The sequence below is a fragment of the Medicago sativa genome, chromosome 6 (assembly GCF_051527215.1).
Source record: "Medicago sativa cultivar Bolivia chromosome 6, Bolivia_mono, whole genome shotgun sequence".
NCBI lineage: Eukaryota > Viridiplantae > Streptophyta > Magnoliopsida > Fabales > Fabaceae > Medicago > Medicago sativa.
The window spans coordinates 88483417-88555505 of NC_140754.1; the positions used below are offsets into that span (position 1 = coordinate 88483417).

At 32.1% G+C, this 72089-nt stretch overlaps 4 protein-coding genes and 2 long non-coding RNA genes across 7 annotated transcripts in view; 3 read left to right on the forward strand and 3 right to left on the reverse strand.

The window, feature by feature from the left end:
- The first annotated feature begins 10556 nt into the window (after window positions 1-10556).
- Window positions 10557-11946, forward strand: LOC146917937 (uncharacterized). Its single transcript, XR_015015927.1, has 2 exons — window positions 10557-10636; window positions 11595-11946. It is a non-coding gene; the product is annotated as an uncharacterized LOC146917937 (long non-coding RNA).
- A 10367-nt stretch (window positions 11947-22313) lies between these two features.
- On the reverse strand, window positions 22314-23170 carry LOC146917938 (uncharacterized). Its single transcript, XM_085721958.1, has 2 exons — window positions 22661-23170; window positions 22314-22601 (listed from the first exon to the last, which is right to left on the reverse strand). The coding sequence occupies exons 1-2, from the start codon at window positions 23168-23170 to the stop codon at window positions 22314-22316; spliced, it is 798 nt and encodes a 265-aa protein (XP_085578084.1).
- A 7256-nt stretch (window positions 23171-30426) lies between these two features.
- Window positions 30427-38144, reverse strand: MYB4R1 (myb domain protein 4r1). Of its 2 annotated transcripts, none has more exons than XM_085719642.1 (9): window positions 37605-38144; window positions 36031-36509; window positions 35277-35476; window positions 35001-35168; window positions 33834-34148; window positions 32775-32924; window positions 32542-32691; window positions 32236-32442; window positions 30427-32066 (listed from the first exon to the last, which is right to left on the reverse strand). In XM_085719642.1, exons 1-9 carry the CDS (start codon window positions 38008-38010, stop codon window positions 30989-30991), a joined length of 3153 nt encoding a protein of 1050 aa, XP_085575768.1. In that variant the 5' UTR covers window positions 38011-38144; the 3' UTR covers window positions 30427-30988. The 2 variants fall into 2 exon arrangements, with proteins under 2 accessions (XP_085575768.1, XP_085575769.1); XM_085719643.1 differs by lacking the exon at window positions 37605-38144 and adding an exon at window positions 37531-37552.
- Window positions 38145-57666: 19522 nt separating this feature from the next.
- On the forward strand, window positions 57667-59249 carry LOC146917940 (F-box/kelch-repeat protein At3g06240-like). The gene is given in 3 exon segments (XM_085717330.1): window positions 57667-58809; window positions 58812-58831; window positions 58834-59249. Coding segments are annotated over 3 exon segments (1188 nt in total). The 5' UTR covers window positions 57667-57830; the 3' UTR covers window positions 59023-59249.
- Window positions 59250-64805: 5556 nt separating this feature from the next.
- The window catches only part of LOC146917941 (ribonuclease MC-like), an 8852-nt gene continuing 1568 nt past the window's right edge, over window positions 64806-72089 (reverse strand). Inside the window, exon 2 of the mRNA XM_085719646.1 lies at window positions 64806-65240. Coding sequence (XP_085575772.1) covers window positions 64806-65240 — 435 coding nt within the window. The remainder of the gene's footprint in view (window positions 65241-72089) is intronic.
- Window positions 66353-69008, forward strand: LOC146917942 (uncharacterized). The gene is made up of 3 exons (XR_015015928.1): window positions 66353-67366; window positions 67472-67827; window positions 68408-69008. It is a non-coding gene; the product is annotated as an uncharacterized LOC146917942 (long non-coding RNA).

A 72089-nucleotide genomic window follows, 5' to 3' on the forward strand; every position in this document is an offset into this window, starting at 1 on the left:
TTTTTTGACTAGATTTACTTGTTTTTTTTTTTTGAAGAAAATATTTACTTGTTTTAAATTTTACTTTATGCAAAATAAATCTAAATTATTTCGATGAAGGGGAAGCTTTGATGCTAGGGTTTTAAGGGGTGGAGCTCCTTTTAGTTCAAATATGGATCTTGCCATGTTGATAGAGCTGCTTAGCTATGGATCCCTCAACTCTACCCATCTTGTGTGTTTTGTGGTAGTTTTGTGGCTTCCATATCTAGGGAGCCTTATCACCTTTTAGTATAATCTTTCTTTGGATTGAAGGGAGCTCTACACCTTCCTCTCTTTACTTTGATTTTACATTTTGTTATATTTCAAGCCCTAGTTATTTATCTGATTTTAATTCTATTGATTTATTCAATTTGTTCAAAGCATATATTTCACATATTTCAAAATCCAGGGCTTCAATTCTTTGAAGTACTATCTCTAGTCTAGATCAACCTAGATCCGTGAAGTCTTTGAAGTTGAGGTGATATTTTTTAATTTTATTGTTTAGTTTTTTTTCATTTTTTATTTAATTTAAATAAGATCTGTGAAATATTTCTTTAGTTTTTGTTGATTTATTTACTTTATCCAGATCTAATTTTAAGTTACTGTTCCAGGCTAGATCTGTGAAATCTTTGATGGATTGTGATTTTTGTTTATCATCTTTTGTTGAAATAAATTTATTATTCGTTTTCTAGGTGACCATTGACCAAAAATTAATGTTGTTCAATAATAATATTTTACTATTATTTGTTCCACGTTCAGATGGATCTCAACTTGGGACTGTTCTTTACAACATAGAAGAGATCTTGCATGAGAAAGATGTGCTTTTAAGTGGACTTGGATTGACCAATGACTCTTCTTTAACATGTGAAGACGCTTGAAATTCAACCACTTTTGTGGTGTGGCATTGCTGATGACAAGTGAAGATTTTTCGACATGTTAAGATAGATGTCATTGATGTTGTAATGTTTATCTGCTTGCCTCATTTTTGGTTATTATTGAGAACGAAATGAAGTTATGAATGTAGCCACACTTTGAAGTTGTGTAAAATATTTTTCTTTTTTATTTTGGTTGGGTAGTATTTTTTTTTCGGTGAATGTATCTGAGCTTTGGAAGTTTTTTTTTCGGTGAATGTATCTGAGCTTTGGAAGTTTTTTTTTTTTTTTGAAGGACCGAACTTTGGAAGTTGTAAAGTATTTTACTTTCGTTGAATGTAATTAAAGTTAAAGTTGTACTATTTGGATATGGTAAAAGAGATAAGGGTTCTTTCAAAAAAAAAAAGATAAGGGTTTTTCTTCCCTATGCAGCCGGCTTGGGACAATAAATGCACTATTTTATTCTCGTAGATAATCTGTCAATTAATTGGTCTTTCTTTGAAAATGATTTATTTTTATCTCCCTATTGATTATTCTAGAGAGACGTTAATCCAACGCTTTAAGTCCAATCACACATCTCTATGAAAACCGCTGTCACATTGGATTCTTCAATAGATAAATTGCGGGGAATCAAGTAGGGTTATCGTAGAATTTATAGAATTAAAAATTATTCATATCGTTTGGTTTGACATTAATATAATGAGTCTTCTTAGTGTGTGTTTGGTATGGCGGCGGGGAGAATTGATTTTGATAGAATTGAGTTTGAGAGAATTGATTTTGGTTAAAAGTGAGTTAGATATGAAATGATTATGTTTGGATATGCTTAATTAAAAGTGATTCTTTTGAGTTGATATTGTTTGGATACATTGAATCAAAATTGATTGTGAATGTATAATGACCATATTATCCTTTTAGTATTTAATGGTAGAAAATTGGGCATTTTATAAAAAATAAAAATAAAAAATAAGAATAAAAAAGATTGGGCCTTATCCTTTAACCCATTGTCATCGTCTACTCTAACCAAGAAAATCTACTCCCCCACTCACACGAGTCGCAACAAAAACAAAAAGTATGTACTATACTCCATTGATGCACCAAGGCAAGAATTGAAATGTCCATTTCTAGTGTAATCAAACAAATTCATTTCATTTTCTCTTTTTAAGTTTAATTCGTCAAATTTTCCCCTCTTATCTCTATTTCACTTGCAAAACTTAAAAATTAGGACAGATCTGCAACTGATTTGCAGTGCTCGTTATTGGTAATTTGGAGAAGGAGAAAGATGTTTGATGTGCTAGAAAGAGGTTTATGGGTAATTTGGTAAATCTGAAAAGTTAAAGCATATTCTTGCGTTTCTTCTGCCGCAGAAGCTTGGATTTATAGCTTCTGTCGAACCGGCGTTTTGGTGCTAAAAGCACGGTTCGTAGACTTACGTTTGAGTTGTCCAAACATCACTTGGAAAGTTACAATCGCGTTTGCAGAAGAAAACGTGGGTTTGGAGTGGGTAAACGCCCAACCAAACACACACTTAACCATTTGCCCTATAGTAGTTTTACATTGGAAACTATAATTTTTAAACATTTAAAAAGTTGAATCCACCACTTTTTACCACTTTCCAACACATTGTTCTCTTAACCAATACCCTAAGGGCAGTGTTTAGCATTTCCCTTGATATAATGGGTCATGTGATTCAAGTTTTATACTCCCTTCATTTTAAAATAAAATGAGTGTCGTTTTAGGTGTTTATATACTCCATCCGGTCACTTTTTTAAGCAAAAAAAACTGTTTACGCAGTGTTTAAGGAATTCAGTTAAGTGCACTTAATTATCTTGATTTGATGAAAGACATGAGGGAAGTTTACTACATTACCCTTGCTAGAATAAATTGAGAGAGAGGAGTATATTGATGTGGTACACTCGACGAGATAACTAGAAACTCTAAAATTGTATTCAGCTGATCAAAGCAATAAAAATTTCTCCGCGTATTGCTGCAGGTTCACTTGTTCCAAAAAAAAAAAAAGAAAAAAAAACTCACATGGCCAATAAGAAGATCGAAGGTTTTTTTTGGTTATCTTTTACATAAAAAAGATGGAAGATTTTTTACGTATTTTTTTTAATCCTTATTGGTTTGATGAGAAAGAAAACCTAAGGATGCTGCTACTACTCCTTGAAACTCACACGTGGTAGTGTTTGTAAATAAAAGTGGAGTAAATGTCTAAAAAAAATAAAGTTGTAAAGTGGAATTAAATAAGGGTATATTAGGAATGGTAGCATTAAATAGATTAAAAGTGGTTAACTTTTGTTTATAGGGTCATGTTAACTTGTGCTCTAAGGGCACATGTTAAGGAACCCAAAAAGAGTAACTTTGTATTGGAAAACATAATATTTTAACTTTTAAGAAGTTGACTACACGACTTTTGATACGTATATTTCTATAATGAGTTCATTAACATGTGTCCTTTAGGGCACAAGTTAGCAATTGCATTGTTTATAATAATGACCAAAATTTGAAGTGTTTTTTTGCTTATAAATGTGATCGGAGGAAGTACATATTAAGAAATGCAATGATTAAAAGAAAGAAAATGATTATTTTACCAAATTATCCTTATTAACTATTGGTTAGTTTTAAAAGTAATACTTTGAAAGTAGTGTGCAGAGTATTAATTGGAAGGTACAATTGAAAAGAAAAAGTTATTATTGCATTGGAAATTGAAAGTGACATTCATTTTGAAACAATTTTTTTTGGCTAAAACGATACTCATTTTGAAACGGAGGGAGTATTAAAAGGGTCTTGTTAACCGATGCCCTTAAGACACTAATTAAAGATTCAAATATAAAAATAATTTACAAATATTATGTAGATAAAATTACTTTTTAAACTTTCAATGTGTTGAATACATCATTTTCAGGATTAAATTTTCTTTTTAAACTTCTAAACAAGTGCCCTTGTCCAAGGGCACTTGTTAACATTTCCCATATTAAAAAAACGTTTTTTCTTTTTTAAGGTTTTAATGTGTTAGAAGAATGTATAATTTCAAAGATAAAATGTTATGGTCTGGCTGGCTAGCATATAAATTTGAATTTTGTCGATCTCAATGACTTGCACAAACACGTACTAGTTTGAATCTATATAACGTGTACCAAATATGTAATAGTAATAGTTTGAATGCTAGTAGTTGCTCTTAGGGGTGGGCAACTACGAGTCAACCCGAATTAACCCGACTAACCCGATGAAATTTAACGCATTCGGTTCGGGTTAAAACGGGTATCAGGTTGGTCGGGTACATTTTGCGGGTTGTTATGGGTTTATTCGGTTCGATTCGGGTTGATATTTTGGACCCTTATGTAACCAAACTAACCCGACCAACCCTACTAAACTATTATTATATTATTATTATTCATGTTATTTTTTTTAAAGATTATTATTCATATTATTAACGTCAAAAAAATTATTCATATTATAAATTTTTGGACTAGTTTTTGAGTCTTAGTTTTGCAGACCAAAGTAACTTCTTATTAGGCCCAAAACAATATGTCATAAGCCCAACAACACTAATGAAAGACCAACAAAAGCAACCCTAATTCTAAATTATTCCCACAACTTTCTTTCCTACTCTTTGCTACTGCCGTCAGCCTACTTTCTTCTCCTTCTTCACCCAACCTAACAATCTTGGTATCTTCATTGTTCATCACTAAACCAACACACCATCTTACCATAATATGCTTTTGTGACTAATTTTGCTATCATTCAACAAGCTTGTTTTGTGGTAGTTGTGAGTTGGCTAGATCTATGTCTTTTTTGTTGTTAATGCTAGATCTGTGTCCTATATCAGCATCAAGATCCAAAATCTTCAACATCATGTGATAGATCAAGTTCTTTACTTACTCATGATTTTTTTGTTCTTGATTCCAGACTTTTGGATCTTTCTTGAATGTAATCTTAAGTACATTTTTATAACTTCAATTTTCTATTTTTTAAACTAATTTTTCTTTTCTTTGTTGATTGATCTGTTAGTTGAGTTTTAGACCCAAAAAATTGAGAGAAAAAAATTAAAAAAATTGATTTGGTAAAAATAAAATAAAAAAAGTATAATAACGGGTAACCAGGAAACCGAACCGATAAACCCGGACCCGAATAACCCGAACCCGAAAAAACCGAATTAAGAAAATACACTAAATAGGGTCTAGACTTGCAACCCGTGGGTTGGCTCGGTTTGGGGGTTTGGACCCGAACCCGAACCGACCCGAACCGATGCCCACCCCTTGCTCTAAACCAACACATTGCTTAGCTAGAGTACAACGCCAAATGAGCAAGCACCAATGTATTACCGCGTGGATAAGTGAAGAAAAAAAAAACAAGAGTTTTTACATCTTCGTGATTTACTGCGGGTAAAGAAGTTAGTTTATGAGAGTAGGTTCATTTTGAAACATGGAATCTAGAGGAAAAATTATATCGTTCAAGATTTACGTATTGGTACACTGAAAAAGTGAGATCGAGAAATGGAGCAGGCACTGTCGTGGATAAGGAGCGTAAGAAAGATATATTGAATGTAAAGAGGAAAGAAGGTTGAATCATATCCCAAAAATTTATAGTGGAACAAGACACGTTTAATGTTATTAGCGCCTATGCACCTCAAAACACCTTAAAGTAAAGCTTTAAGAGATTTTAGAAGGCTTAATTCATGATATAATATTAGGAGAAAAAAGTCTTTCTAGGAGGGGATCTAAATGAGCATGTATGAAGTGGTTTGAGTGGTTTTGAGAGCTTGCATAAGGGAGAGCTTAAATTTGCAGGAATGTTTTTAATTTTTTTTTTTTTACAAGGACGAAAATCAGAATGCGCCCAAATTACAGGGACGGAATGCATATTTAAGTCAACATTTATTGACAAATTATATACACACACTACCATTCAACTTTACACAATATCCTTGAAATCAGTGGCAGATCTTCTTGGGAGCCCATGGTAGCCATGGCTCCCCCCAGATCTGATATAAATACTATATTACACTGTTATTATCAAATGTTATGTCTGTGTCGCAGTGGAAAATGAAGTTGTTTTGCACTATTAGGTCGTGAGTTCGACCCCTTCTGTCTCTTTTTTCTTCATATTTTTATTTTAATTTGACAAAAAGTGGCTAGGCAAGGATTCGAACCATTGATCTTAATTAATAAGGTGGTATCCAAGCATTGATCTTAATTAATAAGGTGGTATCCAAGCAATATAAACAACAACACCACATATCAACTTGTGTTCATTGTGTGAAACAACTTATATATATATATATATATATATATATATATATATATATATTTGGCTCCCCCCACATATTTTGTCAAGATCCGCCACTGCTTGAAATACCACAATTGAAACTTTATATTTGAGTTGATATGTTGGTGTTGACTTAAATTTTTTGAGTATGTTCATTTCAATGTTTTTGAGTATGTTTATTTCAATGTTTTAGATATGTTTCTCTTCGGTGTTAGTTTGATGAATTAGTTTGACTTCTTAAAAATAATGATATAATTATTGTTAATGGAGGTGAACAAATTTATAATTTAATTTTAAATACAAAATATATTATAAAAATATTAGTAATAAAGAATATTATTAATATTTATTTAATTCAACCGGTTTTATATACTTAAAGATGTTATTTATTGCTCGTGGTCTAACCTTTTTAACTAAAATAGAGTCTAAAAAAAGTTACTAAAGAGATTTGTAAAAAGGTAATGATATTTGTAGAGTTATTTTGTGACAATTCTGAGATAAAAATTTTTTTCCTCTTTTTATCAGTAAAAAACAATAGAGGGAGAAAATGAAGAGAGAGTAAGACCATCCCCAACAACAAAGTTTTAACCATTTAAAATCGAGGACCTAATAGATACCCTCATTAGGAAGAAATTTTTTAGAGGTCTTATAAGAACCGGAGTCTCACTTAAGAATCTCATTATTAAGTGTATTCGACAATACTTTTCTTTTTTTTGAAACGGCAAATATTATTAAACGTCATCCCCGCAAGACGCAAGGAGTGAACGAAATCAAGATACAAATGGTGCCGCATATAGACGGAACACCATAACCCCATTAAAAACACCCCTGGAGATAAACTCACCAGAACACCTCACCACCTAAAACATCCTCCAAAAAACATCCACCATTGTAAACACAGGATCCACCACCGCTCATCGTCACTACTCACCCAAAAAGATCACCCTCAAACATAAAACAACCAGATCCCAACTCCCAAGTCGAGCCACAATTCGAAGAGCACCTAACCGAAGATCCTGCAGCTATCTCAAACCTCGCGACCTCTGATCCACCGAAAGAGCACAATACAAAGCCCAAAAACCAACATGGCAGGGCACCCTAAGCCCCTGGTACACCAGAGAAAAACCAAACCAAGTCAATCAAAGATTGCAGCTAGACCCCGACTCCCGATCTCGAAGCCAAATGAACCGGCCCATCGAAAACCAGCAAACAATATGAAAGACGAGAGACATGGCATGAGAAGTTTAAAACAACAAACAAATCAATGGAAAAAATACTCAACAAAATGGGACACGCACCCTCCAAACATCCTAGACACCTAAACCACCCAAAAACCCAAAAAGAGCTAGCGACGACGAAACATTGGACCCGTGTAAACAAAGGCTACCTCCAAGAAAAATCACCCCGACAAGTAACCGCCTCCACCACCTCAAATAACAGACACACAGTGAACCCGGAGGTTATCTGACACCAAATCTAGCAGATTCAAAATCTACACAAACCACCGACGCGAACAACCACAACCACCACGATCCTTACGACAACAAACGATCCGGAAGTTCGTTGAAGGAGGATTAATCGTGGATGGAAGAGCTAATTCCACACCTGTAGCCGCTAGAAACGGACCACGCAAATCAGCATCTCACAACACCCCTTTCGCACTACACGTCCGTTACAACCTACCCTCCAACCAAAAAACCACCCACCAACACCTCCTTAAACCTCCTCGCAACCACCCGAAACCACCACCTTCACCACCACCACAAACCCCGCTACAACACACCAAATACACCACCACTTAAAACCCCACACAACACCACACCCAACCACGGTGACAGATCCTCCTCCAAGGGATCAAGCAGGAACACATCAACGACAACCGCCGCACCTACCAAAGCCTGGTCCAACATATCGAAACTGCTCAAAACACAAACCTTCCGTTAGACACACCTAGAAACGAACCTGAGCGACAGATCCAACTGAGCCGCGACGGCGCCGGACGGTGGAGCAGCTGCTGGCGGACAAGGGTTGGTCACCCAGCTGCGCGCTAGAAGCCGGAAAAGCCCCACCTACTTCGCCGGAAAGACACTGGGAGCGGAGGCCGGAAGCTGCACTAGAACTGGTGTAGACAAGAAACAACCCGACAACAGTAGATCTGGCCGGAACAGCTAGGACCGGACAAAGCACAACCGCGGCGGCGCAAGCTCTATGCAGGAACACGTAAGGGAAGGACAGCAGCAGAAGACAACAATGAACCAGGACAAGCGGCAACGGAAAAACGGACATGAACAGAACCACACGTGGAGGAGGACGGTGGTGCGGAGACGAGGTCTCCTCGCACCACCACCGCCCGGATCTACATGGGTCTGCCGGTTTTTGGATACCAAGGAGAAGAAAGTTTAAAAATCTAGAGAGAGGTCAGAGGAATGTTTTTAGAGAGAGAAATTAAGTTTTGATTAATATCACAGGTTCCTCTAACTATTCGACAATACTTTTCATTAAATTAATTAATCATTTTGCAATGTTTGTTTGACATGCTTTGTTTATTGGTGGGACTCATTTAAAACTTTTGTTAGAGGCGCCGCATTGGATTGATGGAATGCTTATTATAGTGGCAGATGTAGTATATATGATTGATGTGTGCACATGTGATCTATTTAAATACTCAAAATTGAATGTCTCCATTATGGATATGCCTTAAGAACACAATATGAACATAAGTGAGAAAATTGTTTAAAAATGGGTTAAATATGTTTTTGGTCCCTATAAAATTAGGACCTTTTAAGTTTAGTCCTTACTTAATTTTAATAGTTCTTTTAGTCCTTAAAAAATTTTTTTGCACCCATAATTACTCCCTCCTCAATTCAAATTTGTTTAATTTACGCTTAAATTATTGAGTTTTTGAACAATTTTTTGCAGACGTGTTAAGAATATTACTAAAAGTTCCTCTGCTAAAAATTGTCGCAAAATTTGATTTCTACGTTCAGATTTTGTTTATTTTATCGTTAACATTTGTCGTTTTAAAAAATTCATATTTAATTCGTTTTATGTTAAAAAATTCTAAATTTTAGTAAATGAAGTTTTCATAGTGTTCTAAACATGTATCAAAAAAATCGTTTAAAAATTTAAGAGTTTAAGGATAATTAAACAAACTTTGTTGCAACAGGGACTAAAATTAGAAGTAATTTTTTTTTGTAGGGACTAAAAAACCTATTAAAATTAAGTAAGGACTAAACTTAGAAGTTCGTAATTTTATAAGGACTAAGAACATATTTAACCCTTTAAAAATTATCAGAAGTTTAAATACATTTCTCTTTTTAAAATGATTATTTATGTGATTTAAATGAATACATCCATCGACCACTATTATATGAAAAAGGGAAGTGTTAACTTGTGCCCTTAAGGCACATGTTAAGAAACCTGAAAGAAGAAACTTCTTATAAAATTTTGTGCATTTAAATGATTAAAAAGTTAAATATTAAATGCAATGCACACATTCCAATAAGTTTTTTCTATATTTGAATCATTAACTTGTGCCTTGAGGGCACAAGTTAACATTTCCCTTACTTTTTTTTTTATACTAACATTTGACTGATTTTTATATACACCATCTGACCACTATTATAAGTAAAAATCAATATTTTAGATTCATTCATTAATAAGGTAAATTCTCACTCACGGGTGTGGGGCGGGGGTGGGTGCGGGTGTGAGTATCCCCCGGCCCCGCCCCCGCCCCCGCATTAAACCTACGGGTTTTGCCCGGACCCGGACCCAGTTAATTCGGCTTTTCCCCGTTAAAATCGGGGCGGGGGCGGGGGAGACCCGGCGGGTCCGTGTTGTTTTGCCATCCCTAGATATATGCAGTACTCTCTCCGTTTCAAAATGAGTGTCACTTTAGCCAAAAAAATTTGTTTCAAAATGAATGTCTCTTTACATTTTCAATACAACTTTAATTCATTTCTTCCAACTTTACCCTCAATAAATACTCCAACTTTTCTCTCACACGATTTTCAATACAACTTTAATTTTGTTTTTTCTTATAAAGTAAGGGCAGTTTAGTAAAAGCATTATATCCAATGATTATTTCATTCTATTTCTTAATCTGTGTGTCAAAGCCTAAAGCGATACTCATTTTAAAACGGAGGAAGTATATGATAAATATTACATACATCATTAATTGAATGAATGTAAAATGTTAATTTTGGTTATACTAATACCTATATATATATATATATATATATATATATATATATATATATATATATATATATATATATATATATATATATATATTTTTTTTTTTTCCCAAGATGAAATGGTAAAATAAATTAATGGAACGACTAAAGTGGATGCTCCAAGTTCCCTTTATTTAAGAGAACGAGATTGCTTCTAAGAGATAGGGTTCTCATTTCAGTATTGAGTTAGTTTAACTTCTGGTCTTTCCTTTTTCTTTTTTCCTTTTTATCTATTTGGAGAAGGTACTACCTTATAGATACCTTCTAGATCTCAATGTCCGTATATATTTATATACACAGTTCTCTTCTATCGTCATCAAAATCTTGTGATGGATCTGATCTGAGACATGAGATCTAGTCTCTAGATTTTTTTTTGCAGCTAATCATTTTCTTTTTCTTATTTTTGTTAATTTCCCTTTGATTCTCATATTTTCATAACGATTCATAAGCTTCTAAGTTCCTCATATGGAACTTTTTTTTACTAGATTCACTTGTTTACATCTACTTCATTTCAAATTTTATTTTATGAAATTAAATGAAATTATTTCAATGATGGTGAAGCTTTGATGCTAGGGTTTTAAGGGGTGGAGCTTCCTTTAGTCCAAATATGGATGTTGCTATGTTGATAGAGCTGCTTAGCTATGGATCCCTCAACTCTACCCATCTTGTTCTTTGTGGTAGTTTTGTGGCTTCCATATCTAGGGAGCCTTATCACCTTTTAGTATAATCTTTCTTTGGATTGAAGGGAGCTCTACACCTTCCTCTCTCACTTTAATTTTACATTTCGTAATATTTCAAGCCCTAGTTATTTATCTGGTCTTAATTATACTGATTTATTATTTATTTTTCTAAATCTAGGGCTTAAATTCTTTAAAGTATTATCTTTAGTCTAGATCTACCCAGATCTGTTAATAATTTGAAGTTGAGGTGTTATTTTAATTTTATTCTTTAGTTTTTTTAATTTTTTTTTTTAACTTGTGAAATATTTCTCTTTTTTCGGTTTATTAATTTACTTTATCCAGATCTAGTTTTTCAAATTACTTTTCCACCTTAGATCTGTGAAATCTTTGATGGTTTGAGTTTTTCATTATCACTTGTTGAAATATATTTACTAGTAATATTTTATTAATATTTGTTCAATGTTCAGATGGATCTGGACTTTGAACTCTTAACAATATTTTGACTTAATTGTTGATTTTAGCTTGCAGTCCTTCCAGTTGATCGAACTCTTCTCAACATAGAACAGATCTTGCCTGAATTGGATTGACCAATGAACAAAATCAAAATAGATTGATGATGTTGTAATGTATCTGCTTGCCTCATTTTTTTGTTTATTGAGAACGATATTTAATTATGAATGTAGCCAAACTTGGAAGTTGTAAAGTATTTTTTTATTTTATATTTTTTTTGTCAAGTGTGAAGTATTTTCACACGGTCATCAATGTATCTGAACTTTGGAAGTTTATAAAGTAGTACTTACTTTCATTGAATGCGCGATTAAAGTTGTATAGTTTTGATGGTAATGGAGCGATAGTTGAATTTCTATGAATAAATCTGGTTCTTAAACTGTTCTAAGTCGTGGATCTGAGGTAGTGACAGCCAAATGTTACATGAAATGGGTAAAGATTTTTACAAAACAACATTTTTACAAATAGACGAAAAAATTTAGATTGAGAAATGGGGCAGCCGCCTAGATGAGAGAATCTCTATGATGTGGACTTGAGATATACACATGCAATGCCAAAGGAGCAAGGATCGATGTATGGTTGCCTAGATGAGAGAAAAATAAGCAAGGGTTTTCACTTCTTTGTGAACAAGTGTGTGGATAAGGAAGTTTGTTCATGAGAGTATGATTTACTTTGAAACATAGAATATAGACGAAAAAGATTAGATTGTTCAGGATTTAAGTCTTGTGAACAAGTGTGATATAAAGAAGATTGTTCATGAGAGTATAATTTACTTTGAAACATGGAATACAAACGAAAAAGATTAGATTGTTCAGGATTTAAATCTTGGTATATTAAAAAGGTGAGATCGAGATATAGAGTAGGATTTAAGGAATGCAAGAAAGATATCATGGTGTAAAAAGGATAGAAGGTTGAATCATCATCTTTAAATTTAGGCTTAAATATGGTATTGGTCCCTGCAAAATATGCCAGTTTTGGTTTTAGTCCCTGCAAATTTTTTTTATAGTTTTTGGTCCCTGTAAAAATAGGCCAGTTTTGGTTTTAGTCCCTGCAAATTTTTTTTATAGTTTTTGGTCCCTGCAAAAAATTTTATTTTTGGAAATAGTCCCTGACCCCATTTATGTGATGATTTGTCACTTTTATAAATTAAAAAATAATTATTGTATTTGTTTTATTATTATTTTTTAATTAAAAAATAATTATTGTTATATAAATTATAAAAAATAATATTCTTTTTATTAAATAAGCACATATGCCACATATGCACAAAAGTGACAAATCATCACATAATTGGGGTTAGGGACTATTTTCAAAAACAAAATTTTTTGCAGGGACCAAAAACTATAAAAAAAAAATTGCAGGGACTAAAACCAAAACTGACCTATTTTTGCAGGGACCAAAAACTATAAAAAAAAAAATTGCAGGGACTAAAACCAAAACTGGCCTATTTTTGCAGGGACCAAAAACCATAAAATTTTTTTGCAGGGACTAAAACCAAAACTGACCTATTTTGCAGGGACCAATACCATATTTTAGCCTTAAATTTATAGTGGAACAAGACACCTTTAATGTTATTAGTGCATACGCACCTCGGGTAGGTTTAGAATAACACCTTGAAGTAAATTTGAGAGGTTTTAGAAGGCTAAATTCAAGATATACTATTAGGAGAAAAAGTCTTGTCGGGAGGGGATCTAAATGAGCATGTAGGGAGTGGTTCTGGTGGTTTTGAGGGCTTGCATAGGTTGTTGGCCTTCTATATAGAGTTCAAAAGGTCATGCATAACAATGTCATGTCTCCTAGGTCCATGAATGTTATGTTTACGAGGATTGGTTTTGCCATTCAAAAAGGTCTAGTGACACAGCTTGTTGTCCGCTTCCCTTCTATTCAAATGTAAATAATGGTTTATAAAGCTTGTTGCCCGCTTCCCTTCTATTCAAATGTAAATAATGGTTTATAATATACATCCTCCGGTCACTATTATAAGCAAAAAACATTTTGGATTCATTCATTTAATGATGTATGTGGTCTATAATAAAGACCAAATACATCATTAAATGAATGAATCTAAAATATTGTTTTTTGCTTATAATAATGACCGGAGGGTGTATACTCCTTCCGTCCCGGAATATCTGACCCATTTACTAAAAAAGTGTCCCAAAATAATCGAGTCATTTCAATTTTCAATACAACTTTCATCATTCCCAATACAATATAACTTTAATTAATACTACTTTCATCATTCCCAATTTAATATATTCCACTTTCCCCTTTATTTATATATTTTTCTTAATCTGTGTGAAAAACCAAACTGACTCAAATATTCCGGGACGGAGGGAGTACAATGCTTCTGAAAAAATGGAGGCTAAATCCATCCTAGATTTTTCATCTACGTTTGGTCATAAGAGAAGCAAGAAGAATATCTTATCACATAAGAGTGGCATGATATGAGAAAAAACAGAAATATTAGTTTGGACTATAAAATCATATGTGAAGAGAGCTTGATTTTGGATATAAGAGTTCATAGGAGAGCAAGAAGAAGAAGTCACGGTGACACTGACAAAGATCTTTCCAACATTAAAAAGTTTCAGAATGGTTAAATCCCTAATAGAATTATATGAAAAACTAAGTTCTAGAACTCAATATGTTATTTTTGTAGAACTGAATTAAATAAAGCAAATGAACAAATTATGGTTTCATACATGAAGGATAATGCTAAAAATAAGGAAACTAACTCCAAAACTTTGGTTGAATTTAATGACCGAAGATTGTCTTAGTGTGTCGGTGCATCAACTTATTTGAATTGCATATATAAAAAAAATGTTGATAAATCAGAATAGAAGCCATCACTTGCAACTTTGCATTTTGCTTCTATCTTTTTTGAGCAAATTTTACATTTTGATCATCTATATAACACTTTAGTTTCCTGGACATATTAAGCAAGTTCCAAACTAATTTAAACAAGATAAATACTATTATTGAGAAGACAAAGGAAGAAGAAAAAACAAAAAAAAAAAAATGAGTAAAGATATGCAAACAAACCCATTTGGGGTTGGCCTAATGGTTGGTTTGGGATCTTGGAGTGTGCTCCTCTCAAGGTCTCAAGTTCGATTCCCTCTGGTGGCAATTTCGGTGGATAAGTCCATACAGAGCTTAACTCTGGCTTAGAACGGGGCCCATGCAAGTGAGCAGTGGGATTTGGTCCCCTCAGATTAGTCGGTCCTTGATCGGATACCTAGATTTTAAAAAAAAAAAAAAATACAAACAACGAACTAGCAGAAAAGTTACAAGAACATTATGGAGAAATTCTATTATAGTCACGATCCCAAATCAAAAAGATTTAGGCACACTCACATAAACTAAAAAAAAATTAAATCAAAACTAATTTAGTCACATTAGTTGATATCGTTGAATTTCATTCTCTTTTAATTTTTTCTATTTTATGCGAGTGTGCCCATTTTTTTATTTATTTGGTGTTGTGACCATAGAAAACTTTCTCAAACATTACGTGGTAGAAAGGTAGATATTTAGGTTTCTTGACCAACTAATTTAAGATTCAATTTTTTATGTGTGCATATAAAAAAATATATGTTTAGGAATACAAATATTTTAACCGATTTTTAGTTATCTCAAATAGTTAGTTTTCGAAGTTATACATGAGAATAACTTGTTTAACCTAGGAAAAAATATCAGTAGGATGATCATTTCCTTGTAATAAATAAGTTGTTGTTGTTGTCAAGTAGCCTAATGGCTAAAAATTCTTCATTTAAGTTGAATAAGCGAGTGTCCGGAGTTAGAATCTCGGTCCTTGCATTTTTTTAAGAAGGCAAACTATCCCACAAAAATTGTCCCAAACCCCTATATATATTATGCAATGTCTCTACCAAGTAAGCTAAACTTAACTTATCGAAACATAAATGATTTCATTTGATTCCTACAAACGTTAATGACCATTATAAAAGAGTAAAATAATAATTAAAAATTAATTTCAGTTATTAACCTCTAAATGAATTTAAGTTATATCACATAATTAGTGTTTGTGATTATACACAGAATACCCTGGTTAACCCACAAAAAGAAAGCCCTTTGAAATATCGTTTCTTTGTAATAAATAATTAATAATCATAATTAAATAACCAATTAATAAATCTTGTAAAAAAACAAAATAATTAATTGATAAATAAATATATATTAGTACCAGTCATAAAGTAATACAAATAAATATAGCATTTGACTAATACTTAGATAATGATTGATATAATAATATTATTTATAGTAAATCAAAAGATAAAGATTTATATTCTTAAAAAAAGATTTAGTATTCATAAATATAATATAGCATAATATCTTTCAGAGTTAATCAAAAGAGAAAGATGTAATATTCATAAAGAGTTAATCTAAAGAGAAAGATGTAATATTCATAAATATAAGGGCAAATTACACTAACCTCCCTTGAGGTTTAGTTAAATAGCACAAACACCCCCTCGAGTTTTAAACTAAACACAAACCTCCTTTATTTTGTTATCAAATTGACAAACACCATCCTTCCACTTTAGCACAATTTAATCACCGTTAACTCTGTACCACAAACTCCCCCATGTTAAAGTTTTTATCCAGGCTGCACTTTAAATTATGTTTTCTTCTATTCTTCGTGGTCCTGTATCAAGTTCATTCCAACATGAATTTTAATTTGAAGTCATTTATTATATGAATTTTGTGATATGCAGTTCAACCAATTAAAAAGATGAATCTCTAAATTTTGAAAGAAAATCCGACTCAGAAAATATAACTAAAGCACATGACAACAAATATAAATTTCTCGATAGCAATCTTTATTCAACTAACTGATTTATTTTGTTATGACAAATTGATTTATGAATCTATCAATATAAAAATACTATCTTTTTTAACTCATGTTGCAATGCTGTAATTTGGGGAACTACAATGGATCCAATTAAAAAGATGAATCTCTAAATTTTGAAAGAAAATCCGACTCAGAAAATATAACTAAAGCACATGACAACAAATATAAATTTCTCGATAGCAATCTTTATTCAACTAACTGATTTATTTTGTTATGACAAATTGATTTATGAATCTATCAATATAAAAATACTATCTTTTTTAACTCATGTTGCAATGCTGTAATTTGGGGAACTACAATGGATCCAATTAAAAAGATGAATCTCTAAATTTTGAAAGAAAATCCGACTCAGAAAATATAACTAAAGCACATGACAACAAATATAAATTTCTCGATAGCAATCTTTATTCAACTAACTGATTTATTTTGTTATGACAAATTGATTTATGAATCTATCAATATAAAAATACTATCTTTTTTAACTCATGTTGCAATGCTGTAATTTGGGGAACTACAATGGATTTTGCTTCAATTACTTGTATCGGTGACCAAGAGAGTAAACATGAGGGAGGTAAATGTTTTTTTTTCAAACTAGAGGGGGTGTGAGTGTTATTTAATAAAACCTCAAGGGAGGTAATTGTAATTTTCTCTAAATATAATAAAATCTAATATGATATAATATAATTTTCCTTAGTGCATAAAAAATTTAGTATCATTTGCCTTAAGTAATAGAATATTATTTAACAGTTCTCCTAAAAAAATTATTATTTAACTGTTAATCAAAAGATAAAAATGTCATTATCATCTATACTATATATAAAGAAAATAGTATGTTTCGGATCTTTTGGGCTAACTTTTTACCTTTTCAAAATTATCCTCAATTTTCTATATAAATAACATATATAACAAATAAATAAAAGTAAATTCAAATATTAAAATAAAAGTGTAACAAACGATATAAATATATAAATGTCCAATTTTTTTTCCTTTATCCTTTAAAACGTGTAACAAACTAGACGAGTATATCTATACTTACTTTTTCATTATCCTAATAATAATACCCTTAAACAACTTTTTCTATAATAAAGATTGTTGTTGATGTCATTAAAAAAATAAGAATTTAGATTATATTATTTTGTTATATTGTTGTTGTCATTGAAATAGTTAATCATGGTTAGTTTGATTTGTTATAATTTTAAAGCAACAAACATTTATATCTTTAGTTTCAACCAAAATCAAAATTCCATAAAAAAAACTATTCATAATTTTCAAATGTTTAAGCAATAAAAAGAGCGGAAAGAAGGACATGTTTATAATAACGCTCTTTTTATTGCGCTAACGTTTGAAAATTATGAACGGTATTTTTTTAAGAAATTTTGATTTTGATTAAAAGTAAAAATATAAATACTTTTTGCTTTCAAATTATAACAAATCAAACTAACCATGATTATTCATTTCAATGACACCAACAATATAACAAAAAAAAAAATCTAAGCTCTTATTTTTTAATGACACCAACAACAATCTTTATTATAGAAAAAGATATTTATGGGTATAATTGGGATAATGAAAAAGTAAGTATAGATATAGTCATCTAGATTGATACATTTTTTAAAGGATAAAGGAAAAAATCGGACACATATATACTCATATCGTGTCTGTTACACTTTTATTTTAATATTTGAATTTACTCTTATCTATTTGTTACATGTGTTATTTGTATTGAAAGTTGACGGTAATTTTAGAAAGAGAAAAAGTTAATCCAAAAAGGCAAAACATGCTACTCCCTCCGTTTCAAAATGAGTGTCGTTTTAGGTGTTTACAAACATATTAAGAAATGCAATGATTAAAAAAAAAGAGAATGGTTATTTTACCAAATTATCCTTATTAGCTATTGGTTAGTTTTAAAAGTAATACTTTGGAAAGAGTGTGCAGAGTATTAATTGGAGGGTATAATTGAAAAGAAAAAGTTATTATTGCATTGGAAAGTGAAAGTGACATTCATTTTGAATTTTTTTTTTTTTGCTAAAGTGACACTCATTTTGAAACGGAGGGAGTATTTTTTTTTATATATAGCGTAGATTTATGAATATTGAATCTTTATCTTGTAATTAACTCAGAAAGATAGTGTGCTATATAGTATTTATGAATATTAAATCTTTATCTTTTGATTTACTATTAAACATTAGTATTATATTAATTAATATATGTCCTCGTGAGCTTAACTCAGTTGGTAGGGAGTTGTTATTTTTTTATTGGAATTAATATTTATTTATTGATTATTTTGTTTAGACAAGATTTATTAATTGTTTATTCTCAATTGGTTATTTTATTATGATTCATAATTTTTTATTACAAATAAATAATCTTTTAAAGGGCTTTTTTTTTTTGTTAACCAAGGTATTCCTATGTATAATCAGAAAGACTAATTATATGATATAACTATAATTTATATAAGAGTTGATATATGAAATTAATATTTAATTTTTAATTATTAGTTTACTCTTCTATAATAATTATTATTTATTGTAGGAATTAAATTAAATTGTTTATGTGCCTATGAACTTAGTTCAGCTGGTAGGGACATTGCATAATATATGCAGTGGTCAGAACAATTTTAGTTGGCTTGTTTGGTTTCTTAAAAAAATATCAAGGGTTGGGGTTCTTACTCCACACACCTACTTATTCATCTTAAGAGGTGAATTTTTATCCAATAGGCTACTTGATAAAAAAAATCAAATTGATTATTACAGGGAAATGTTCATCCAACAAATCTTTTTTCATGGGTTAAACAAAGTATTCTTGTGTATAATCGCTAAGACTAATTATTTGAGATATCTAAAATTCAGTTAAAATATTTGTAATTATCTTTTAAGAGAGTTTTGGTTTGGTCCCCTCGTTGTAATTATCTTTTGTTTATATACATATTGGTGTCTTAGAGCATTCACAATGGAGACACCCATTTTTGGGTTCTTAAATGGGTCCCACGTGTACACATCACTTATTTATAATTTTTTAATAGTGGTACTTACTCAATCACTTCAACCCATATCTCACATAAAGTTCTTAAATGAGACCCACTAATCAACTATCAGTAACTTTATATCATTATATTTCAATTTTTTAATATTAAAAGAGTGTGGGTGCCGCTTAAAAGTGGGGGTCTTAAATAAGACCCTGAAAAAGATTCTCCCTATTGGGGGTACCTAATAGGTACCGGGTCGTAAATAGTTAAGACCCTCCCAATGGGGATGGTCTTAGCACTAGTTGCACACTCTTTTTTCAAAAAAAAAAAGTGAAAATATTTGTATTTCTAAACATATATATATTTTTTATATGCACACATGAAAAATTGAATCTTAAATTAGTTGGTCGAGAAACTTAAATATTTACCTTTCTACCACACAATGTTGTATGCTCGAAGGATAGTATATTGAAGCTCATTAGAATTTACTCCATAATTTGAAGCTGTGAAGATCAAACACAAACGCTGACATCAAATACAATACACAGAAATATAAATTATGCATAAATACATGTTTATCATACGGTGCTTTTTACGATACACAAACACCGACATTAGATACGATACTATTATATACAAAAAAGAAGGAAATAACAAACTATCATAGACTATAAATTTAGCAATCAACCTGGCGTAAAAAGCTTTTACATGTTGTTGTCCACTGACACCAACATCAGCGTCAATGAGTTGTAGCAAAAAGGAAATGATTTCCATGTTGTTCTTAGTCATGGAGGGAATTGATTGAATTGGAATAACATATTTTTTTTTTTTGACTGAACTTACACAACCTAACACAAACAAGAAAAATTAAAAAGCAAGAGAAAGAGATTTTTGAGAGTTCACAAATGTGTGACTTTTGGTTGGTAATGGATATTTTTTATAGGCTAATGAAAGGTCAAAAAGAAAGAAAGATATTTATTTTTTTTGACTGACTTTTTTTAGTTGAAATTAGTTGAAAAGTTGTGTCCATTGGAGTAAATAGAAGTTGTCATAAAATGGTGATAAGTTTTATTATTTTTCTTTTCTAGGATGTAATATAAATAGAAGTATGTTTATGTGATATCCACACAAAAAATAAAAAATATTGAGAGTTTAATAACTACTATATTTGTTCATTTCAAAATATTGTGACTTTTAATACTTATTGAGACCGTTTCTTTTACTCAAATTTGAAACGATCTTTATATATATATATATATATATATATATATATATATATATATATATATATATATATATATATATATATATATATATAGGGGTTTGCTACAATAGACCCACCTCTTTTCATGAAGGTCTATTTTAGCAAGGTGCACCTTTTTCTTTAGACACAAATACCCCTAATTTTGCTTTTTGAGAAAGAGAAAAGGAAGGGACAAAGGTGTAATTTTGTTTTAGTCATTAATGTTTTTATTTTTTTTACTGAAATTGCTAATGTTTTTTTATCTCTTTTTTTTGGTGTTCTTCTCATTTCTCTCTGACTCTCTTTCATTCCATCCGTCGATCCCCTTTTTCTATTCTTCTTCCATTCTTTTTCATGGACTTTCCAGTTACCATCGCCACCTTCAACACAATTTTTTTCCTAATCACAAAGCACACTGCATAAACAAAATTCCTTGAAACCCAGTTGAATCCATAACAAAAATTTCAAAACATTAACATACCTTAATCCAATTTTTTGAATCAAACTCACAAGTGAAAAAATCCAATTTTTTTGAATCAAACTCACAAGTAAAAAAGTAAGGGAAACCATAAGATGGTCTTCAAACTCACAATTTTTTGAATCAAATTCACAATTTTTTGAATCCATAGATCTAAGTGAGTAAGTGTTATGATGGTGATTGTTGTTGAAGAATGAATGAAGAGATCAAGAAACTACTTCATTTTATCAAATTCTTTCAAGCAAAACAAAGGTCTGTGGCTTTTATCAAAGAAGCTATGAAACAACATTGTGAGCTTAACGTTTTTCTTCGTTTTTCTATGTTTGATTCCTTATTATCTAAGAATTAACAATGTGAGAATGGAAAAAATGGAGGAAGTACAGAGGAAACCAAAGGGGAATCGAAGGAGAGAGAAATTGAGAGAGAGAAGATCATAAAAAATAAATAAAAACATTAATGATTAAAACAAAACTACACCTTTGTCCCTTCCTTTTCTCTTTCTCAAAAAGCAAAATTAGGGGTATTTGTGTCTAAAGAAAAGGGTGCACCTTGCTAAAATAGACCTTCATGAAAAGAGGTGGGTCTATTGTAGCAAACCCCATATATATATATATATATATATATATATATATATATATATATATATATATATATATATATATATATATATATATATATATATATCGAGATTGTTAAAGAAGATCTTTATTTAATCTTTTATTTTGAGAGTAAGATTTTAATTTATTATTGTAAATACAAACTTATCATTACTATCAAACATTTAAAAGTTATGTGCACTCATTTTAGTTGTTTATCTGTATAACATTTTTTTCAATAAGGCCAAGAGAAAGGTCAGGCATCTAGGAGAATCTGAAGCATCCCAACTAGGTTGGCACCCAACAGAAGCCCCCATCCTCTACCGCCTTTCCAATATGTAATATTATTAAAAAAAAAAAGGGAAAAATATTTACAATAAGGGGGGACTAGGCCAAAACCCTCAAAAGAAAAATAAAAATATACAGGAAAAACAAGGGATCAGACTAGCTAAGAAAATCTATAATTAGGCATCCCATTCCCTTCCCTAGCAAAATCCGCCAACAAAGAAGAAGGCAACAAAGTGAACCATGTAGTATCACGCCTGGAATCATTATTACCAATCCCCCCCGGATGTTTCAAAAAATAATATTCATTTAAACGGAGGAAGAGGACCTTGAGAGCGGGTTTTGTATGAAGCCATTTCCAATTTTTTTTTCTTCTGAGACTTTGAAACTACCTCTTTAAATGGCACCTCATTCACAACAGCCTTTGCCAGCCAAGTTTGCATAAAATGTAAGTCTTTTTGCAGCACCGGGTCTATAGGAGCACCATCCGGCGCCACAATACTATTGACATCTAATGTTTTTTCCTTGACTGAGAATAAAACATGCTCTTGGTTCTCCTCCAAATCATTTCTAGCTATCTCATCAGATACATTCTCAAGTTGTATGCTAAAGTATTATTAGTAATAGCATGACAATGAGAAATAGGAGTTACCATAATTGTCGGTGTTACAACCGGGATGTATTCTGTGTGGTCAATAGTATCGTCACCTTGGGATTGGGACGCTGCATCCATCTTCAAGGTAGCCTCCAAAGATGCGGCCTCAATTGGTATTTGAACTGGAATATCTGAATTTGTGGATTGGTGCGGATGTGGGACAGTTTCCGTTTCTTCCTCCAAAGATGCGGCCTCAATTGTTTTCTGAACGGGAACATCTGAATTCATTGATTGTTGTGGGACTGCTTCCGTTTCCTCATCTACATTTATCGGTACTGAGTCATTTTCTTTTGAGGAGCCAAAACCTACAGAGGAACCAATGCCAGATGGATTATCTTTTATTGGTACCCAAGTAACCTTCTTTGCAGGGACTTGCTTCTTCCCCTGCACAATTTTCTCCTTAGTTGTTGTTGTTTCCTTCCTAGGATAAAGCCGTCTGCAAGCAGTGACATCATGACCTATATTCTGACAGTGAGAACAAAAATCCGGTAACCATTCATTGGCCATTTCAAATGTAAAGGAATCCCTTCCCTTTAGACCACAATTTCATGAAAGAGCTTGCGAGAGAAATGCATATCAACCAGAATACGTGCATAGTGACCAAACCAGCGCTTGGTCGTCGCGTTGTCAATCAAAAGAGGTGTACCAATCGCACTGGCAATCTCTCGGAGTGTGCGCTCCATCCAATACTCATGAGGCAATTCAAGCAATCAAATCCACACCTGAGCATGTGTGTTGCGTTGAGTATGCATATTAAAATCTTTGGACCACTCAAACAGTCGAAGGACACACGACTTCAAGCTGACCGTGCCCGCAGCCCAGACCGTACGCATACCCATCTCTGTTGCAAAGAAAAATTCATAGCACCCTCTTCCTAAAGACATCACACTCCATGCTCCTGTTGTCTTCCAAAGTTTTTGGAGTTTCGACTGAATTTATTTGGTCGCGTAAGGCTTGTCTCCTTTGTTCAGAACAAGCCTACCTCGCAAATTTGTCTTACAAACAACCATTCCTTTTTCATAGATATTATGCGTAATCCTGATGCTAACTCTTTCACCTCGAATCAAAGGTTAAGGTAAATTATCGTTAGAAACAGCCTTGGTTGAAGCTCTCAAAGCCTGTGCAAACGAAATCACCGGAGAAGCAACTAGTGGGGGCAGTGTGACAACCTTCGCAGCCTTTGGGGCGCTGTCGAAACAGACATCTCAGCCTGCCATTCGAACATGGCAGTTGGGATCGAAATCAAACAGTAGGTTAATTTCAGAAGGAGAACCACGTAAATGAATTACTTCCACGTGAACAATTTCCAAAACAGTGGAAAGAAACCTACACGATACCAATTGGAAGAAGCACACTCAATTAATGTTTGATTCAAAAGCCACCGAAAGCTAGGCAGTGAATCAACAAGTAAACAAATTTGGCAATGGATATAAAATTGAAAAGGGGGGACGACACTCATGGTAGGTAAAAACCCTAGCAGAGCGTTCACTTATCCCCTTATCTGTATAACATTCATACAAAATATGTGTCAGTGTAATCATATGTGAATAAAGAGTGTTTAGAGTGTAGTTTGGATATGTTGGTATCTACTCCTAAAAAAAAAAAACCACACAAGATTCGATCTAGTCCAATTAAATGCGGTTTTATTTGGATGAGTTTTTGAATATCTAAAATATAATTGTAATATTTTATTAATATTAACAAAGACGGAAAAAATAGGTTTCTTAGAAGATATAATATAAAATATACTAAAAATTAATATTACAGAATGAAAATTATCAATTTTGCTTGAAACATATGACATAGTAGAATACAAATTAAATTAAAATAATAATATTGTTTCGAAAAAATTAAAATCAACAAGCAATATCTTATTTGTCAAAAAAAAAAAAAATTAATGCAATGTATTATACTAACAAAAAATAAAATGTTCAAATTTACAGTTAAATATGTTTTTAGTGTCAATAAATCAAGAGCTTTCAAATTAAGTCCCTCAAAAATACATATTCACTTTTATTTTAAGTCTCTGTTTGCCTTTTACTGGGATTGTTTCGAGGAGTAAAGCTATCCATTTTTATCCATTTTCTCTAAACAACTTTTTAAATATTGTCTATTTTTAAAAATAATATTATAAAGGACTAAGGTACTTCCTCCATATTTAGTTACCTTGTTGGTGAGTTGTTGCTTCTATCTCCGCAATAAGAAGATATACGGGGAAATTATGATGAAATAGCACACAATGTTGTGGTCAATTTGAGAGCACGAAATGACTTAATGTATTTGATTTAGAATAATAGTAGAGATACAAGATGGAATCCTAATATGAATACGTAAACTAGTATGACACAGAGCCATCCTTGCTAAACCATGAACGACTTATTTGACTTGTCTCCTAATGAACCTAACATCAGAGGTTACTAGATCATAAGCTAACACGTGTCTACAATCATTAATCACTGCACTATAATTAGAAATGTCGCTTTTACTATCATAGAGACTATCCATCACAGTTTTGGAATCAATCTAAAAGTCCAAAACACCCAGCTAAAGGTCACGAACCCACCTGAGGGCTGATAACAATCCTAAAGCCTCCCCCAAGTCCACATCAAGAAGTGGAGCCAACCATTCTATTTTGGCAAGCACAAATTGCCCCTTTTCATCCCGAATACACATGCTAATTCCAACTTTATTCAGCAGATGAGAAAAGGAAACATATACATTACATTTATACCTTATGGAGCTTGGCTTTTGTCATTGTAGCACACCGTGAATGTTAGCTTGTCTAGGAGCATGATTGTGCATGGTTTAGGCAGTCATCCAGCTAGTGAGAAGGGAACTTGATCGTTCACAAATAGATGGAGCATATTCAATAACATTATTCCATGCCTTGTTGTTCCTATGCTTCCAAATGCTCCAGAGGGTCACACCAAAGATTTGCTTATGTTGTTGATCAAGATGTTGTAAAATAGAAAACACATTTGTCGAAAAACTTACATCAGGATCGAAACAGCCATCAAAGCACACTTTTGCTACACAAGAAGAAGAGATGAAGATTATTTTCAACCAAGTCTTTACACACGCACACTGATTGGGGGACCGAACACCTTTTGTTTGTAACAGAACTCTCGTAGGCAAGCTCTCCACAAAAAGTTCTTCACCTTCGGCGACAACTTTAACTTCCAAACACAACTCCAATTCCCTTGCACACGATGTTGTAAAGCTTCCAAATTATTATTCATAATGTCCCTATATTCAATCCTAACCGAATAACCACCATTCTTCTCAAACCTTCAAGTAGGCAAATCATGAGTTAGTGATGAAAGCGGAGTATTAAACATACTTCTAGATGTATTATTGTCAAAGAAACCACTGATTAGCTCCGTTTTCCATTGCTTCTGATGTGTGACCAACAAGTTTGAAACAGTAATATGTGGCCACTACAAATGTTGATCAATGGTTGGCAAGATGCGTTCAGTGTAACACCCTTGAACCCCACATTACTAATTTAAATAAAATAATTCAATAATTATAAGAGCATATCAAGGTGTTACTCTTCATAAATTCAAAATCAACACATTTAATCATGTAAATAATCAGTCACAACATAAATAACATCTCAAACAACATAAAGTCATATATCAAATCTCACATACATCATCAATATGAACTCAGTGGTTCCTCAAACATAAATCTGAACATAAATAAAAATCCCCAACATCTTAATCAGAGCACCAATAGACACGACCCCGAAATCAAAGCATAAAAAGACAAGTAGGCACGAAGCCGTCCTCGATAACTCACATCGACTAAGCGTCCTCAACATGCAAGTCTACACCACAAGGATGAGATATATGTTCAACATAAAGGAAATACGAATGGTAGTATAGTATTAAGATCACGACATCATACAAATACACATATTCATCTTAATAAATATCATATTCTCATGTATTATCATTCAACTAATTAAATAGATACAACAAACTCTCAAGTCATCATCACAAGAATATAACAAGTATTCACATCATCAATTTATCACCAAGTCGAATACATATCATTCACACTTCATCACCATCGCCAAATCACACAACTACCACAAGGACACACATAGTCATGTACACATCTTTCACATAGATGCACATAGTCTAATACACAACTTCCACATAGACTCACATGCATGCAATGCTATACTCGACTCTATATGCATGTGGTACCATTTTGGATATCAAGGTTATGTTACCTTGGGATGGCAAAAAAATCCGCATCCGTGGATATCCGCGGATAAAATCCATCACGGGCACGGAGAGGATACCTTAATAGATATCCATGGATAAAATAAACGGATTTTTTAACTACCCGCTAATTAATTGATACGGATGCGGATTTAATGGTATCCACACCCGCGGATATCCATACCCGCTATTAAACCAAGTAAATTACATAAATAATCTCAATAGTCATTACTCTTCCTCATAAAAAGAACACTACACATTTACTTTACTTAAACCCTCTTTTTACCATTCACTTCTATTCTCTTAATTCCTCAAAGTTTCTACTAACTTCATAAAAATATTATCCACTTCTAAATTACCAAAATACTCTTTTACTCCTTAATCTCTAATAAAAACCAATTGACCCAAAAATTCAAACACATCAAATAAACAAATAAATAATAAGCAACTAAAATAATAATAAAATAAAAATTGGGATGTTACATTCAGCATTTCGGAGCCAATGATGGTCCCAAATTGATATTCTTTCTCCTGTACCTATGCTCCATTAAATCCGTTTTGAATCACATCTCTTACACTCTTGATGTTGTGCCAAACATACCTGGGATTATGTCCAATAACAGCTCCATAATAATCACCCCGAGGAAAATATTTAGCTTTGAGTACTCGGGTAATGAGAGAATCTAGATTAGAAACCAACTTCCAAGCCTGCTTACCAACCATAGCCATGTTAAACGCCTTAAAACTCTTAAAACCCATACCACCAAAAATTTAAATCTTAGGCGTGGAGAGTCTTTTCCATGACATCCAGTGTAAACCTTGCAAATTTGATGAACTATGGCCCCACTAGAAGGATTTCATCATTTTCTTAATCTCATTAATAAGTGATCCTAGAAAAAGGAAGACACTCATCACGTATGAAGAAATAGACTGCAAGACCAATTTAATAATAATCTCCGACCTGCTTGTGAGATACCCTTACTACTCCAATAACTGATTTTACTCCATATGTGATCCTTAATAAACTTAAAGGTTGCATGTTTACTTCTCCCATCATAGACGGCAAACCAAGACATTTACCAGTACCTAACACTTGACGAATACCAAGAGTAGGGTCAATGAGATTATTGAGATCATCTGAAGTGTTGCGGCTCCAAAAATTCTGATTTTTGTAAATTAATGGCTTGCTCCGAAGCCGCTTAATAAGAAGTCAAAATGTTTTTCATAACAACCGTCTCTCTTTCATAGGCTCTAAAAATTAGAAAACAATCATTTGCAAAGACGAGGTGGGAGATAGTTGGTGCACATGTGCATATCATAGTGCCTTTAATATCGTTGCGACGTTCAACTTCACAAATAATATTTTCAACAACATAATCAGGCTGGTTGATAGGATATTGTCAGCGACATATTAAATATGCAAATAATATTTAGTCCATAAGGATAGAAATGAAATCTTATCTAAAAAAAAATATATTTTCATATTAAATAAATCAAAGAAAGAACAAAAAATGAAGTTATTAAATTTAAGTGGTTAACAAATTTTCGTTAAACAAAAATTGTTCCGAAAAATCTAAATTTAATTTATGATTAATATAACTGGTTGATTGTTCAATAATTCTCTCAAATTGTTCGTAATTAAAAACAAATATTTACTTAGAAAATATCCATAAATTTTTTTGACCGGATTGATCGAAGACTTTTGAAAAGTTTATGAGCGCATTCATCAAATAACCATTGTTAAAAATTTATTTAACTTTCTATCAAAGTCCAAATTATTATACTCTTTTCTACGATGTATCAAAAAATAAAATAAAAATGTAATAAAAAATAATATTCTTTCCTACGTGGACGGTCAAAACAAGAAAAAAAAAAGATGAAGAGAGGAATCAAATCTACCGTAATCTATATGGGAGAGGGGTATTCACTATTCAGCTAGCCTAACGACAAAAAGACAGACAACATTATTCTTGGTCAATGTAGTGAATCTCAGCTATTAGTAATTCAATACTGCTTTACTATTATGAGTTTAATTATTATACATAGAGTGTATTAAAAAATTATTGTACGTTATAAAATTATTGTACGTTTGTATCTAATGATATGTTGTTACATCTAATTATTATACCTATGTTGTTAAATTTAATTCATATTCGTAAAAAGTTCCTTCAACCATGTTCTTAACAGATTTCAAGGATGCTTCCATCTTTTCCCCAATTTCCAATTTTAATTTTAATTTTTATAATGGTGTTGTGATTGGTTATCAGTTTGTTTCAATCTTCACCAGCCGTAACTAAACTATTCCTATTGAGAATAGTAATTATAAATTACTAGCAGAATTAATGCGCCCCTTTCTTTAAAATGAAATATAAACAACATTGATAGTTCAAACTTCAAAAGCAGATATACGTGGTTAAAAATAGCTAGTCCATCTACATCAACTTTTCAACTATCATATTTTGCTTGTACATGAATTCAAGGCAGTATCTAACTAGTGTTTGACCTTTATTTTTTATTTGGACCACATACTTTCAAAAGGTTTTTTTAGAGATTTCATTCCATTACTTATTTAGACCACATTACTTTCAAATAGTTAGTCCATCGTATGTTCTTGTATTTTAAGAACTGTATGTAGAACCAGCGTTGCTGATGCTCTTAGCATCCACAATGAGAAAGTCTTAAACATTTAAGACTTGATCCCTATTAGGTACATGATTGGGGAGAAAATTTGTTGGGGTCTTACTTAAGACCTCCAATCTTAAGTGAGATCTACACTTTTTAACATTAAAAAATTGAAATGTAATGCTATAAAGTTATTGATAGTTGATTAGTGGATCCTATTTAAAAAATTTGTGTGATCTGGATTGAAGGAATTGAGTGAGGGATGTGTACACGTGAGATCAATTTAAGTAAAAAAAAAAATGAATATCTCCATTGTGGATGCTTACCCCCAACTTAAAGAGAGGGAAATAGGAAGAGCTGGTGATATAAAATGGAATGAACGTCATCAAAACATATACAAAACCGTTATATTACTGACATTATAGAGTTTAAACAACAAAAGTTTGCAAAAGTAAAACAGTAAAAATAACATTGAAATGGAATACTTTAGAGATTAAATATTATCGGTACATAATTATGCAAAAGAAATTTAACTATTTAAATGGGGAGGTTGGTTGTATAGACTATAAGTGCAACAATGTTTCATAATTTGTTAACAAAAAAAGTGTATGGGCAACAATGTTTCATAATTTGTTTCAAAAATGAATGTTGAGCTAAAAAAAGCAACGTCATTTTCCCTTTTCCTTTTCCTCTCCCTCAAATTGTCTGAAATATATAAAAAAATTCCAGTGTTGTACCAATCTACTTTAAATCCTATGCATGTACTTAGTTATACGAATAATTATCTGCAATCATCCGTAGAACATACTTACTTTATCACGAGTAACTTTTGCACGTATCCAATGTCTTATATTTTCACAGTAACAATGTTTTAAAAATCAAACGCAAACCAACTTGTCTACATAACAGTTGAATAATGACCCGGATTCCCGAAGTCTGGCAAGTTTGATGTCCACTTTGATTATATTTGTGATGGCAAAACTATCACATGCATGCATATAGTTGCGCAAAGTTTGTTAGTGTATTGTAAGTTGTAACTAATAAAATTGTAACTTATAATTCAAGATTACAGAATTCTAGCGGCCAAATAGCATGCATATATCGGGCTAGGCCGAAAACGTGCCTATACAGGCCAAAGCTCAACAAAATTCCATTGGCATGCTTCTTAAATCTCATAACTCACTATACCTTGAACTATGCCCTCTTCTAATTCAGATTCCTGCGGTTGCCAGTCATGAACAATTCAGGCCATGAGCTTTTTTCTACTACAGGCAATCTGGGTCAAAATCATGATCATGGTGGCTATATTGGGTTGGAAAGTACCCATCTAGTATTCCCTTATGATATAGCTTAGCCATTCCACAATTTCCGAGCACATGTTTAAATAAACTGTTTGGTATTTTTACATACCTATGATTTGGAAAATAAACAGGTATACCAACCCACATGAATTGGATCATGAGCAACAACTTTATTTCCTAATGGTGTGCCGTCTTTTTCGTCTCCTTATCTTGTTTTGCAAGGTGGAAAGAGGAAGGTCGTCATCATTTTCTTCCATGTTGATGTCTGTGGGTTCAGCATGAGCAGCACCACCATGCAGATCAGTCTCCTCTTCAACGACATTGATGTTTGATGGTTCAGCTTCAGCCACACCGCCATGTAAAACAGTCTCCTCTACAACAACTTTTGACATGGATGGTTCACTGCCGTCAGAAATGATGGTTGACTTGTTTCCATTGAGTAACATAGATCCCTTTTTCAATTTGGAAGGAGAACAAGCACGGCATCCTTCAGTATCTTCGCTCCATTTCTTTGTTTTCCTTCTCACATAGACCTGAAGAGGCTTATCATTGCCATCACCATTCATATTATGTGCATCCTCTGGTTTTCTAGCTGCATTTTCACCTTCTGGTTTTCTCACTTGTTCACTAGAATCAACTTCTGTTTGGATTAACAAATCTTTAGTTCCACCAGTAACACATGTAAGAGACAATCCGTCTTGCTCATTAGATTGGATTTGATTTCCAACCTGCTTAGATACAATTTTTGTCCTAGAGAAAGACGAAGTCTGGCTCGCATTTTTGGTACCTTTAGATAGTTTCTTCTTTAATTTGTCGCGCCAGCATGCAAGTGTGATGTCGTCTCCATCTTGACTTTCTGAACTCTTGCTACAGGTCTTGACCTTGTCACTAAATGCTATATTCTTCTCTACTTCCTTGAGATGAATTCGACCCTTTTTAGCACGTCTTTTAGATCTCATATTATTGAGAACATCGCTTTGCTCAGACAATGGAACACCTCGATCAGAAGTCTTCATCTTATCACTATATGCTGCTATAAATTGTACTTCCTCAGGACAAATCCGAGCCTTTTTTGAATGTCTTTTAGGCTTCTCTTTCTTTGGAACTTTATCTTGTTCCTCAGGACAAAATGGTACCTTCTTTTTTGCATGTCTTTTAGGCCTCTCTTTCTTGGGATCTGCATCTTGTACTTCCTCAGGACAAAGCCCAGTCTCTTTTGCATGTTTTTTGGACCTCTCTTTCTGGTGACTGCAAGAAATGAGTGGGAATTAAAAAACAAAGGTACACCTATAGCAAAAATCACTACACTAAATGGCCAGTACAATTTACTGGAACAATAATAATTCTAACAAAGCTGGCATCATCATATAACTATGCTGTTAACAATCAATGAAAGAGAAGTTTAAAGAGAATGTACCTTGACTTTCTCTTCCGCTTCCTTCGGAGATTTTCAGCACCAACATCAGATGGTGGAACTACCATTTGTGAAGGAATTAAGTCATTCACTGGAAGGACGGGCCGTTCAGATTCTCGATCGACAAAGTTCCTGGAAAGCTGAGACCTTTGCTTCTTTTTTGCTTCTTTAAGCAGAAGAGCTTGTTCAGGATGTAACACCATCCATCTCCTGACCAATGAAACAAACATATATAGGTATGGGTAACATAAAACTGAAAGATTTTTAAAACAAAGATTTTCATCAAAGAAGTTAATACTAGAAGCGTACTTCCGGCATTGACAATCAGTGCGGGGAGTCACATCTTCAGCAACCTTAGACCAGCAACATCCATATTTGGTGATTGCAGCTTCTAATCTTGAATCCTCTTCTTTAGTCCATTCACTCCATTTCAAAGAAGGGTCCAAACTATTAAGGTATCTGCCATAAAAATGCTCAAGAATTACAAGAAGTCTAAACCATAAAAACTCTGTTGCCAAAATGTTTATAATAGAATGCAATACCTGTCCCTACACTGAGATTGGATACGGCCAGGAACATATTTGGCTATTTGCTTCCATTTCCGTCCAAACAGCATGACCGCTACAGTAAGGCGTTCGTCCTCCTCAGGGGTAAAGGTCCCTTTCCTCACAGGACAAATTGATTTTTTCCATCTGCATAAATTATGATTTGTTGCATTAGCAGACAAAATTCAGCAGCATACAAAAAACAACTCCTGTTCTCCAATGTACTTAACATTCATGCCAATTTAGGGTGATCCTGTTTCAGTTTTTTATATAAGTGATCAGGCTATGTTAATTACTAACCATGTCATTTCATTATCAAGAATACGCATATCATTCTCGTTTTATATTTTTATATTTACATTTAGCAACCATGAAAGCGAAATATAAGGAGGATTTGGGGGGTTAAGCCTATTCCAAATGGAGTTTAAGATGCATGTGGTAATCAAGGCAAAAAAAAAAATGCACGGCCTCAAGAGACTAGCATCTGTCCTCTAGGAGGGCACAATAATTTCTACATGAAGCAATTCATTCAATACATAGCAGCTTGGGATGGGGAAAACAAAACGTCTCCATCTAAAAGTTGTAACCACTCTCAGATAAAACCAGAATGTAAATCAACAACTCATACAACGGGCTAGATGACTGTTTTTTGTGTTGCTAAAAGAATGTTAAACACTTGAAGCTTTAGGTGGAGTGGCATAATACTTTTCTCAATCTTCCAACCATACTACTATATAAGAAAAGAAGTGAAGCAGTTGAGGTTTAAATTAACCTGAGCTGAAATCTAATTATTATTTGTTAGTCACTTACACCTGTGAGGCCACATGACTTTCCCGTGAAAAAATAAATTATTTTAATTCATCAACAGTTGTAAATGAAATACTTATGAATTGGCTTTGAACTAGCATATAACATGCACATTGTTAATTTAAGAGAAATGCAAAAATTGTTCTAAACATTGTTCTGATTTCAGATATTGAATTACTAATCACTAGCAAAATGCAAAAAATTCTAAACATGTATGTAGTACAAAATTAAATCAAAGAGTGAACCAACCTATTCGAGCACTGGGTTCCCGTCCGCCGTTCTAAATACGTAGCTACAGACTGCCAATCACACTGACCAAAGCATGCAACAGCATCACGAAGTTGAGCATCTTCTTCCCCAGTCCATTCACTATTTATAATCGAAGGATTTAAGCTCCTTTGAAATCGTGCCAAGCATTGAAATGGAAGCCTGTTTGTGGCCAATGATACAGCAATGTCAAACCAGTTCCTGATACCCTTCTCTTGGACAATCATCAAAAGAGATTTATCCTCTTCAGAAGTCCATGGGCCATGGTTGATCAAAGGGTCTTCACAATTCAACCACCTATGGTTGCGAATATTAAAAGAATTAGTCAAGTATATGTATCAGAATCCATCCATTCACACAAATGTTATTCTATGGTCTACATTCGATTCAAGAAAGGAGTGTCACAGACATCTGTGATGGCAATCATCACAGACATGTTAAGCACCGCCATTTTAAAAATCAGTTCATGTACAGTCCCACCTGCATGATCTACGTTGATCTTGAACCCTTATGGTAAACCAAAAAGGATAAACTGTCTGTGATTGTGATCGTCATAGATGTCTGCAACGTCCAGGAAGAAATTCTTCAAAGAAAGGCAGTAAACACGAAACAATAGTCAAAGAACTGTGTTGAATATACAAATAATATAACACTGATAATGAAGCATCTGAAAACACATCAAACGTGCACAGCAAGAGACAAGTTGATCCTCCCTACAGGTATGGTATGGGATTGATGGAGCACCTTTAATACCCAAACCTAATTTATCAAACAGGTATGGAATATTCGTATACACATCATCCTAAGCAGGATCCTAATTCAATTTAATATGAATCTTACATCTAGTCATGATCTCCCCCACCCAAACAAAAAGTAAACTGGCATACATGCGAATAAATCACAGTACTATCTTCATATTTTCTTTCACTAGCTTCAAACTCTATGTTAGCGTCAGTCATCTATTAAATATATAAAATATCCTTACAAATGTTCAAACCACGGTATCTAAATAACAGGGATCATAAGACAAGATATGATATGAAGCATGAGCATGGCGCAATAATAAAAACATGAAGCACAAAGCTTTATCATCAATAACTATCTTTGCTTGCATAGGAAAACAGAATTCACCAATTAAGAAATACATACCTTGATTCACATTCAGCACCAGTACGGCCAGTGGCATACATAGAAGCCAATCGATCCCAATTAACTTTAGGTAAAAATTCTCTAATCCTCTCTGGTGTGATTTCAATACCTTTAACTGATTCAATAAGGTTATCCATGTCATTTGCATCTCCAGGTAAACACTCTGAACTGTGAAGTAAATACATTGAAGAATAAAATCAGTACTCAATACTGGAAAGGGTTGCAATGACAAAGGTCCAAATGGTACGTTTAACAAAATAAAAAAACTGTTATTACCTCATTCTATCTACTGAAATTTGAAGCAACGTTTCTTGGAATTGTTGCTTAATTCCCTTCGAAAGATTCTCCCTTTCCTTATCCGACCATTTTTTCTTGGTCAATGAAAGCGGAAATCTTTCCAATACCATCTTATAGTTAGCAACACGAGAATTCTCATCTGGGCCATAACACATTGCAGATGCTTTCTTATTATGGCTCTGCCAAAAGAAAAACAAATCAAGGATTACCAACCAATACATACAGTGACAATACCAAGAATGTCACAAATGCTATACTTATGTCTAATTTATCTTGGTCTTTGTACTAGTTCATTGTAGTTTAATATTGGGTTAAGCCACTAACTAGGAAAGATTGTTGCAACAAATTTGAAGCCCTCAAGCTGCCCAAAAGACAGACACCCAGACACAATACCATAATAGGGAAAGACTACTTTTTACAAATCTAATCAAAGAACGTAAAGAGAGAACCCAACATCTCTCTTATTCAATATATATTACCCATTTAAATCCAATGACTATATGGAGATAACATTAGCATCTAACAAAACAGACATTAGCTACAGTTGTGATTTACAAAATTACGTTTCAAACGAAGGAAAATCTTGAGCAATATTATTCAGTCATATAGCACATTATAAACAAACAAATTCCTGAATAGAGACCATGAAATCACAATGAATGAACATCAATATCAATATGAATAACAATTCGGACTAGAGTTCACAGAAATATAGAAGCATTACACTACCAACCTTTGATTTATTTGATGCAGAAGACTTTTTGGATGATATTAACTGCACACGCGGGTCTGTTCTCAGTGAAAAAGCACTTCCCGTTTTTCTAATGCATGAAACCTGGAAATCCTTAAGGAGTTTAACATTGTCCCTTATCTTTTTGTTTTCCCCAATTTTTGCTTCAATTTCAATTAACTTACTTCTAAGAAATTTCTGGAGAGCTCTATTCTTCTTGACCGCATCAATAAAAGCTTGGGCCGATGGAGGAAAGCTTGACCTTTTCTTCGGTAATTGAGAAGCCAAGCCCGCATCATTTTTACAAGTCTCGTCAGCACTGCATGGCTTAATCAATTTCAACTTGCTGTCATTCTCAGGGTCTTGAGAATCAGGACACAATTCACCGGCATCAGAGTTGTCAGAGATGGAGCTCTTGCCAACATCCTGCTCATCCATTAAACTCGAGGCCTGATCCCCCTCTTCCCATGCTTCCTTTCCACCTTCAATGAAACCAGATATTTGTCACTATGGCAAGCTTTTTATCAAAAATAAATGACATCAGAAAGACATTTTTGAGAAAAGCACTACCAAGCTCCATAACTATGGACTCTTGTTATTCATGTCAATCATTCGGTGCAAAAAAAAAAACTGCATGTTTTCTGATTTTTTTTTTCAAAAAGATAATCTCCATTTTTACCCTACACAACTCAAATATTCTTGGCCAAAACGCAAGCATTAACAGAAAACAAAAACAAAACAATGTTAAGCTTCAATTACCACACACATGAACCACAAAAAATTAAAAACTATATATTTTTTTCATTATGAGCCCATTTGTTATAGATTTTCATGAAAATGAGAATCCAAAAGTAAAAAAAAAATTCTAAAAACTGCATCAAAGAAAAGTTGTTTTTAGTAGCTTATAAGAAAATCATTTTTTTATATAACTGAATTTATTTTGTAAAAAAAAAAAAATGGATGCTCATTCCGATTAACAAACTCAAAACAGCTTCTGAACATTTTTAAAATCAATCTCTAACTTATTGAGTATGAAAATCGCTTTTTCTATATTCCGTATCAAACAAACAGACCCTATGTTTCAAAAATATAGCTTTTTTCACATACCCAGCTCAAATATACTTCCCAAAAACGCATTAATTAACAGAAAACCAAAATCAAACAATGTTCAGCTCCAATCACTACACACATAAACAAAAACAAAATTACAGTTTTTCAAAGATTACTTAAGCTACGTTGTTTTTTCCTATGCATTAACCCTAAACCAAAACAAACAAATAGACTAAAAAAACAAAATTTCATAGATTACTTAACCCACAAGCTGCATCTTTTATCTTCAAAACACATTAGCTAAAAAATTAAAAATTTCAAAGATTAACCCACAAGCTGCATCTTTTTTCTTCAAAACACATTAACCCTAACCAAAAACAAACAAACTCACAACCAAATTTTCAAATTTCAAAGAAAAATTCAAAATTTTATAACAAATATTACTTAACCAACCTCCATCATAAGCAGAAAACCGTTTGAATTCAAAGAAAAATTCAAAATTTTATAACAAATATTACTTAACCAACCTCCATCATAAGCAGAAAACCGTTTGAAAATAGCGCGAACAGTTTCAAAATCATCTTCATCATCCTCATCATCATCACCCGCAGCAGCTATCATCGGCACCGGCGAAGGAACAGAATTCCCCGTAGGTTTGTAGAGACTCTGAACTCTCTTGAGACATTCTATGTCATCATCGGGGTCAGAATCCTCATTGGCGGTGGCAGTGGAGGTGAAAGGGGCAATAGCGTCACCGGTGGATAAAAGCGGATCTTCTACTTCTTCAATTTCGTCTTCATCGGCGGTGAATCTACAAGCGCGTGCGAGAGCTGCCATGTCATCTTTGAGACCATCGTCGTCGTCATCGGAGGAGGTGGCGGAGAGGGAATGGTCGGTGTTTTCTTGTTCGTAATCGTCGGTGCGTGGTGACATTGGATTGATTGAAGAAATTAGGGTTTTAGGGTTTACAGAGAGATTGAACTTGAAATTGAAGGTGAAACGAGAGAAAGGGTTTATACGGTGCCGTTTTGTTATGCTTTTTGTGTTGTTCTTGTTTTTTGTTTTACACTGTTTGCACTTCTCTTTCGTTTTGTTTATACTGGTTCGGGTCAAGTAAGTTGGGTTTTTGTTTGTGCTTTATTACTTTTTGAATGCTATTTTGACGGTTTTATCCCTTTGAGAAAAGTTATTTAGACAACCAAAAAGTGGTTTGTCACCCTACTTAATTTGTAGGATCCCTTTTGAGAAAATTATTTAGACAACCAAAAAGTGGTTTGTCACCCTACTTAATTTGTAGGGTTAATTAAGTTTGTAGTCCCTAAAAATATTCATTGTTTTGTTTTTAGTCCCTACAAAATAAAAACACACTTTTTAGTTCCTGTGACATTTTCCTTAAGCATTTTAGGGACAAAAAATGTTGATGGAAATTTTGACAAGGACTAAAATTGCTGATGAAAATTTTTTATAGGGACTAAAAATGCTAATGGAAAATTTTATAGGGACTAAAAACAAAATTCTGAATATTTATAAGGACTATTTACTTAATTAACCCTAATTTGTATAAGGTTGTCAATTTAACAATTTTTTTTTGACAAAACAAAATAATAATAATAATAATAATAATAATAATAATAATAATAATAATAATAATAATAATTTCCTCAAAAAAATAATAAAATTCTCTCTTTTAATCAAATTAACTTTTGTTTAGATGTATTTTTATACGTGGTTCTAAAATTATCGTATTTTAGTTATTTAAATATCACTTTTCATGTACTATTTTTTATAAATTTAGTCATTTAAATCACATAAGCTAGACGAGATGAGTTCAATTGTACAATTCAGATGTGTAAAAAATCTTGGAAAAAAAATTGAAGTAGGATTTTCCACATTCGAATTTAGGAATTTGGAGTTATAAAAAGTCATAAAAAGAATTAACGTGAGTGTTTACACATTTGAATTGTGAAATCAAGACAAAGTCAAAATTGGTTAAAAAAAGATTTTGAGGACTTTTAAGGGAGGTATAAGGGGAAAATATGCTTTCTTAATTTTTTTGTTGTTGTTTTTGATTGAGTTTTCTTTTTGAACCTTACTAGTATGTAGACCCGTGCCAAGCACGGGCTAGAATTTTGTTATAGTCAAGGTAGAGAATATTGTGATTTATCAAGTGTCACTTAAAGCTCAACATTGGATAGAAGAGTAGAAGTGGAACCAAAATTAAGTGAAAAATCTCATACCTAAGCCTTAAAATTTTGGAAGAAGATGGTGTATCATTCGAACTTGTGTGGTTGCTCTTTCTTCAATATGTCGATCCACAGCAGTATTGAGTCCTCCAGAAGACCCAACAGCTGTATCATATCTCGGTTCAACATTGTTGGAGAGCGGAAATGGTTCTTGGTGGTGGAACACGCACACGGAGAGTTCAACACTTAGTGGAGTGATGTTAATGTGTCAAGTGAGTTAAAATTTTAAATTGGATGCAAGAGGAGATGTTGAGCGGTATGTAAGTGAGATGACCCATATACCTAATGTTTTAAGACTTTGAAAGTGAGATGATCCATATACCTAATGTTTTAAGACTATATGAATAACGATGTGATGTCAATCTCCCTTATGTGGTTACTCTTAGCCGAATATGATGATACAATTCAATGTGCGCTCCCACATAAGTCTTAATATTACGATGATTTATTTGGTTAGTTTTTAGGCATCATTAGTTTAGTTATTTATCTTAAATTTTAGCTTTTGTATATCATTCAATTTTATTTTATTAAACATCTATTGTTTCGATATATTTCATTGTTGATCTTTAGTGGGACCAGACAATGAAAAAATATATACGTGAGCTGCTGAATTGACAAAATATATGTTTATTATCCTTAGAAATAAATGTTTATTAGACATTTTAAATTGATTTAGCATTCTATAAATGAGTATAATATTTTGGTAGCATAATTACCCAATATTGTCCAACTCCTTCAACAAATTCATAAAATTAATAGCAACTCATTATTCCATACACTCTTATAGGTAAAACTCACACTCCTTAAAGTCTTCCCTTATCATTGATATCAGGTTCAAATTACTTTTTCATTTTCTTTATTTTTCTAATTTACTTTCTCTCTTTGCATGAACAAATGGAACAAAAATATCCTTATATGATGAAACCGTCACCAACCCATAATTTTTATCATGTTGTTTCTTTGAACTTATTTGGCTATCTCATCAGATGACAGGCACAAAGAGTCTCACACTTAAGAGAAATATGTTAATGTGTCATGTGTGGGTTAAACTTCTAATATGGACACCCGTGCCAAGCACGGGCTAGAAATTAGTTATAGAACATTATGATGTATCATGCGCCGATTAAAGTCAAACATTGTATAAAATAGTGAAGGTTGAGCAACAAATAAATTGGAAAAAAAAACTCATAGCCTTAAAATTTTGGATGAAGATGAAGTATCATTGTCACTTGTGTGGCAGTTCTTTCTCCAATGCGTCAATCCACACCCGTGCCAAGCACGGGCTAGAAATTAGTTATAGAACATTATGATATATCATGCGCCGATTAAAGTCAAACATTGTATAAAATAGTGAAGGTTGAGCAACAAATAAATTGAAAAAAAAGACTCATAGCCTTAAAATTTTGGATGAAGATGAAGTATCATTCTCACTTGTGTGGCAGTTCTTTCTCCAATGCGTCAATCCACACCATTGTTGTCTCCCCAGGAAGGTTCAACGATGATATCATATCCCGGTTCAACATTGTGGGGGAGCGGTTCTTGGTGGTGGATCACATATACGGAGACTGTGACACTTAATGAAAAGATGTTAATTTATCAGTTGAGAGTAAAACTTTCATATTGTGTGCAAAAGTAGATGTTGACCAACATATAGGTAATTAAGGTGACCCATATATCTAATGTGATGATGCAACTCATTGTAGGTTTCCACAAAAGATCCAATATTATGGTGATTTTTTTTGTTAGTTTTTTACTGTCATTTTTTTACCTTAAATTTTAGCTTTTAGATGTCGTTCGCTTTCATGCAATATTTTTATTCAAACTCTGTTACTATAAATTCTTTCACTTTTGGTGTTTGATGGGATTACAATGAAAAATGTAGATGTGTTAGGTCACAAAATAGATGCTTATTAGACAGTTTAAATTGATGAGGTATTTTTTTTTTGTAATGAGTATAATATTTTGGTAGCATAATTACAAAGTAATCTTCAACGCCTTCAACAAATCTATAAAACCATTAGCAATTCACTATATTATATATACTCTTACGGATAAAACATATACTCCTTAATTTTTTCCCTCATAGTTTCTCTCTTGTTCAAATTCTTTTTTCATCTTCTTTCTTTTTTTAATTTACTTTCTCTCTACGGGTAAAAGAAACAAACAAAAGTATACCCCTATATGAACCCGCCACCAACCAACAATTTGTACGATGTTGTCTCTCTGACCTTATTTTGCTATCTCATAAGATCATATACACAGAGAGTCCTAGAGATGTTAATGTGTCATATGTGAGTTAACATATAAGTGAGAAGATATGACACGATGTTGTCTCTCTTTTTTCATTCAATTTTTTTATCCGACCTATATATTTTAAATACTTTCATTTTTTTTGTCTTTGATGGGATTAAACAACGGAAAAATGCAGATATTTTATGGTGAGTTGATAAAATACATTTTATTAAACATTTAAAAATAATGTGGATTTATTTTTGAGTCTATTTTTTTGGTGAAATGGTTACTCTTAAATCTCTAACTCCTTCAACTAACCCATAAAATTATCAGTAACTCACTCACTCTATTATCAATACTTTCACGGACAAAACACACACTACTTTTTTCCTTATCATTTCTCTCTGTTCAAATTTCTTTTTCATATTCTTTCTTTTTCTAATTTTCTCTCTCTCTCTCTCTCTCTTTCATGAAATATGGAAACATAAATCTCCCTCCATGAACCCACCATCAACGCACCTTTTTTTTATGATGTCGTGCCTTCGTCTGACTTTTTTTGGATATATCAACAAATCTCAAATGAAGAGAGTCTCATACTTAATGAAGATATGTTAATGTACTAATTGCAACTTAAAGTTCCACATTAGAAGCAAGAGTAAATGTTAAGAAATATTTCCGTGAGATGATCAATATATCTAATGTGTTAAAGTTTTGGTGATGATGTGGTATCAATCTCACTTGTGTGGTCTATCTTAACTTAATGTGGTGTTCCAACCCAACGTAGTCTTCATCAGAACTCCGAACACTATGATTAACTATTTTGTTAGTTTTTGGATGTCATTTATTTGATTTTTATATTAAATGTAAGTTTTTGGATGTTGTGTGCTTTCATGCACTGTTTTTTTTTTAATCAATCTCTATTATTTCAAGTCCTTCACTTTTGATCTTTGGTTGGATTTAACTATAGAAAAATGATCATTAGATTGTTGAGTTAACATAATTTGTGTTTATTAAAAAGATTTAAATGGTGTGGCGTTTTTTAATTGAGTATAAATTTTTGGTAAATTAAATACCCAAAATCTCCAACTTTTTCAACACACACATATAATTACCAAGAACTCACTCCATTTCTTATGACATCGTCGACAGACATGCAATTCTTTTTTTACCTTTATCATTTATCTAAATCTTAAAAAAAAAATCATCTTCTTTCTTTTTCAATTTACTTTCTCTCTTTTAATGAAAGAAAGAAACATGTATCTCCCTCTATTAAAATTACCACCATCACGCCTTTTTTACTATGTTGTGCCTTCATTTGACCTTGTTTGGCTATGTTACATAATTAAAGACGTGGAGACTCCCAACTTAAGGAGTGATGTTAATGTGTCAAATATGAGTTGAAAATTCTACAATGGATAGAAGAGAAAGTGTTGAATAACATATTAGTGAGATGGACTATATACATATGCCTAAAGATTTTGTATGCAAACATGTTATCAATCTCAATTTTGTGGTTTCTCTTAACCTAATGTGATGATAGAACCCACCGTAGGCTACACCAGAAGTTTCAACATTATGATAATTTCTTTTGTTAGTTTTTGAGTGTCATTTCTTTAATATTTTTAATCTTTTTTTTTTGTTGAGCAATTTAATATTTTTAATCTTAAATTGTTAATTTTAAGATTAAAATTTAATATTTTTAATCTTAAATTTTAGTTGTTAATGTCATTCACTTTCATGCAATTTTGTTTTGTCAAGACAATATATTTTTTTATTCAACATCTATTATTTGAAATTAATTCACTTTTGGTCTTTGGTGGAATCCGAAAAGGGAAAATTATAGATGCATTATGCTAAATTGACAAAATACATGTTAATTTGACATTTAAAATTGACGTGGAATATTTTAATGAGTTTAATATTTTGGTAGCATAATTACTCAATTATGTCCATTTTCTTCAACAAACCCATAAAATTACCAACAATTCACTATTTTTCCTTACCTTTTCTCTCATGTTCAAATTCATTTTTCATCTTATTTCTTTTTCTAATTTATTTACTCTCTTCTCATTAAATAAATGAGTGAAACCCCCCCGTCTATGAAATGCCGCCAACCCACATTTTCTTTACCATGTTGTGCCTATGGCCTTATTTGGTTATTTCACCATATCATAGATACAAAGAGTCTCACGCTTAAGGAATATATGTTAATGTGTCATGTGTGAGTTAAACTTTACACATTAGATGCAAGAATAGATATTGAGTACCATGTAAGTAAGATGACCCATATACATAATGTCTTAAACTTGTTTGCGAAGATGTGGTGTCAATATCACTTATGAGGTTTCTCTTAGCCAAGTACGATGATCCAACCCATCGTAGCTCCCTCAGAACTACAAATGTTGTGATGAAATATTTTGTTAGTTTTTGAATATGATTTGCTTATTTTTTATATTAAATATAATTTTTTATGTTATTTCAAATTCCTTCTTTTTTTGGTCTTTGGAAGAATCTTACAATGGAAAAACATGAGAATATTATGATTGATAAATACGTAATGCTAAGTATCGCGAGAGGTAATTTCAAGAAACCTCCATGATATGTTGATATGGAAACATAACCCCATGATTTTCGTAAAATCCGGTATTAAAGTAAATAAAATTGTTTTGCTCTAGCACTCCTATTTTGTCCTATTTTAACCATTCAAAATTAAAATTAATAATATTACTTTGTCACAAAACTCCTATTTAACCACAATACACCTTCGTGAATGTTTCTGGAAGAAAATATTCGCTTCATATAGAAGCACTCTTGATAAATTAGAGAAATAATTTGATGAGTTACAAATACGTGAGAATACAAATAAATGAAATAATGGTTAAGGTTTCAATTTTTCTATTTTTCAATACATATTGTCATATGTATATATTTGCATTGAAACCATTTGATTGCCATTGTTATTTCTACAAATACAATAATGGATGGTTAATTGATATTATATGTTTCTATAAAATAATTGATAATGATAATTGCTATAACTTTCGAATTCTGACCCTGATCTATTGAGATCTGCATGATCCATAGATTATGGGTTTGCTTCCATTGTGTCAGAGTAATCAGTAATGTTCTTAAAATTATCTCAATTCCTTCATGATTGCATTCAGCAGATTGGTTACTGCTTTCAAGGTCCAGTTTCAAGGTGGGTTGCAGTTTGTGTCACGACGTCGTGTTCTAAAAGATCTGTTTCAGATTGTTTGGCTTGAAAGGGGAATTTATAAGATTGTTGTTGTTTTGCAGAGAGTTGATGGATCATTAATGAATGAGAGAATTGAGGACAACAAATGCACTCATTGCTCTTTAGAGTTTTTATTATTAACGAAGCTATTAAAACTTACAAAACATGTATGCATGCATTATTTTCTAAATTAAAAAAGCATGAATTTTTCCTTCTTAAAAAATCATGATTTTTTTTTTATTTCTATTAACATTTTTGCATTAAACTACCTTGTAATTATTTTCGTCGTTTTCGTCAAATAAAATATATGTGTGGCTAAAAGAAGATAACGCTTTAGTGTTTCATAAATATTACTAATTATTTAGCATTTTAAGTAATGTTGACTGATCGGACTACCCATAGTTCATAAGGGCTATTCCTAAAAGGTATCAGACTATATATATTGGGCCAGGATAAAAAGTGCTAAAAAAAATTGGGTTTCAATTTTAAGGTCTCAACCCTACATTTTATTCGGTTTGGTAGAACGACCCATATGGGATGAATTATTTTGATGACTTTAATTGATTTGGATTAATGAATTCTTATTAGGTTTGATTTTTTTTATTCTATATTTATTTGAAATTAAGAGATTATGGAAATGGATCTGACCTATTTTCATGATTTAATAGATAACAACATTTTAAATTTTAAATAATTAAATACACAGTTTTCGATATAGTACTTAGATTTTTTATTTATTTCATGATGTATGTTCTTTAGAAAAAGTTTCTTAAATATTCTTTGATGATTTGTGCAACCTGATTGAACTTTCTTCATTCCATATGAGCAAATATTTATTAATTAACTTTTTTATGGGAGATTTATTATTTAATTGCTTAATATAGATTTCCATAATTTGTGCATATTTGAGTAACCTTAGTCATTCAAGATATGGACTGGTCCAAAAGTGGACCTTAATCATTAGTATTTTTTTAAATATTTTCAATTATTATTATTATCAATATAAAAAATAAATTAAAATTTTTGGTAAAGCTATCTTAGAGCATTTATTTAGAGATTTATCAATCACCCATATGAATTAATAAAAGAAGAAGAGAATAACGATGTAACAAAATAAAATATCAACACACATGAAAACTTACAAAATATGGTCCGGAAAACTTACAATATAATTACAAAAGTTATATTTGAATATATCTTGACATTAATTGTGGTCAACTTACTATGGTTTTGATTTAAAATTATAATAACAAACGATAATCGATGAGAAATTGATTTTTTAATTGACTTTTTATATATGTTAATAGTGACAATTAATGTTTTTATATGTTATCGATCACATTTATCGTGATACCAAATGTATCAGAGTTTTCCCTAAAAAAAGTATCAGAGTTTATTGTAATTTATGTTAATAATTTGGCCCCATAAATAGAATTTAGATACCTTTGTTGGCAAAAAATAAAAGTTCATGTTTACGATTTTGAGCAAGAGATTTATAAATAAAATAATATTATATAGTTTAATTATTAATTCTTGTGAATCTTGCAAAAATAAAAAGTTTATTTGCACATTAATATTAACATACAAAATAATATGATCATAAGAATATTTCATAACAAAATAAATCGTATTTTCTTATCTAGGTTAACGAATACATTTTTTGAGGGAAGGTTAACGAATACATGAATGACACAATAAAATCTATAAAAAAAACCACAATTCATAGATAAATCCATAAAAAAAAATATCATTCTCCAATAATGATGTATATAAAAAACAATAACACAAAAAATAAATTCCTTTATAGAATGAGTGAAAACGGTAATCAAACTTACAAACATCGCAAAATCTTTAACAAAAATGAAAAGAGGAATGAGCAAAAATCTAAAGAAAAAACTCCAATAGAATATAGAATTGGTCGTTACAATCAGTTTAGATGAAAAAACGCCTACAATAGACTTATCAAATACACATTATCAATTTTTTTTGGGTACATAAACATTATTCAAGTTACGTGATTAGATTTATGCGATAAGTCGTTAGAAAAAAACGCCTACAATAGACTTATCAAATACACATTATCAATTTTTTTCTTGGTACATAAACATTCTTCAAGTTACGTGATTAGATCTATGCGATAAGTCGTTGTATTTGGACAATATACATGAAGATATACAATATATAGTGGATTAATATGAGAAAATGAATCAATTTCTTAAAAAAAAAAAAACATAACAGTTTAATTAAATAAAAACGTGAATAATATTTGTTTTACTAATATTAGTTTTTTAGATTCTATACTTTGTGATAAATTATAAATTTGATAATCTTTACAAAATTGTCTCACAATATTATTATTATATTATCATCATGAATATAAAAATAAAAGTTAGTTCATTTCATTTCATTAAGATGTGAACTGACTTAAAAGATCAATTCGATAGGGCAGCAATCAGTCAATGTCACAATAATATTTTGTATTAGAAAAATTAATATCGATATTGCATTACATTATAATAAAAATAGAAATGATAATAAAAATATAAATGATATATTTGGTTACAAATATTAATAGGGAAGAGTATTGAAAGACAAATGCATGAGGAGGCTTGGTTTGTTGAGAGTGCCATGTGTCATGAGAATATGAGGAGAAAAACAATGTTTGGTTTGTTGAGAGTGCCACGTGTCATAAGGATAGGAGGAGAAAAACATTACCATAATGGGACTTGAAATGAGTCCTAAATTTATATTATATAGATATAGATATAGATATAGATATAGATATAGATGGTCCTTGTGAGCTTAGCTCAGTTGTATGGACAATGCATAAAAATATGCAAAGTCCGGGGTTCAAACCCTGGCCACCACAAAAAAAAAAAGAAATAACAAACAATGATGTTAATATAAAATGACCGAGCAAACTAATGGGTATGATTATAGACAAACAATGATGTTAATATAAAATGACCGAGCAAAATGTTAATATAAAATGACCGAGCAAACTAATGGGTATGATTATAGGCTAATTAACAATATTGATTATCATTTAAATCATGAGTGATATATAACTATTTCTGTCCAAAAAAAAAACTATTTATAGGAATTTACAAATTAGGTGACCGAAATAAATGGAATTTTAAAACATCTTGTTTTGTTCAAGCAAAAGTTTATGGACCAATTTTGATGTACGGTTCATTATAAAATGATTGTTTAATTCTTTTTAAAGAAAAACATTTTTTTTGTATTAAACCTCATATCCGGTTCGTAGGATAATAAAATGACCTAGTAATTCATAGTTCGGCTAGTTGGTAAGTAAAGCTTAACAAAAAAAAAATTAGAAAGACACATAATTGCATTGAATATTGATCATGATATGGTGTATTAAATCAAAAAAAAAATTAAATACTCCTTATAATTTTAGCATATTACATTTTGGAGTGTATAAGAAATATGAAATAAAACATTAAATGCATTAAATAACAATAATCCTTAATCTTTAATAAAAATCATTAAATGAACCTTTCACTAATAGGATGCCACGTGTACTTTTAAAAAAAAATAGTGCAAATATATATAATAGAGATGTATTGGCAGTTTTGGATGATGACCGATATTTGTTGGGTCTGGATTTGATCCTGTACACTTTTTCACTCTCTTTCTCTCTAATCAATTGTTTGTTTCCCTCTTACTATCAATCTCTCTACTATATATAGCAGACATGATCCGGTTTGTATTATCATTTATGAATAAGTAATTTGACTTGTATTTAAATAAACTATCGAGCCAACATATCAATGAAATTAAGTTCTATTTTGATATTTAACATAATATATTTGGAGTGTGACTTTACACTGCACCATATTTCAATTATATTTATAAAAAAAAAACATATTCCAATTATATTATGTAGTAATATAATTGAAATATCTCTCGCTCCCCCTCTCTTCTATTCAATGTATAAAATCCATTTCACAGTGAGAGAATTTAGTAGACCGAGTTATTTTATTTTTTTTGACAAAAGTGGACCGAGTTATGTTTTGTAAGGTATAAGTGATGAGCATAGAAATGATGCTCATTACCTTCACTTATCGTCTATTTTGGTAATGCTCAAGTAAATGCAACATCTTATTCTCCTCATCTTAATGGTAATATGTTAGTTAATTGGGTTTTATATGTTAGTATTGGGTTAATAGACCTTTACCCCCTGTAATATAAGTCACTTTTGGTTTTACCCCTTGTAAAATTTTTTTGTCAGATTTCGTCCTTGTAATTTTTTTTTGTTTTGGAATACCCCCTAGGCCATCCGACTGTGCATTTTCGCTGATGTGGAACGTAGACTCACCTTTTTCTAATGACGTGGCGCGCTGACTGTATTATTATTTTTATTGTGTACACGTGGCATTTGTGATTTTTTAAAAAAAAAACTTAGAAAATTTTTACAAAACGAAAAAAATAAAAAAAATCAGCAAAAATACCGGAAAAATTAAAAAAAATCTGAAAAAATTAATAAAAATGATTAAAAAAATTTTAAAAATAAAAAATCAGGTAAAATGAAAAATTCTAGAAAAATTAATATAAAAATCTGGAAAAATTTTAAAAAATTATGGAAAAGTTTAATATATATCGAAATTTTCGAAAAAAATTATAAAAAAAAATCTGAATTAAGTTCCTGAAACATTCTGGAAAAGATTAAGTTCCTGAAAAAAAAATCAAAATTTTTAATTTTTGTATAAAAAAACAAACTTTTCAATTTCGAACGAAAAATTTGAACTTTTTTTAAAAAATTACGAAATATATTTTTATTTTATTTTAAAAAATTTTGAAATATTTTAAATTCCTAAATTTTTTTTTTTATAAAAATTCTTATAAAAAACAATACTTCTTATAAAAATTTTAGGAACTTAAACTATTTCGAAATTTTTTAAACTAATAAGAAAATATATTTTGAAATTTTTTAAAAAAAGTTCAATTTTTTTTTTCAGGAACTTAATCTTTTTTAGAATTTTTCAGGAACTTAATTAATATTTTTTTTATAATGTTTTCAAAATTTTCGATATATATTAATCTTTTCCAGAATTTTTTTTACTCCCTCCGTTCCTTTATAACTGTCACTTTTCCAGAATTTTTTTGTTTCTAATTAACTGTCACTTTCAAAGTTCAATGTAGCATTCAATGTTGTTTTTCCTATAACGCCCTTAGTAATTTATTGCAGAGAGAGAAATATATGAAATATGATATTAAATAATTAAGGATATTATAGGCAAAACATAAGTTATTGTATCAAAAGTAGTGAAATACATTTAGTGTCTTAGTTTGTGTAAAAAGTCAAAATGTGACAATTATAAAGGAACAGAGGGAGTATAAATTTTTCTTGACTTTTTACATTATTTTTCATTTTACCTGATTTTTTATTTTTTTAAATTTTTAAATCAGTTTTATTAATTTTTCCAGAATTTTTAAATTTTTTCGGTATTTTTCAGATTTTTATTAATTTTTTTGTTTTTTTAAAAATTTTCTAAGATTTTTTTATTTTTTTAAAAAAATCACAAATGCCACGTGTACACAATAAAAAAATGAAAAATAAAATAATAATACAGTCAGTGCACCACGTCATCAGAAAAAAGTGAGTCAGCATGCCACATCAGCGAAAATGCACAGTCAGCTGGCCTAGGGGGGTATTCCAAAACAAAAAAAAATATTTACAAGGATGAAATCTGACAAAAAAATTTTACAGGGGGAAAACCAAAAGTGACCTATATTACAGGGGGTAAAGACCTATTAACCCTGTTAGTATTTGAAGTGTTTTTCGAAGGAATTATGTATGATTTGTTGATTGTGTGTCCGTAAAAAGTGCAATTGCAAATTCAATTTTCTACAAGAAAGTAACAAGATTTGTTATTCCAAACTAGGAGACAACAACAAACATAATTTAAAGTGGACCCAAAGTGGGGCAACCTTATCCTAAGAGCGCATGAGACACCTTACCATCCAAGGACAAATAAAGGAAATATTCTAATTAACCTTATTCAAAGAGCACATGAGACATCTCACCATCAAACGACAATCTTATCACAAAAGATAAGGGAAAGAGAAAACCATTTCACTTTCTCTTATAGAAAACCTCTTCAATGTTTTTACTTTATCTATCTGTTATATTCAACGGAGAACAACTGTTTCACGATTGTTGGCATACTTTTTCGTATGGTTATATTGCGAAGAGTTGAATATGAGAGAATATAGTAGGCCGAGTTAGGTTTTATAAGGTTTAAGTGATGAGCATAGAAGTGATGAGCATAGAAATGATGCTCATTACCTTTATTTATCTTATATTTTATGTAATCCTTTAGTGAATGCAATGTCTTATTCTCCTCTTACTGTTAAATTTTTAGTTAATTAGGTTTTATATGTTAGTTTTAGTATTTAAAGTATTTTTGAAGGGAATTATTAGTGATTTGTTGATTGTATGTAGGTACAAGTTCAATTGGAAAATTTGGGAAATTCGCTACAACAATGTTCTAAGATTTGCTCTAGCAAACTAGGAGACAACAACATACATAACTTAAAGTGAACCCAAAGTATGGAAACTTTATCCTAAGAGCACATGAGACGCCTCCCCATCTGAGGACAACCAAAGAGAATAATCTAATTGCCACTCTTATTCTAAGAGCACATGGGACATCTCACCATCAAAGGAACCTTATCACAAAAGATAAAGAAAGAGAAAAAAGCCAAAAGTACTATAAAAGGACAATCTTACCACCAATGAAAGGGAGAACGCAATGAGGCTGGTTGTAACCATAATATTTGTACCCCATCCTCCACCTCCATCTAGGATGGCGAAACGGGCCAATCCGTCTGAAAAGAGGCAAGGTGAGTCAATTAGAGGCGTAGCGTTGAAAATTTCACCTGCTCTATATTTAATGCATATCGATGGGTTGGCGGATTGACCCGTCGATGTTTTGTTTAAAACAATGGTCAACAAAAAACATTACACAAACAATGTGAAAAGTATACCAAAAAAAAATGAATGTAAGACCAATTTAAGGACACACACACACACACACACACACACACACACACACACACACACACACACACACACACTGACTCCACTAAAATATGGAAATTATCATTCAAACATATAATCTATACTATATATAAAGAAAACTACCCCTTTCAACACTTTTGGGCTGAACTTTTCTTTTCAAAATTGCCCTCAATTTTCAATACATGTAGCAAATAAATAAGAATAAATTTAAATATTAAAAAATATAACAAACACGGTATGATTATATATATGTCTGATTTTTTTCCCTTTATCATTTAAAAAGTGTAACAAACTAGATGAGTATATTAATAGATACCTTTTTATCATCCCCATTATACCCTTAAACAACTTTTTATATAATAAAGATTATTGTTTTTTAGAGATAATAAAGATTATTGTTTGTGTCACTTAAAAAAGTATCCAGATTATATTTTTTTGTTATATTTTTTGTGTCATTGAAATAGATAATCATGATTAGTGTGGTTTGTTATAACTTGAAAGCAAAAAACATTTATTTTTAGTTTTAATCAAAATCAAAATTTCATAAAAAAAAAACACCGATCATAATTTTCAAACGTTAGCGCAATAGAGTGCCCGTCTTTTCGCTAGTCCCTTATAAAAAAATCATTCAAACGTATAAATTATATGATCTAAAAAACTATAATAAACAAAAAAGACAAAAAACCTCAAGAGTTCACCAATTGACAAACTATTAAAAACTTGAGGCTAAAATCATAAATCAAAAGTGATTAATTAAGTGACTTTCTTATCTATACTCTATGAAGGAGAAAATCGGAACATTGATTATGACTGAAAAAATAATTATTTTTAATTTCAATCTGAAGGGCTAATACACACCGCCCCTTCTTTTAGCGGGTTAGACAGGGCGGACCAACTATTAGCGGCAGATTGAAATCTCAATCCACTTTGCTAAAAAAAGATGGGTTAAATAGGCCGATCCGACGAATCGAAACCATTTTGCCATCCCTACCTCCATCTCATATATCATTCAATGGAAAACCAATGAAACCCACTTTTGGAGAAGAAACAAGCATCACATTTGCAGCAGCAACATGTGACAATTCTACACAACTTATGTATTTTCAGCTTTCCATTTCTTCTTTCCTTGTATGTGTAACATTGATCTTTACATTCTATTTCTCTTTTCTATCTTATTTTTGTTGAATCTCGTCGTTAGCTAAACATCTTAAAGTTAGGGAATGATTTTATGGTGAAAGATATGTTTTGGTTGTGTTTTAGTATCTTTAACCAAGTTGTTCGTCGTGTTTATAAAATTTAAAGATTAGTTTAGTCGTCTTAGTTTGAATGAAAGTTCTTTTTTTTGGTAGATCAGTTTGAATGAAAGTTCATTTATATTGAAAGAGCTTTTATTTTGGGAAATTTATATCGAAAGAGTTAATGGGCGGAAATACTTTTATTTTTAAAATGGGTGGAAAAACTTTTTTTTTTGAAGGAATATTGGTGGAAAAACTTGGTTACTATGAATGGAGTTAATTATTTCAAAAAATAAAAAGGATGGAGTTAATCAATAGACATATTAATGTTAAGGGTTTTGACATAAACACCTAGGTTCATAGAGTTCATCGATTTTTTTTATTTTTTTTAATTAAGCATGATTGTAATTTATGGGAACCTAGTTTTTTTTTTTTTTTTTTGACGGGAATAGGAACCTAGGTATAAGACTACTTTAATGAAAACTATGCTGAATGTGTGGAAAAACTAAAACACACCGAGTTTTCTCTGGCTCAATTGTTGAAACAGTTTGTAGGTTGTAGCATATACTCCCTCCGGTCTCAAATGTAAGAAACTTTTCACTTTTTTGGTTCATTCAATAAATGATGTATGTGGTCTATAATAAAGACCACATACATCATTTATTGAATGAACCAAAAAAGTGAAAAGTTTCTTACATTTGAGACCAGAGAGAGTATTTACCTAGAAGTGTTGAAGTGCTGAAAAGCATAACAATTCTGTCTATACTAAATTGCTATAACAATGAAACGTTTTTTTTTTTTGTTGGAAAAAGAGGGCTAAAAGCCCAAGCCAAAAAAAACTATATACTCCCTCTGGTCTCAAATGTAAGAAACTTTTCACTTTTTAGATTCATTCAATAAATGATGTATGTGGTCTTTATTATAGACCACATACATCATTTATTGAATGAACCAAAAAAGTGAAAAGTTTCTTACATTTGAGACCGGAGGGAGTAGTTATATGAATATTTCTAGGCATACAAGCCTCAGAAATATCATGAAAAAGGAGACTCGAAACATCACTAGGAGGAGTCTCCACAACATGAATGTCAAAAGAATTTAAAGAGAAGCTGAAATTAGCAAGCTAATCAGCACTTCTATTTCCATCCCGCAAGGTATGGTTGAATTGCACATGCCAGTTTAACTTTAAAAGCTCTTGAATACGACACACCAAGGTGGGTGCTTTGCCATTAATTTTGACGTTCCCTTTGATCATGTCGACCAAAGTTTTTGAGTCACTTTCCACTTGAAGGTGATGAAATCCTTGTCTCCAAGCAAGCTGCATTCCCAAGAACATTCCCCATATTTCAGCAGTGAGAGCATCACAAGTGCCTATTTTGCGACAGTACCCTTTAAGCCATCTACCATCTGAATTCCTTAAGAGACCACCACAACCGGCTAGACCTAAAGTATCTTTGTAGGATCCGTCACAGTTAAGCTTAATCCGCCCCTCTCCAGGCCTTGTCCATCTAATGAAAATGGTGTCTCATTTGTGAAGGTTCAAAGGATGGTTGGTGCAGTTGTCTATATCTTCCACCATCTTGAGAATAGTGAAGGTAGGATTTATCGGACGTTGAAAATCATCTTCAAAAATAGTTTTGTTCCTCCACATCCACATATCCAACACGTGACCATAAAAATTGACGACCACTTCTTACTTTGAGCGCCATATAGTTTATGATTAATATTCTTGAAGATCCAGTCCCTACAATTAAAAGAAAAAAAGTTAGTGATTTGATTTGAAGGGACTAAACTAATCCATGTTTGGGTTGCAATGGGGCAATCCCGCAAAACATGAAGAATAGTTTCATTGTCCCTCTGACACCCAGGGCACATAGGAGATACTCCTACACCCCATTTGCTTTTCCGAACATTAGTGAGCAAACACTTATGGGCCGCCATCCACATAAAAGTTTGGATTCTATGAGGGCCTTTCCAACTCCACAAGGCCTTCCAATCACCCTCAATGGGTTGAACTCTACTACTCTGAGCAATCTATGCACTTTGAACTGTGAAGTCCCTAGTGTTTGTTCCTCCCCAACCAATGTTGTCTCGTCCGTCTGTGTCTTTTGGAGCAGGGATAGCAAGAACCTGAAAGACAGAGGTATAAGGTAGATTAGAAATAAGGAAATTATAATCCCATTCTCCTGAGGGGGTTACCACATCCCTCACAGAGAGTGTTGTGTCTATATATGATTGATTAATGATGGAGATAAGAGAAGTTTCACTAGGAGCCCATTTATCCAACCAAAAATTGATATTGTTCCCATCCCCCAACTTGCAGACAACATTCTGCTGAAATCGGTCCCAAATGCCTGTTAAGGATTTCCACAAAAAAGAATCAGAGGGTTGAGATTTTATAGATACCCTAAGATCATTGTTCCTACCATACTTGCTATAGTGAACCTTACACCAGAGGTCATTTGGATTAATAATTAGATTCCAAAGAATCTTCATAAGAAAAAATTCATTCATATGATCGGGTTTCTTGATGCCAAGGCCTCCATCAAATTTAGGAAGGCAACACACGTCCCATCCCACAAGATGAGGTATGCGGGAATGGTCGGTATCCCCCCACAAAAACCTCCTTTGAATTTTTTCCATCTCATCGCAAATAGTCTTAGGGAGCTTATCATATTGCATATGATAATAAGGTATGGAACTCAAAACTGATTTAGAGATAAAGTAAGTCTTCCAGCAAAGCTCAAACATTGTTGCTTCCAGCCACTCAACCTATTTTGAATCTTGTCAATGATATTACTAAATTTTCCCTGGGTAACTCTGCCTGGGTCAATGTTCACCCCAAGATACCTGCCCATATTATTGACATGTTTATAACCTGTGTGGTGTAAAATGTCCTCCCTGAGTTGTTGGTCGACATTCTTCGAGAAATAGATCTCTGATTTTTGATTATTGATATTTTGCCCAGAAGCTTAGCAGAAAAGGTCAAGACAATGCATAATACAATGAGCTTGTTCAATAGATGCCTCTGCAAACAAAAGGAGATCATCAGCAAAAAGAAGATAAGATATTTGAGGACCACACTTACCTGCGCGCATGGGTTTCCAATAATGCGTTGTTTGTATTGTATATTAATCACTTTTGTGCTTACAAGTTAAAGCTACATGCATATTTAAAAAAGAAGTTAAAACTACGTGAATGTTTCAGATTTTACAAAGTAACGTAAATATTCTATTAAGCACACAACACTCTCATACCAACTGGTGCCAAAAATTTGTCGCTGCCGATCAAGATGTCTTGCATCTTGTATAGAATATACTTTGATATCATTTCAGGTATACCGACTAATTCAACCCACAATGAAGTTTAGAAAGTAAGGATTGTTTAGGCTTTATAAGCTTTAACTAGACTTTGTCTCTATCTAATTAGTTAATAGGCTTTATAAGCTTAGAATATGGGACTTGGGTTTATTGAATAACACTAGTTAGTTAATGGTAACCGGGAAATCAATATAAATCTATTGAATAACATCAATGGATTTTGCATTAAGTGAAACCAAATGTGTTAGAAAGCAGGAATAACATCAAGAATCGAGAAGCATTTTATACATAAAGTCAAAGTGATTATGAAATCACAACTGAAACAAAGTTTAGTCTCACATTGCTTGCACTCAAAGCAAATGATTTCTTTATATAACTCGGTTGCGCATAAATGGTTTCGTGGACATTGAGGTATGGTTTTAGTTTATCAATTTCAATGGAAATTAAAATTAAAACCTCACTTGATACCTCACTTGATATCTTTTTTTTTCAGTTTCCTTTTTTTTTTTTTAACCTTCTATATTGGATTGAGTGAGATGAGAGAAAAACGACACAAAAATTCAATTAATATTTTATTTTTGTTTGATGACAAGGATATTCATATTATTTTATTATTATTTTTTACAACAAGGATGGTGTAGAAGAGGGGTATGTACACGTAGGGATGTACACGTATCGCGATTGGAGTAACAGTTACATAATTTTTTATACAAAATTTACCATTTTTGATTGCTTAAACAATGCCAATTGTTTACATTTTTTTTGTATGGTGTGATAAAATAGTGGACAAAGTTAAACTCAAAGGACAAAAAAAAAAACCTAAAATGAACTTAGGGAGCAAAATATAAATCTAGCCTAAAAATAACATTATATCAACAAACGTCAAGATACCACATTTTAGATAGTAGTTAATGTATAATAACTAGTCAAAAGATAGTATAAAAAAGTAGTAATCAGTCAAAAGAAAACATTAATTACTTTTTTTTTAGGTAGAAAACATTAATTACTAATTGCCTCAAAAAGTTAATAATGAATTTAATTTTTCTATATACTTTTTTTCTTTTCTTTTTACCAACAAAATATAGCTTTCTTTCTAGGAAAATGCTTGTTCCAACGAATTGGCTATCCACGAAAACCACGACTTGATATCTGCCATCCATTTTCACAAACACATGGCCATGATTTCCATTAAATCCGGAAGTAATAGTTTTCCATCTTTTTAAAACACATATACACATGTACATTCTTAATATTCGTTGGTAAATCCTTCGTGGAAAATAGCAATTCTCTTCTTTCTATGATTAAAAAGAAAACATATATCAATTTTTCTGAAGCAAAGTTTTTCTATATAACTGGAGTAAAACGGAAACAAGAAATCAACAAACACTTCAATTTCACAGTAATCGCTACTAGCTTCACGAAAACCCATCTTCTGAGAAGATGATGCAATCAACAGATTCTGTTACAGCTGAAAAGGTTAGCAATCATATTCATGATGATCTTGCATTTTCCATTCTGTCCAAATTGCCTCTTAAATCTTTGAAACGGTTTAGTTGCGTACGTAAATCATGGTCTTGCTTATTTGAGAATCCTAATTTCATGAACATGTACCGCAATTATTTCATATCCGGTACTTATGAGGAGGACGGTTCATGTCTCCTCCTACAACAGACTTTGCCGTATTTACCAAACCTTCATGTGTTATATTTGCTTTTTGGTGAGAGGTTTGAAAATAAGGTCAAATTAGATTGGCCACCTCCATTTCAAGAGGATAACACAGCTATTCATATTTTAGGTCCGGTTATTAACGGCATTGTTTGTCTCTATCAAGGACGAGAACCTGTTGTTATATTATGGAACCCAGCTACCGAGGAATACAAGGTCCTTCCTCCCAGCCCTACCGAGTCACCTGTACTTTATGAGGAAGTCTATTATTATGTTCATGGATTTGGTTATGACCATGTTAGAGATGACTACAAAGTCATTCGATACGTATTTTATAGTCTAGATGTACCTGATGATTTTGAAGGTGATATTGATGGTGAGCCAATCAAGCTATCACGTGACAGCATGTGGGAGATATATAACCTAAGAAGCAACTCTTGGAGAAAACTTGATCTGGATCTGCCTTGTGCTCATCACGGTTGGGTAGGTGTCTATGTCTACATGAAGGGAGTATGTCATTGGTATCAAGATGAATTTGAACATAAAGGATATTTGGTGTCATTTGACTTAAGTAATGAGGTGTTTTGTACAACACCCCTGCCCTTGTACATGAATGATAGTTTTGATTCTGTAATTTTGTTGAGATACTTGATGGTATTAAATGACCACATTGCTTTGATCTCAAACTATGTAGAAATGACTACTTTTCACATATCTATTTTGGGTGAACTCGGTGTGAAGGAGTCTTGGACTAAATTGTTATCGGGCCTTTACCTTTTGCATTGAGCATCCTATTGGGGAGGGAAAGAATGGTGATTTATTCTTCAGAAGAAAAGATGGCGAACTAGTCAGGTTTAATTTAAGTACTGGAGTGATTGATGAGCTTGGTCTTAAAGGGGAATTCGGTTGTTGTCAGATTGTTAATTACAAGGAAAGTTCTCTTACTATTGGACAAATAAATGATTGATTGTTTAGCTTGTTTAATCTTAACCATTTCACCTGAGATGTTTATGCCAGTGAGGCAGTGATTATTAGGATTATTAGGATTTTTCCTATATGCACTTTTTTCTTATTTGTAAGACTAAGAATGTAATTTCCTTTACTCAATGACCTCCAATTTTATGTAAAATAAGGTATATTTGGGAGATTGACAAGCTAATGAACACCATGGCTTTACTTTGTAGGATTCTTTTCCCTGTTTGTTTCTCTTGATCTTTCATGTTGCCGTCATTTTTTAATAAATTGAACAATATTATCTGTTTTGTTGAGTATATATGTTATATGAATGTACGTATCGTGAACTTTTTTCCTTCTGTCTTGTTTTTGAAACACAGTTTTGCATTCTATGATTCAATCATGCTTAGTCTTACTCTATTTCTACCTTATAAAAGTTATTTTGCTCGGCTACGATGCTTTGGTTAAAAGCTAAAGTGCTTAACCGTTTGTTTCTTTTTGTATATGCCTTGGATTAAAAGCTTCAAATTCTAAAATTCCGTTCAGAACATGGTAGTAAAGTTTTTGTAACTACATGGCTTAAAGAATGGTTCTTATTTTGATAAATACATTTTAAGTACACAGCCTCTGAACTAGCAACGTGGGAAATGCCACTAATATCCGGATACCAACACAGAAGCGCCAAACCAGAAAAAACCAGTCTCAAAACGGCAGCAAAGGCCAGACAATGTTATCGCAGAGAACAACAGAACCACCTACAGATAACTGAATCACCTAGCGATACAGTCCAATGGATCTCAAGACTTAACTGCTTAAGTCAAACGACACCATGCAATCATCAAGTCCATCCCACCAATGACACACTCCATTTGTGTGTATTCCGATACCTGAACGATGATGATAGCCGGTAGGTATATCTACATCAAGTTTCTCCCATGAGTTACTTCTTAAGCTGTATACCTCCCACATGGAGTCGTGTGGTGGGATATAACTTTCGAAATCAGTCAGAGGCATACAATGTGCTGCATGTCGAATTTCCTTATGGTCATAGCCAAATCCATGAAATTAAAACACAACCCTGTCATAAGAAATTGGGAGGGACTCGAGGACTACGAGGAAGGACCTTGAATTCCTTGGTAGTTACGATCCAAATTGTAATTTTCGGTATTATCAAACCTTGGTAGAAACAAATAGTTCCATCAGCAACATAATCCAATATATATAAATATTGATCATTCTCTTGAATTGGAGGTGGCCAATCTAATTTGACCTTATTCTCGAATTTCTCACCAGGAAGAGAAAACAAGGCATCATGTTCTTCATCCGGCTCAAGTAACTCAATTTCATAGGAGTCTTGTGTTTTGGATTCTAATCCGCTTTTGTTTTGAATAAGTTGTTTATAAGATGTATAGTGAGGGGAATGGTGAATGAATAGAATTAGAAAACCTTTTCTCTGCTGAATTTAGTAAACCTTCATTTTCGAGTTTCGATGTGAAGTTTCTCACAAGTGATTTTCTCGTTGTTTTGTTGAATGCAATAATATGTGCTTCAAAATATGCATGTATGTTTTTGAAAGTATGAAATTTAGAATGTTAAAGAACTTTAAAACACAAAACTCGTTCGCAATAGATGGTTGAAAAAGAAATTTTTCCTCCTTCAAGGCATGTGTGTTTTAGCTAGATGTGATTTTGTTCCATCTGTTCCTGGCGTTGGTGTTGCTCGAGGTCATGTCATTGTTTCGAAGCGTCAGAATATATATTGTGTAAGTATATTATTAGCTTTTAACAACCACTGTCGTCGATTACTTGTCTAAGTGAATTCAATTAGAATAGAAGATTCATTGCTTCTAAAATTATAGTAGTTTTCTCCAAACTCCAAGAAATACTAGCTTGATATACCGATGTAGAACTTTTTATAACACGCAAACACACACTATACTACATGATCTTCATTTACTTATACAAGTAAAGTTGTTGCTGATGTTACCATAACCGCTATTTGACATAACCATCTGACACAAATTGTATTAATGTATGTCTAGAGTTATGAGTATATATCATGTTGTATACTATACCTTTGTATTCAGAACTTGCACTTAGGTTATATGTGATCCATTTCAAACGTAACTAGTGTTCACAATCATGTCAAAGCAATAGCTGAAGGAAACTTGAATCCATCAACAAAGGAAGTCTTCCTAAATCCAAGTTGAATTTAAACAAGAGAATTATTTTTCAGTATTTGGAACATCAACAAAAACTATATAGGCAAGTCATAAATTGTAGATGGATTGTGTTTGTAAAATAATTTGATGACTTTGCAGCGACGGTACAAAAAAGTTTTACATTGATGTTCAATCATATTTTTCATCGATGCCATAACAGAATATTATTTTCTTTAGTATTTTTACAAAAATTTACAAGCTTGCATAAAAATTAAATTCATTTTTTTTTACGTGAAAAAGAATTAAATTACGAAATCAAACGAGGCAAAATAGCATCCCTTATATTATCATCTAACAGAAGTTTCAATGCAGGTGGAAGAACATCAATGGAAATACAGTTAAAATATAAAGAGTGTCAAAGATTCGCTAACAAGTCAACACAACAATTAGCCTCGCGATATACAAGACAAACTGAGGTACCAAAAATTTGTTGCTGCCGATCACAACACTCTCCTACCAACTAGTACCAAATATTCTATTAAGCACACAACACTCTCCCACCCTTGCATCTTGTATAAGCTTAGAATGTGGGACTTTGGGTTTGTTGAATAGGAATAAACACTAGTTAGTTAATGGTAATCAGTATTTATGTTCGAATAAATATGAGGGTTGATGAACTGAAGCAGAATATGAGGTTTTTTCGAAGTGTTTATCCAGTCCCTCTTGTTCCAGAACAAGGAAATCAATATAAACAGCATGAAAGGATTTTTGCATTATGTGAAAAAATGTGTTAGAAAATAGGAATAGCATCAAGACTCGAGAAGCATTTTTATACATAAATCTGAAAGTGACTATGACACCACAACTGAAACAAAGTTTAATCCCACACTGCTTGCACTAAAAGCAAATTATTATTTATATAACTCAATCGCGCTTAATTGGCTATGTGGTTGTTGAGGTATGATTTTAGTTTCATCAAATTCAACAGAAATAAAATGAAAATGCACATTCGGTGCCTATATTTTGTTTTTTTTTTGTTTGCAATATTTTAACATTGAGGTTTTCTTTTTGAACCTCCACAAATGGATGATGACCAATATTTTTTTTGGTTTTTGAATTATTGGGATTTGATCCTCTACACCTTTTTCACTCTCTTAAATGCATTGTTTACAAAATCCTTTATAAATAAATTTACCTTGAAAACACAAGTCAAACAAATATAAAAGTAATAAGGAAAATGTTCTATAAACACCCATTTTTACGATACCCCCGTTTAACACCCCCTTAGGTGGCAAATTTTTGTGTGTCATCCAACAAAAATAAATTTTAAAAAAAAATCACGAAGATGCTTTGTACTCTCTCATCAACCTCCATCTCTCTTTTCTCAGTTCACACTTTGACCTTCATTTTCATCAAAACCACATGATTTATAACAAGAACATCAAAAGCTCGTTACTTTTAAAAACCAAATTAAATGATTATAACACAAAATCAGCAGACACAAGAAAATAAACCCATAAATATTTGTTTTTATTTATTTTTTACCAAAAAAATGATTTTTTTTTTTGCTTACAATGAGAAGTACCATGAATTTAGCTCAGTTGGTAGGGACATTGCATAATATATGCAGGGGTTGGGGTTCGAACCCCGCACACCCTATTTCTTCACATTTATAATGTGTGAGCTTCAGACACTAGGCTACTTGACAAAAAAAAATTTCTTTTTTTTCTTTACAAAAAATGGTCATTGTTTTTTCTTTATAACTAAATAATTGTTTCTTAAATATACAATAAAATCATTATTTCCTACAAATTATTATATAATAAGAGTTTAATTTATATACTTTGTTATTGGACAATGTGTTGTCGTATCAATTATAAGGTATTTTAAGTATGATAAAAAAACACATTCTCACTCAATTGTGCAAGTGGTGGGTCCTATCTCATTGTTGGATTTAATTTATTTGATACCATTAGTCAGTTTGATTTGTTTTAGTCAATGGAGAAGTGTATTTTCATGTTGAATGAGTTTCTAAAGGGATAATTTGTCTGGTCTGTAAAGTGTCTTTTCACGTCGAATATGTTTTTAAATGGATAGTTTGTTAGGTTGATTTATTTTGAATATTTCAATCGTCAAAATTCGAGCTTCTGGTTCATTCTCAGTCAAATTAGGTCCTATCTAACGGCGAGATTGTTTGATTTGATATATACCGTTAGTCGATTGAGTTTTTTTCAATCGATGAAATACTGTCTTTTTATGTTGACTAGATTTATAAACGGATAATTTGTCGGGTTAACTTATTCTGAAGATTTTGATCGTCAAAATTTGAGCTTGTGGTTCATTCATGATCTTATTAGGTTCATTCTTAATCTTATTAGATTCTATCAATTGGTGAGATTTATTTTATTTGATAATGTTAGTCGGTTGAGTCTGTTTTAATCGACAGAGAAGCTTCTTTTCATATTGACTAGGTTTCTGAAGAGATAGATCGACTTATATTGAAGATTTTGATCGTTGAAATTCAAACTTTTGGTTCATTCTTAATCCAATTAGGTTATATGCAACGACGAGGTTGATTATATTTGATATTGTTAGTCGGTTGAGTCTATTTCAATTGATGGAGAATTGTTTTTTACAAGTTGACTGAGTTTATGAAGAGATAGTTTATCAAATTAACTTACACACAAAATTATGATCATCAAAATTTGAGCTCCTTTAGGGATGGGGTAGCTCAATTAGGGTTTAAATCGTGGCATGAGAGAAAAATATTAACATAACAATTAACATACTCACATTTGTCATTAAAATTAAATTAATTCAAGCCCCTGGCTCATTATTAGTCTAATTATGTCATATCTAATGATCAAATGATTCTATTTGATATTGTTGGTCAGCTAGGGTCAATTAATGTACTTACAATTAATATGTATATAAATTAAACTAAAAAAAATTTAAAAATATTATGAATATAAATTCGATCATTATGGAAACAAAAGGAAGGAAAATAGTTTCATGTCAATATTTTATAAGACTTTAAGATATTGATTTATCTAATAATGACTAGAGTTTTTTTTTAGGGAAATGACTAGAGTTACTGATCCATCATGGATCATATGCGTCATCCGTCCATGTTAGTGTATTTGTTGGTAGATAAATATAATTAATAAAAAAGATCCATTTTATTTCAATTTATAAGTTTTTATGAATTTAAAAAAAAAAAAAGAAGAAATCATTAGAGACAGATTTAGAGACATATATATCAAGAGACAATGTTAGAGACGAATTTTAGAGACGAATGTAGAAATGGATATCGCAGAGATGGAATTTGAGACAGACAAACTGCATTTCCGTCTCTAGATTCCGTCTCTAAAAAACTTGTATGTGCTGTCCTTGCAAAGTATCTTGTTAGATATGGATTTAGATCAGCGACAGACTTTTCGATTCTAAATTCCGTCTCCGCATACCATCATAATTCGTCTCTAAAATAACAACTTTCCGTCTCAACTTCTGTCTCAGATAGAGACGAAGATTTTCCGTCTTTAAATTACGTCATCAGTCATCACGCTGGAAATAACAGTTGATTATTTCATATATATCATTGCAATTAAGGCTTAAGTAATAGCCATCATCAGTCATCACGCTGGAAATAACAGTTGATTTTTACTATTATTACAGTTTATGACCCTACTTGCCGAGGGACAATCCATGTACGTGCTTCCATTGGGAAACAAACACAGCCTTATTTCTTTTAAGTAAGGCAATGACTTCCTAGTAGGAGGACTACACATAAGTGCTGGTTCAAGGTTGTTATTACCACTTTTTATGGCTGTAACAATTTGACCTATGTCATAAGGATTTGTTTTATGCGGCACAATACCAGAGTTTTTCAGTACATCTATTAGATTAATCTCTGTCTTGATACTTAAATCCCGCTGAAAATAAGCTACCTGTGTATATTTTCTTAGGGAGCATGTCCCATGCTTGTTCCATTCTTTCTCCCAAAAAACTACATCTTTTCCATTTATTACATCAGGCCATTCATGTTGAAGTTGAGGTTGCAACTGACTAAGCTAAAGAAGAAGGAAAATAACATATAAGATTAAATTAAATTATTTCTTTGTACAAATTGTTGGAACTTGTGTTGGGGGTCTGCTGCAATAACTTGACCAAGAAGATGATGAAGATGACTATGATGAAGTGTGCACATAAATTCCAAAGATTTGTTGTATATCTTGATTGTTGGGAAGAGGCTGCTGCACTTGAAACCTGAAAAGTTTAATAGTTATGCATGTAAACTCAAAGCGTATGGGGTTGCCATACTAACCTTTAGGTTCGATTCGCCCCCACCAATAACTGTATATTGGATGCAATAAGGAATGACCGGCGAATCCCCTTCAGGATACTATGAGTTCCTTGACGTGTATTGCACAACCACACCAAGCGTATCTCCTAACAGTATTTTACAGATTTATGGTTCCAGCAATTCACTCATGCATTAGAGAATTGATGGATGATTTAGAGTAAGAGAATGATGAAGAATTATGTTGTTAATGTAACAAAATTCTGTCCAAAATTGTGTGTTGTAGTGTTTTTTTCTCTGTCAAACTAATGCCCAAATGTCAAGCATTTAAAATGCATTATATGACCCTTCATATGAGAGAAAACACCCCTTTGATTTGAAACAATGTTATGGTTCATTAAACATCCCTTTGTCAAAGGTTATAATCATATACACTTGAATCAATGCAAAGGTTCATTAAGCATCCCTTTGCCAAAGGTTCCAATGTATATGAATGACTCCCATGAAGAGTTACAACTTTTGGTTCTAAAGTTATTCCATTATTTTGGAAATCACCAACAATCCCCCACCATTTTCAAAATACTAAATCACATAAATCCGGAAATTCACTACTACAAAATATACATTTAACATCAAATGGGTTTTAGTTTTTACATCAGCAGGGAAATTACCTGAAGGAAAAGATACACACTGTGAGTTTTTACATCAGTTGACATAAGCACATCAGGGGAATTCCTAGTAGAATATAACATTTACATCAGTGGAGTGTTGAAATGAGGGGAAAAAAACGCGGTGACATTTAGTGAAAACTTTTGCTAACTTTTTTCACATTAGTGGTGAAAACTGCCTGAGGTAAAACAAATTTTCAACCTTATCCCTTCCTCACCGTAAAACACATCCACACGTTTTCCAATCTCAGTCAAAAAACAATCGAACCCTCACCGTCGAAGAACGTAACCTCCTCTCCGTCGCCTACAAAAACGTCATCAGAGCAAGACGTGCTTCGTGGCGTATCATCTCTTCCATTGAACAGACTCCCTATTTCGAGGTTAGAAACTGTGTGAACAGTGATCTCAAAAAGCTCTCGCATACAACTTCGACGGCATGGATGGGATGAACGGTGTTTGATCCTCTCTGGTTCGGCCTTCAACAACCGTCCACGTCTCCTAGATCAGCGGCGTCGGTCGGTTCTGTTAATCGTTAGTGTTCGACGGTAAGCCCTTTTTCGATTTGGGGTTTTCTAGTTTTTCGATTCACTGTGTCAGAGTTCTACTGCGACAATCTTGTTATTGATTTTGGATTCTGGGTCGAACCTGTCCTGTTTCAGTCAGTTACTGGATTAGTTTTTGGGTTTTGTTACATCGATACCTTGCTTATTTTTCTGTCAGCCATGGATGAACAATCTAGTTTTTGAATGGAGCTTATTGTTTTTTTGTCAGCCATGGATGAACAATCTAGTTCTCGTTTGAGTATGAATGAACTTATTGGGTTCAGTGGGGTGTCCCTCCCTCTGTCTGTGCCTTTGAATGGAGCTTCCAATTTAACCAATGTTACTGATGCTTCTGGTGTACCAGTGGTTGAAAAGTTGGTGCCTGCTTTGGATAATTCCACGCCTGTTAAAACTTTCAAAGAAGCTGTGGTTCTTAATGTGAAGGGTGCAAGTGCAAAATTTGCTCATGTGTTGAGTAAGACTTGTGCTATCCCTCTTTGTCAATTTCCGAAGCCTATTTTGAAAGGAGATGATTTGGCTATCAAAATTCCTGAGAACGATTAGGTATTTTAGATATGCTTTCTTTTGTCTTCATGGTCACCAACAGAACAAAGATGATGACTCACTTTCAATCAAAAACAATGGAGACACCATTCTTCATTCTACCATATCTAGTGAATACTTTGGTTAGTGTCATTGACTAAATTTCTACATGTTCATTTCATTTGACTAAACTTCTATATATTCATTTCATTCAAATATTTTTTTCTATGTAATTTGATACTATGTAGGTTTGGCACTTCAAATAATTGGATTGCATCCAAAGCTTGTGAATGCTGTAAACCATGATGGATTATCACCTCTGCATATTCTTGCTAGGAAGCCTAATTGTTTCAGAAGCAGCACAAGGATGGCGTTAATTGAACGTATCATCTACACTTGTAAGTAACATCACTTTTCTTTAGTATTCTTTCTATTCAACAAGGTTTTCCCTCATTGTTTGATATCATTATTATATTTGGTCTCACATGATTTTGTTTTATAATGTGAGGAATATATGCTGCAAGGATGGATACAAGAAACAACCAAGTAATGTGGGCCCAAAATAAAGCATATCTAATATATTGCGATCTATAACTGACTTTAGGTTAGTGAAATTTATCGTAGTTTTTGTGATTTGTGTTTTTTGGTGGAAAATGAATGTGATTTGTGTTAATTAGTTTTTTCTTAATGCAATAATTTGTTTTTGGGTGATGTGATTGGTTTTTTTTTTTTTAGAGAAAATGATGTAAGCATGCACTTGATTTAACGATTTTCTTAATTAGGTTAATATAAAAGAACCTCTATGATAAAAGTGATTTTTGAAATGAGTTGAAAATAGGGTATTGTTTATTTTTGGTTTAAAATGAAAGTCTTATAAGATGGAACGTGTGCTAGTTTCTTTTACTTGTTTAGAATATTTGACTATGAGATGCATATTTTGTGTTCTTGTTTGTTTGAAGTGTTTATAGTTTTTGTCCTATCGTGTGCGATGTATCTTTTGTTTTTCGAATCTCTGTAGACCAATACCTCTGATCAAAGGTGTGTCTGGTCACGCACATACGCACATGATTATGTTCAATTAATTTCATTTTCTCCACTTTTTTACTGGTGTTGTTGTGTTATTGTTGTGTCCGTTTCGATTTGAAGATTTGCGATCTGATGTTTTAATTTGACTCTGTTTGTAGGACATTGCTAACTTTGAGCTACCACTAACTCACCCAATCAGGCTTGGTCTTGCTCTGAATTTCTCAGTGTTTTACTATGAGATTCTTAACTCTCCTGATCGTGCTTGTGGCCTTGCAAAACAGGTTAGTGTTCTAGATACCGAATAATGGGAGATGATGTTCATATGGTTTGTTGTTTCTTTCAATATGTTTCCTTTTCAATTAAGGTTCGTAGTGGATTTTGTGAAAACGTATGTGAATTCTGTTTAATGTGAATTAGTTTGATGTGTATTTCAATCTATGTTTTAGTTTCATTAATTTCATTAACATGTTTGCGGGAGCTTTAGTGCAATGGGCTGCCCTTTTTTAATGTTTATGTTAATTTGTTAGGTTCTGGTAATAAAAAATTTCATTAACGTGTTCTGGTAAAATAATAAAAAACTTTTAATATTCGTTCCTCAATAAATTTGGTGTAGCATACATGATTCTGTTCTGTTATTTATGGTGCATGTGCTAATAAACAATCATGTTCTTTTCCGTGTGCTAATGAACAATCATGTTCTTTTCGCTCTCACCGTCGCTGCTCAATCGGAACCTCTCACCGTCGCTGCTCAATCTCTCTCTCTCTTCGGTGACTTTCCAATCGTGAAACCCTAACCCATTTGCTGTTAAAAAAAATCGTGAAACCCTAACCTCTTTTCAAAATCGTGATGCTTAATTTATAATTATGTGTTTACTTGATCATGAATCTGTGTTTAATTGAGTTTAGAGTAAGTTCTTGCTGATATTATTGATTTCATAGTTTGGCTCCTGTTCTGGAGACTTGATTTTCTTGCTTAAATTGAAAAGAAAAACTACAAGATTCCTGAAATTGAAAAGAAAAACTGCAAGATTTCATGATGCAACTTTTTGTAAATTAACTACGTGATTTATTACGGTGTGATATTATAATCATTGGAACTAAAGCTATGTTTATTTGGGGACTGCATGGTAGCAGAATTATGAAGAGGATAATTGGATGATGAATACGTTTTGTTTAGTTTTTAGACTTTTGGCGGAATGTGCATAGAAGTTGAGATGAATCAATGGGGTGTTGTTGTGTTGATTTGTTGCTCTGTCATGATGGTTCTATAGTACTTGTATGCTGTAGCACTTTTGGATAAACAACTTAATTTAATGCTTATAAACAAACTTATCAAGTGCTTATAGCATAAGCTATAAGCACTTATCATATACATGCTTATGTTTAAGCTATTTTTATACAAAAGGTAAAATGTATTCAAACCATTTTCGTATAAGATATAGACTGTTTTCATAAGCTTTGTAGGATAAATTATGGAAATAAGCTAAAAATAGCTTATAGACATGCCAGAAGCTGATTCCGAAATATTCTCACAAGTTCTTATGTTAGTAGATAAAATTTAAAAAACTCCAAACAGGCCCGTAGTTTATATCTGATCACTTATGTGCTATAAACTGTTTGGTAGTGTTTTCACTTTTCAATTGATTCCTTATATTTTGTTGATTTATTATCAATCACCCTTTTGTTTTAGTGTTTTAATTTTTTGGGTTGTGATTCAGGTTGTGTATTAGTTGATCAAAGCAATGGCTTTCAAAGAAATTCTGGTGTATGGATGTTTTATTTTATCTGATATGGACCTCTGCTTCAACAGAAACCTCAATAAGGTTTACTCTCCTAGATCATACTATTAAGTTCACTTTAAATGAAACTTATTTTAGTTGATTGAGTTGTATAATTTTGATCCATAATAGCTAGAACTAGATATGTTGCTCCCTTGTTATTGATTTTATATGAATTTGGGAATAAAAATGTTTGGTTAGGTTGTAATTATGTAATTCTGTTGTGGCTATGCTTGATTGGGGTATATATATAATTTGATAAATATATATTATGCCCAAAGATGTTATAGCTTTACGTTGATATTACTATAATATAACTTCTTTGATTGTATTTATATATGCATGTACTTTTTTATATAAAAAATATTAATGTAGCATAAAAATATCCATATTTTTTTTTCTTATTTTTAATATAAAAGGAAAGAGGTCTCAAGCTGATCTGGTAAGCAGTTTTAAATAAAAAAGCATTTTTTTTTAATTTTTTTTTTGGATTTCACATCAGTGGGTAAAAGGTCTGATGTGAAGTATACATGTTTTACTTCAGTGTCTACCATAAAACTGATGTGAAAACCCTGCTGTTAAGTTTTAAAGAGAGCGTACCACGTCAGTGCAATAAAGGCCTGATGTGGAAAAAAAGATTTCACATCAGTTCGTACCTGATGTAAAAAGATGTGAACATACCACATCATATCACTTTACATCAGTTGCCACCTGATGCGAAAAGTGCTTTTCAACTGATGTAAAAACTCATTTCTGTAGTAGTGATTCCATGCCTTCAGATAATGGTATCTCGCGATTTGAACCATTACTTAGTAAGTTAAGTTTTCGCTCATTCCCAAATAGTATGGTAGGCAAGCTTTGAACCAACTATTCATTAGAACAAGTGTGCATAACTTACACATAGAATCTCGGTACCATTGATAAAGAGACTTGTAAGATGACACATTAAGAAGGCCTTGTGTCATATATCCCTTTTCATGAGAATTTAAGAGTCAAACCCTTGAACTCCGTGAAGCGGCCAAACTTCATTCTCACATAGGTAGACTATATCAGAAATGCCCCATAAGTATGCATTCCAGCAAATATATGCTATATGTCCATTAAGAGGAAAACCTCATCCTACCCTTTTTCTTCTTATGGTCCAAGTACTTTTGCCCCTTGGGATGTTATCTATTGTCAAGTACTTCAATTACTCTAATAGTGTACTTTCACCATTGAACCCAAGACTTGATGCTACTCAAGTGTGGGTTGAGTTTCCACCATTGGTAATCAATTAGATTTGGGTTTGTACCACATCCCTAATAATGTCTTCAATGTATTCAACATCATTTCCAAAGACATCATTCCTTGTCAATCATTTCGTCAAATAATTGCAAGATTTTCTTTTAACTTTTATAAACTTTGAATATTCAATTCTTCACATAGATTTTGTATTCTCATAGCTATGTCTATGGATCAACTTATATACTCTTGATAGTATTCACCAACTATCATCAAACCATGACACACTTTTATCAATTGAGTATATTGTAATAATGCACAAACTTTTATGTCATTACACCTTTGCTATAACAATATTTAACATGCATTTCAATTTGAACTTCAACTTTTCTTTTATATCTAGCCAAGATATATCATACATTGAATGCATTAAACATACATAGCAAACTAAAAATTGATCATAAAAGAATGTCATAACCAAACTTCATAAGATGGGATTAAACATGTAAGTCATATATTCCACATAAAATTAAATATAACACAATCATTTTGATTTTAGTTATCATATAACTAATACATATATCATAAATTCATTGTGTTAAATTCAAGTTTATGTTTAAATATGTTCAATACTAAATTTCAATAAACAATGACATAGAAAATAAACAATGAATCAAAATCATTAATATTTTCTATGACTTTCTTCCATGAACATATATCAACTTACAATAATTCAAAACATACCCAAATTATTTTAACATCATGATAAACAAGAAATTAACCATTACTTTTCATATTATCATGTACATATAATATCAACACAATATTAATGATAATAATT

Excerpts from the sequence above, each read along its gene's own strand:
- MYB4R1 (XM_085719642.1), bottom strand. The coding sequence starts at position 38,010 with ATGTCACCACGCACCGACGATTACGAACAAGAAAACACCGACCATTCC. Across the intron at positions 35,477-36,030 it reads CTGCATCAAATAAATCAAAG|AGCCATAATAAGAAAGCATC; the intron begins GTTGGTAGTGTA and ends TTCTTTTGGCAG. Across the intron at positions 32,692-32,774 it reads CAATCTCAGTGTAGGGACAG|ATACCTTAATAGTTTGGACC; the intron begins GTATTGCATTCT and ends TTTTTATGGCAG.
- LOC146917938 (XM_085721958.1), bottom strand. The coding sequence starts at position 23,170 with ATGGCCAATGAATGGTTACCGGATTTTTGTTCTCACTGTCAGAATATA. Across the intron at positions 22,602-22,660 it reads TTGTAACACCGACAATTATG|AATGTATCTGATGAGATAGC; the intron begins GTAACTCCTATT and ends ATACAACTTGAG.